Here is a 72,089-nt window from a genome sequence, read left to right as displayed (position 1 = left end):
CTGTAGTTCCGAAAGTCTTGAAAAAAGTAATCGATGGGGCGAAACAATGTATTAAACCAGGATTTTAATCAAGCCTGTCTGTGACTCCATAATAGAATAAAACGTTCATGATCGGGAAGATGGAGGCGCGTGCTTCTTCTTCTTCTTCTTTGGTGTTTTATGGTGTTTGGCATCCATCCAAACATTTTTTGCATTACCGCCACCTACATTACGTATTTCTGCTGGGTTTCAGCTTCTCAGTGCAATTATATACGGTGCCCAGCCAAAATATCCTTTTCACAACAGTGTCCATTTCATGACTCCGGCATTAATGTCTGAGTCGGTGCAAATTCCTCTCTTAATTAACATGTCATCCAGATCTTCTCCACTTATCTCAGCAATGTCTAGGAACCGCCTAGCTGCATCCAGCACCATCTTTATTCTCCCCAACCTTCCCTTCCAGACTCTTCACAGCTTCCACATAGTCATGTTCTTTTCCTTCCTTTATTCTTTTCGGATCCTGCATAATGGTTTCCATTACAGTTGGTACATTCGGCTGGTACTTGATCATCTTCACACTCCATGTTGCAATCTATCTATCCACGCCTCCCACACTCTCTGTCTCCCCTGCACAATGCAGCCACATATTCCTGGCAGCAGAAACACCTCAGTGGTGCTGCCTCGAACGGCCTAAATCTATAGCACATATAATCAATGTATAATCTGTCTGGCATCGACTCGCTTAGTTCCTTCTGTCCTTCTCTGTATCATGACATCCTGCTGGCCTCATACACACCGTCACCATCAACAATCGCTTCCATGTCAACTGCCAGTGGCACGCCACTAATTAATCCCTTCTTCCTTGGCCATTCTTTCACTCGGAAACAAGTTACCTCGGTCCCGTTGTACCTCCTAATCGTCAACACTTCCTTCATCTGCTGTTTGGTCCTGCACTCTATTATCACCATTTCTTTTTTGTGATATCCTCTCTTATCCTTCTCACGTTGTACTTTGCGGTCTGAATCATTTGAATGTGACACCCAGGCATGCAAAGGTATTCTGAAAGATTGGTGAATGGGAAATGGGGGGAATTAAATGGACCGATCATCAAACCCTGCTTGACTTTTTTGTCAAGCAGGGTGGTGACAATTTCGGGTTCTGCTAATGCAGACAGGAGGTTATACATGAGTGGGATTGATCGGGAAGTGTAATAAGACCGGGTGAAATACCATTGATTGATTGATGTACTTTATTTAGTAAGACATGAGAACAACAGTACATGGAAGTACAAATTCACAATACAAGGTCTACTAAACTGGAAGACTCATAAAAGCACTGAGCTTGTTTCAAATGAGTTCCCCATGCACACAAATCATGATGACATATAAGAGACAGACAGATATACACAACTACTATAGAATGTCATACAATCAGTTTACAGGTTACTGGTATGAAGAGTGAGAAATATGTACAAAAGGAGAAGGAGAGAGGGGGGGGGGGGGTAGGGGGGTCGGTTAGGTTAGGACTTAGACAGGGGCTATTTTCCAATTGCAGCCTCCTGAAGGTGTATCTTTAGGGCTGTTTTGAAAGAGAGTAGGGTTTTACACTCCTTTACTCCTTTTGGTAGGGCGTTCCACATTTTTGATGAATAGCATGAGAACGAGTTACTTCCCTTTGTTGAGCCAAAAAAGGGTTGGACAAGGTTTGTGGAGCTGCCTCTGGTATTGTGATCATGGACATCATTAACATTTTGGAAGTATTTTGACAAATACAGGGGGATCCCAATGTTGTGATATATCTTGAAGACCAGGCCCATAGCAAGTTGCTGTACTCTGTCCGCAACCCTAAGCCATCCAATCCTATCAAAATGATCAGGGGTTAGATGGGTTTTGTAGTTGAGGCCAAGAAGTAGCCTTACAAGTTTGTTTTGGGATGTTTGGAGCCTTGTTTTTAAGGCCTTGGAGGTGTTGTGATACCATGAAGTACATGCATAATCGTAGTGACCTTGTATGAGGGCCACTGCAAGAGTCTTCAGAGTCTTCTTACTGACTTTACGATCAATACTCCGCAAATAGCGTGTTTTTTTGTGGACTGTTTTGATCGTTTTTTCAGCATTTTTGTCACCAGAGAGGTCAGCCTCCAAGATAGAGCCCAGGTAGGTAATTTCGTTTTTTCTTTTGATGATATCATCACCCGCTTTGATCGTGAAGCTCTCTGCCTTTCTGAGGTTAGGAGTGGACCCAAAGAGGATGCATTCCGTTTTGCCCAGGTGTAATGAGAGCTTGTTGTCGGAGAGCCAGATGCAGATCTTGTTGAGTTCAGAGCTGAGAGTTTTCTCAACCTGCAGCCTGTCCCTGTCCGAGACTAGCAGGGCCGAGCCATAGTTGAGCCCCTAAGAAAAAACGGACGAATGTGGGATCTGGTTGGAAAGAAAGCTTCTTGGCTAACTACTGCTAACTTACTGCAAACTTACTGCAAACAAATTGCCGTAAGTATAAGTATATTTAATTTTAAAAAAGAAAGACAAATTCATTAAAACTGGAGAGCAGCTCTATTTATTTTCTCTTTTAATTCCCTAAATTGTCAGATTGTGCTGGAACTCTTCTTCTATACCCAAACTTGACGTTTGCAGGGGGCCACCGCATTGCATCGCATTGATGTTGATTGGCCAGATCAACATCAATGCTTTTTGGTCAGCTTTTTGATGGTTTGGTTGGATTGTGGGGGCATGTGGTACGGGCATGGGGTCCGCTGTAGTACGTGCAGACATGCAGGAGCATGATGTTGTGGGTGTGGATTCATCTAAAAAGGGGTTTGACTTAATAATAATTTTCCACTGCCCAGCTGGCTCTGTGACGTTTAAGAACAGTAAAATGAGGGGCTGTCATCTGCTGAAGTGCAATGTACATTTGGTTGAAATTGTTGCATATCATTCGGGATTCGAGAACCAACAAACATGACCTTCCTGCCGCGCTTGTCCACATTCTTGTCGTTTGTGGGGGAATTGTGAAAAAATTACGTTTCTGAAAATGGAAAAAGCTAGAGTGCTAAGAGTGAATTTGGTAGGAGTGAGGGTGTTGTGGGGTGAGGTAGTGCATGAGAGATTGCGGAGGGTAATTGAGATGCCTCCGCAATCTACTGTCCGGTTGGAAGGTGTGAGTGGATGGTTTTAGGATTGATGCTATTTCTATGTGGCTGGGCGGTGGCCGGAGAATCGCAGGGTCTACCTGGAGAACGCCCCCTGACGGGACCGTGTAGAAGGAGAAGGGGAATCGACCTGGCGTTGGGAGGTGGGATGCCGGCGTTGGTGAGGAGGAGGACGAGGAGTTGGAGGAGGAGCAGGGAGAGCACGGCCCGATCCATGCTGGCCGACCGGGTTCCGCTCCCCCGGGCGATGGGGAGGTGGAATTGGAGGGAGCTGTGAAGCGCGGCCCGACCGGGACCGCTGGCTGTTCCGGGACCGCTGGCTGCTCCGGGACCTCCGGCTGTGGGCCGGAGAGGCAGAACAAAAACACCACTTTGCCTTATTCTATGTCTTAAGGTAGCAGCAAATATTGCTACTGCTCTGCCAGATATGAGCTCAGCATAAATGATTTCTGAACCATTGAAGTTAATAGCTATATACGTATACTTTTTATACATAAGGAAAAGTAATATATAAACCGTGTATGTATGTATGTATGTGTGTGTGTGGGTGTGGGTCTCGGACCGTGGTGGAATTCCACCGGTGTTCGGTAGACATTTGTTGACCGAGGCTTCTCACCTATAATTCGCTCAATTTTCCCGGTGGCATTTGGTTCATTTTACCCCACAGCTACCATTATAAACAAAATTGTCTAGAATAATACTGCAGACAATGTCTTTGCTATATTATTCACATGGTTCCATCCATTGGCAAATCACCAACATGTATGATATACATTTTTAGACCTGGGTAAATTTGCTTTGATATACAGTAACAGTCATTCTACGTGTAGAAATCGTACTTCGACCGGCAAAAAATAATGTGTAAAAGAATGTTTTCTACTTTCCCCATGTGCTTCGCAATTTCACAGTCAGGTGTAAATGATGGATGTTTACTAGATTTAAGGTCACATGACCGACAACAGTGTTTTTTAAATTTATTTAGATACAGTAAAAGGTGGTTCAACTTACCCGCTGGCTCATCTTACCCCGTTCTCCCCTACAAGTATTTTCAGCAGTGGGATCATTATTTTTTTGCTGAATGGTAGATAATGTTGAGTTGGTCATTTTAAAAGTAACATTTTGGGTCCGACACTGATCCTACAGTAGATCAGCAACTAATACAATGTTTGCCTAACCCTAAAGTTTATTCTAATGGATTCTTAATAATGACATGGCAGGGGAGAACAGGGTAAGATCACTTTTTACATTTGAAATGACTATGTCCAGAAAAAAGAACATTCTATAATAAAGTGTTAATTTGTCTGGTCTATTATTTGCTATTGTCCTTATAAAAATATGCCAGCATTGGATGTCAGGCTTTATAGTGACAATGATTAACATACATACTGTATATTCACATTGAAGACAGTACTGGGAAATAACATTTTGTATACATATTAATGAGTCAATGCGCTAATATCTGAAGAATACTGGGCATCTGTATACTATAACTTATATTCAGCTATTGTCATCTAGTTCCATGATGGAACCAAATGGACCCTTACAGTCAGTGGTGGAAAAAAGTACTCAAATGTTTTACTTAAGTAAAAGTATCAATACTGAAATATAGAAGTACTCTGTTACAAGTAAAAGACTCAAGATTGACTTGAGTAAAAGTACAAAAGTATTGGTATCACAAAGGTAGTGTGGGAACCCAGGTGAATGGTGCACCCACTGCACCTGACTTAGTCACATGACCAGGAAGTATAAAGCCTAGCTCCTCCCAGTAGAGAGCCATTTGTCTAACAGTAAACCCGAACCAAACCCGCACCCTAACCCTAACCGCACGCGGATGCCATATAGTCGGAGAAAAGGTCTGTCGGATTAACGCATGCCTCCCAGGAGAACACATGGTAGGCCAAAAACTGAACCTTGTAGATCTGCTACTTTGTGCGACCCTTTTTGTTTGTTGCAGCTAATGCTAATGTTAGCTTATTGTTTGAGCACATGTTACTGCTGGCTTTTGTTTGTTTGGTTGCCTATTTTCTGTTGAGCACATGGAGGCTTCCCATGCTCTTTCGCACTTTAATTTAGCCAACATCATTGTGTTTTATTATCTTATTTTAATGCATTTATTTATTTCAGTTTTACAAATGAAGTGACCTCCTGTGGTGTCTGTTCTGTCTGCCCTACCTGGAGACACGGGTAAAGCAGTATACATTTTATGCATTGCCTCTTTGTGGATTTTAATGTATTTTAGTTTGTAACATCACTTCTTTTATACAGCAGCTCTGGTGTTGAGGTTGCCCCCCTCGCCTTGGCCTTGCATTGTGTGCACAGTTACTGCAACACAAAGTAGGTTTTAAGCTGTTTGTTCTTTTAATGATTTGAATATAGTGTTTTATTTAGTGTGATAATAGGGCTGGCAACTAATGCGTTTTGTTTGTTTCCCTAAAGGGACCACACCGGCCACTGTTTTCCACTGTTTATTTGAGCCATCTAGCCAAGGTACACTGTAGGCGGTTACATGTCGCCTTTCCGACATGTCGTCTTTCTGACGTTAACTAACCCTATACCTAACCCTATCCTAACCGCACGCGGGAGCCACTAGTCGGAGTAGTGAGATGTCGGAATGCAGACATTACCCCACTGTAGGCATAGGTTTTAACATTTATCCATATTGGCATATTTTAACTGTTTCTCTCCTGTTATGTTACAGTTTAATTTGTGTAACCCTGTTCAAGGCCGGGTCCGCCTTGCTGCACACGGCTTTCCTCTCAGCTTGGTACTGCACTGGGGACCCCTTTGGTTTTATTGGTCTGTATTGATATAACCTGGCACTGCATGTTTTGTATTTGAATTGTGTATTTATATTGCATGATTTCTTTAAGGCCAGGCCTGTCCCCTTTTCTTTTCCCCTAGTTATTTTGGTATTCACTGTGTGCACGGGCCGACCCGCCCTTCCTTAGACTGCAAGAGGTAACTGTTAGATTGCCATTTTAATACTTAATACCTTGCCTTAAGGACCTTAATTGTCGTGCTAGTTTGTAATAGACAACAGTGATGTGTTTTGTAATTTCATGGTAATAAAGTTGTTATATTTTTCCACAAACTGCCTCTAGTAAAGTAATTGTTCCTGTTTAAGGGAAGTTGAACAGTGTAAGGTTTAGGGGTTCCTCCTGCCCCCTCCACAAGCGCGACACTGCGCGAGGTGGCGTAGTCAGGCATATTACAGTATTACTACTCACTACAAAAGTAAAAGTACTACAATGTTTGAAAATAGCAGATCTACAAGCTCACAACGCGACGCATTGTGAGCTTGTAGATCTGCTATTTTTAAACAGTCTAGGTATAAAATGGGTAATAGTTTTATAATGTAATCATTTATATCTGCAAAGTAACTAGTAACTAAAGTTTTCAAATAAGTGTAGTGGTGTAAAAGTATAATATTTGCCTCTGAGATATAGTGGAGTAGAAGTAAAATATAGACAATTGGCAAGTACAAATACCTCAACATTTTTCTTAAGTACAGTACTTGATTAAATGTACTTAGTTACTTTACACCACTGGAAATGAGTAAATGACCAAAGCTGCCTACTGATGATGTCACTGATAGGCAGCTTTCTGAACTGTCCACAGCCCTCCTCTGAGACACAGAGTGAGTAGAAGAACACAAATAGTTTCATCTTATAATGGTTACATTAGATAGACAAGCCCAACACAGAGTGAGTAGAAGAACACAATTTCATCTTATAATGGTTACATTAGATAGACAAGCCCAACCAGAGACATTTTTAATTCAAAGTTAAAAAACATATTTATTTAAAATGGCTTCCTCTACCCATTGATGGCTAAGAACAGCTAGGTCTTACCTGCGCTTTAAATGAGCTGTGATGTCACTTTGTATTATTTCTTGTATCAAAGGAGTATTTTTGTTATAATTTATACGCTCCTTTATTGTAGCTGTCCCAGAGATGGGTTGAATTTTGTGATATATATATATATATATATTTATTTATTTTTAAACTTTTTTTGTGAGTGTATTCTTTTTTTTTTGTGACACATTGTATTTGTATGGTGTATGCATGGTGCTATAGTGCCATCTACTGTTCTGTGCATTGTGGTCTGTTGAAGGGGCAGACTTCATGTGACTCTAATCACTGTAAAATTGAAATCAACTGTTGGCTTTGCCTTTGAGCATGTCACAACAAACAGAGGTACAGAGGTGAAAGGAACTGTATCAATGGAAAAAGAGTCTCTATGAAACAAGATAAATACAGATAAAAAGATTTTAAAAGTACAGTAACAACTCCTGAATATTCTGCACTACTCCACTACATCTCAGAGGAAAATATTGTACTTTTACTCCACTACAATATTTGACAGCTTTAGTTATTAGTTACTTTGTAGATATAAATTATTACATTATAAAACATACATTAACCACTTTAACCTTATTTTATACCTATTTGAAAATAGTCAAAATCAAATCTACAAGCTCATAACGTGTTGCATTGCGTCGCGTTTTGAGCTTGTAGATCTGCTATTTTCAAACATTTTAGTACTTTTACTTACAAGTACATGTTGATACCAATACTTTTGTACTTTTACTTTTTTAATTCCGGACTTTTACTTGTAACAGAGTACTTCTACTTTGCATGATGCATGATACTTTTACTTAAGTAAAACATTTGAGTACTTTTTCCACCACTGATAGGAAGGGGATCCGGAAAAAAAACGTCAGCTGTCCCGACAACGGGCCAAACAAAGGTTCTTTTTTTTAAATACTTTTTTATTGGAATTTTTAGTAGTATGATAAACACATCAGAGTATAAACAACTATAAAATATAAAACCAGAAAAGACAATGACAAATAATCTGGTATGAATTCAAAAATAAAATATACAACATAAAAACAACAACAAACAGTTATACAGACACAAACAAAAAAACAGCACAACACACTCTTGCTCTCATACTCTCCCTGCACAGATCTTTTGTAAAAAATCATAAGAAAAATAAAAACATTCCAGTTCGTTCTCTCTCTTTTTTTCCCTTTAAAAAAAAAAAGTTAACCATTATGTAGGAGGGGTCAGCGTTCACTTATTGAAGTGGTCGATGAAGGGTTGCCAGGTCTTGTAAAATTTGTCTTAACAAAGGTGCTTTTTGATCAAAAACCCGGATGTGGGTCTCAAAGAATATGAGTGTAAATCGTAACTTGAAAATGGACATTTTATTGATGTGGACGATTCATGGGCATTAAAAAAGATGACAGCAAATGGCTGACAACAAGGACATTTGTAATTCATTGTGGTTAACAAAATATTCTGTTTTTTTGCAGTTATTCACGGTGTCTTACATTGGGCAAATAAAAAGCAGTGTTATAGCGCTACCTTTAGAAGTGGGGGAGTGCCCCCTATAACACATGATAGATTGATAGATAGATAGATGGATAGATACTATAGCTAGATAGACAGTGTTGTAGTGCTACTTTTAGAAGTGGGGGAGCGCCCCCTATAACACATGATAGATAGATAGATAGATATCTCTTTTTAAAGTGCACTGTTGCACTCTGAATGAATCCGTTTTTATTCTGTACAGCACTTTGAGTTGCCTTGGTGTATGAAAGGTGCTGCGTGAATAAATATGTAGGACGGACAGACAGGAAACACATTGAAGTAACTTCAGTTACAATGAACCACAAGGCAGATGACGTGTGTGTGTGTGTGTGTGTTTGTGTGTGTGAGAGATGTGGTTGTCGTCAGACAGAAACCTCATGGCTGTTCATTGTGAGCTTGTAGATTGGCTATTTTCACCAATTTTGCGCAATGTGTGTCATTATGTGACATTAATTTATGGAGGAGGAAACAACATACAATGATGGAATATGAAGACACAAGGTTTCTGCCCGACAACGACAATAATATGTAACTTCTGCTTTGTGGTTATTACCCCCCCCCCTCACTTCCTTCCTCCCTCTCTCTCTCTCTCTCTCTCTCTCTCTCTCTCTCTCTCCATCTTGACGGAACAGAAAAGGAGTGAGACGACACAGATACATCCTTCTAGTGTGGCGTGATAAATGTAGAGTAAGTGTCTTTATATATATTATGTTCTATAGACACAGATATAATACATCCTTCTAGTGTGGTGTGCTAAATGTAGAGTAAGTATCTTTATATTATGTTCTATAGACACCGATATAATACATTCTTCTAGTGTGGTGTGATAAATGTAGAGTAAGTATCTTTATTTATATATATATATTATGCAGTGGTGTAAAGTACATTTACTGTACTGTACTTGAGTACAATTTTGAGGCATTTGTACTTTACTTGAGTATTTCCAATTTCCAATACTTTTACTTCTACTCCACAACATCTCGGATCCAAATATTGTACTTTTACTTATCTACAATTATTTTAAAACTTTAGTTACTAGTTACTTTGTAGATTTTGATTATTATTACAAAACATACATTAACCACTTCAGCCTTACTTAAACTTTGACTATTTGAAAATAGCAGATCTATAAGCTCACAATGTGTCGCGTCGCGATACATTGTGTCATCTAACTCTGATGACCCCTAGGGGTCCCTGACCCGCTGTAGTAATTCTGATGACCCCTAGGGGTCCCTGACCCGCTGTAGTAACTTTGATGACCCCTAGGGGTCCCTGACCCCCTGTAGTAACTCTGAGGACCCCTAGGGGTCCCTGACCCCCTGTAGTAACTCAGGACCCAGGGGTCCCCGACCCCCATGTAGTAGCTCTGAGGACTCCCTAGGGGTACCGGACCCCCTGTTGTAACTCAGGACCCCTAGGGGTCCCCGATCCCCCTGTAGTGACTCTAAGGACCTCCTAGGGGTCCTGGGCCCCCTGTAGTAACTCTGAGGACCCTCTAGGGGTATTGACCCCCGTAGTAACTCTGATGGCCCCTAGGGGTCCCTGACCCCCTGTAGTAACTCTGATGACCCCTAGGGGTCCCTGACCCCCTGTAGTAACTCTGAGGACCCCCTAGAAGTCCCTGACCCCCTATAGTAGCTCTGAGGACTCCTAGGGGTTCTAGCCCCCCTGTAGTAACTCTGAGGACCCCCTAGGGGTCCCTGACTCCCTGTAGTAACTCTGAGGACTCCTAGGGGTTCTGGCCCCCCTGTAGTAACTCTGTGGACTCCCTAGGGGTCCTGGACCCCCTGTAGTAACTCTCTCTTAAAGAGATATTCTATTCTATTATGTAACCAAACACATTCATTGCATAAATGACTGTCTCTCTCTCTCTCTCTCTGTGCTCAATAATCTCATGAATTGTCTTTTCATTTTTTCCTTCTCTCTCTCTCTCAATTCACATGCACTTAAATATTCTATTCTCAGTTAAAAACTTCAGTTAAAAACTGACCTAAGTTTCTTGGACCGCTCTTTTCTGTCAACATTAATCTCTTTGGCAAATATAGTCGATCTACAAGCTCACAACGATGCGCTGTGAGCTTGTAGATCGGCTATTTTTGGCGAATGTTCCCCCCAGAATAGACATACTGGGTTTGATTTATTTGATTTGCACAACAGTTACTTAAACATAGGCATACATAATAGCTCTTTCCATGGGAAAGTTTACAGTATTAGTTGTTGTGCCGGTGAGGTAAGAAACCCTGGGGGGCTTATGCGAGTACCTCACCGTTTACATTATATATATTGATTTATTTATTATTAAAAACAAAAACAAAAAATTAAAATAATGAACAGAGAAAAAAACAAGACAGAAAAATAAAACATCTGTGAACTAAACATAAGATAAAGGAAAAATAAATTACAGACTGGGCAGAAGAGACAAATGGAAATAAAATGATTGGGACAAGGCAAAAACATGATACTACAGTATAGCCATGTGAAAATAGTAAAGATAAGATATTTCAAAGGTCCATACTTGACAACAATTATGGTTGTCTACCATCTAGTGTATTCAATTTACGTAACAGGCTTCTCTTGTAGGTAGGAAGGGAGGATGTGGTTGCCACTAGGTGGAAGTGGGCATTCCATAGCACCTCTATATTTTCTGGCGAACTGCCCCCTGTTGGTGGTACTTAGTGGGGCATGTAATTGATTTGCAGGTCTGGTTGGGTAGGAATGAATGCTAGAATTTGGCTGGAAGTACTGTTTGAAATGATATGGGAGGTGGTTATACTGGTATTTTGTTTTGTAGGTGAATATACATGTTTGGAGTATATTTATATTAAAAAATAGTTAGTAAATTGAGTGAAGAAAAAAGAGGTGAAGACGGATCCCGGGGACTAGAATTTGTAGCTATCCTGACAAACTTTTTTTGTAGCATATAGTTTATGGAGAGAAGTTGGGTAGGTGCCCATACAATGTTACAGTAGGTTAGGTAGGGATATACTAGGCTGTAGTATAGGGTTATTAAACAGGCTCTACTTAGAAATTGAAAATATTTCGCATCCACCACTTTTCCTAGGAAAGGGGTGGAGGCTACTCTGCTTATTTCAACACCTTCAATATTGAGTTTCGCTTCCTCAGGGTTGTATTTTTTCTTTCCAGAGAATATTATAATTTTTTTTTTAAATATATTTAGTGAGAGCTTATTTAGTTGGAACCATCTAGAGAGGATAAGTAGACATTGGTTTGCTTCCCTGATGAGGGTATCGAAATGTTTGTGGGTATGGATGACGCTTGTGTCGTCGGCGAACAAGATGGAAAACATGTTTTTTGATGCTGCAGGAAGATCATTTATATACAGTAGATAAGGAATAACAGGGGGCCAAGAATTGAGCCTTGTGCCACTCCACAGGATAATGTTGCCCTAGAGGATTCTGCATTTTTGACAGCAACATATTGTTGTCTATCAGTTATATAATTTTCTAGCCAGTTGTACACTGTACCTCTAAACCCATATTTGGACAACTTTATTAGCACTATATTATAATTGACAGTATCAAACGCCTTGGAGAGATCCAGGAAGAGTCCCAGTGCATATTCCTTATTGTCTAGTGCAGAGGAGATTTTCTCAGTGATGTCTAGTAAAGCCATGTAAGCTGAATGTTTTTTTACGTAAACCATATTGATGGTTGGATAGTATATTGTTTGAGTTAATGTGCTGAAGCATTCTTTTGTAGACAAGTTTTTCTATGATCTTTGAAAATGAAGGTAATATTGAGATAGGGCGTTAGTTAGTAAAGTAGTTTTGGTCGTCAGATTTGAAAATAGGAATAACTTTTGCTATCTTGAGGTCACTTGGTACCTCTCCAGTTGACATTGAGAGTGTACATATAAAGGTTAGTGGTTTAATGATAGTTGTTTTTACCTCTTTTATGAGTGTAGATCTGATTTTGTCGTGGCCTGCTGCTGTTGGTTTCAGTTTATCTATAATGTCCTGTGGGTCAGGGCAGTCAAAATTATTATATACAGGGAAACAACCATCAATATAGTCCAGGGGACTTCCCTCTCTACTTACGATCTTTTTACTGAGAGAGGCACCAACGTTTATTTCATCAGGATCAGTGATGGTTTTCCCTCCATCATAGAACTGATGTGGGAACTTGGATATTGCTTTCCTTCGGTGGAGTAACCGGTTTATTATGGTCCAAGTTTCTTTGATGTTACCGGCGGATGCCTTGAATCTATCACTGAAGTGCTTTTTTTTTTTACCACTCGGAGGAGATGATTAAATTTATTTCTGTACAGTTTATATCTAGTGTGGTTCTCTGGGGTTGGTTTTGTTATGTATATCTTATAGAGTCTGTTTTTCTTTCTTGAGGACTTATGCAGTCTGGTGTAAACCAGGGCTTGCATGGCTCCTGCTTTTTTGCATTTTTTAAAGTAGTTAGGGGAAAACATCTTTAAGTAGACTTTTAAATGTTGATACATTTTTTTCATTATATTTCCGGTAAGTAAATTTGTCATAACACTGATTCCTTACTTTGTCAAGGAGGGTAAATTGAAAAATAGGGAAATGATCCGAGATGTCTGCGCACACAATACCTGCCTGGAGCACTTTATTCACTTCATTTGTTATGATGTTATCTATTAATGTAGCAGACCTGTCAGTCACTCTGGTTGGTTTATGGATTACTGGATAAAAGTAGCTTGAATATAATGTGTTCAGTAAATTCTGGGTAGGAGAATGAACTTCATTTTTAAAGAGGTTTATATTATAGTCGCCAAGGATATAGCACATTTTGCCTTATTTATTTATTTGATCTAATACGGTTACCAAGCTGTCATTGAAGTTATCAATGTCTGTGTCTGGTGATCTGTAAACACAGCCAACTATAATTCTCCTGCCGCCATTTGGCAATATTATTTCCAGGAAGAGTAATTCTACACCTTCAGAGTTTAATGACAGGTCTGCTCTGTTTATATAATCATAGTCCATTCGGATATACACCACTAACCCACCACCAGTTCTCACATCTCTAGTCACATGTACAGAGTTATAATGGGGGAGCTCGTACACACCTTTTGTGTCTTCAGTAGCCCATGTTTCAGTTAGTGCTATAACAGAGAAATTGAGCTTCAGAGATGATAAAAACAGTGAGAGGGGCCCATAATTCGTGTTTAGACTGCGTATATTGAGGTGGAAAGTGGTAAACAGTAGATTTTCGGCTGGCAATAGGCTAGCAAGTTCCTCAAGTTGTTTCTCTGTGTAATATCTACAGGGCTCCTTCATTTGTGAGTTACAGTATACATCAGGATCTACACTGTGTAGTCCTGTGTTGCCAACCTCATCCAGTTCAAAGGGGTTAAAAATCATATTTTCAAAATTAGTACCGCAATTCCCATCAAACAGAAAAACAGGATCATCATCTTCAACATTGTTAAATGGAAAGAGAGTTACACATGTATGGCAGGTCCAAGAATCCCATAACCTTGACTTTACCTTTGAGGCTAGTGTGTCTAGTTTAAGGTGATACTTATTTTTACATATACTGTACCACAGATAATAATTTGTGATTTCACAAGTTTTAAGCATTTTGGACAGGTGTTAGTTTCCTTCATTAGTATATTTTTTTGCTATATGGGGAAATAATAATAATTCATTAAAATAATAAAAAAAATGTAGGTGGTCTCACCACCTAAATAGTGGTCATGAGAGTTACTTTGGTTTCATGTGGTTAATGCTATTCATAATGATGTAATGATGTTTTCATCTCTCTGTCTCTCACTCTCACTCTCACTCTCAGTACTCAGGTGTGTTTGTGTGGGAGGAGGGGAGTGGCTTAATAATTACATCATGCAAGTGTGTGTGTGTGTGTGTGTGTGTGTGTGTGTGTGTGTCAGGGAGTGGTGTATGAAATAACTACATTTCACAACAACAGCAGCGAATAGTGGCTCCGTTATGAGACAACATATGTGCGGTAAGTTTTGATACTTTGATTAGTTTTAATATGTTTAATAATTACATAATGATCCTCAGAGCTCTATAGCTCTATAGGGAATACAATAAAATCCTAAAGGGGGCGGCAACATGTGTCACTTGGTAGCAACGGTCGTTGTTGGGGTCGGAGGATACATACAACAACAGCTTGGAAAGAGTGACTTTCTCCTGCGAAATTAGCCGATCTACAGGCAGTGCGCTTGTAGATCAGCTATTTTCGGAGAACAGATTTAATGTGCAGATTACCAATCTCTCTCTTTTTTTAAAACCTATCTGTATCTAACTATATAAATGCCGACCAACTTCCGCACCCTCGGTGTCCACACCCCACAGCTCTGTTATCGACTAAACAACGCACCGCCAGACCACATGTCGGCAACTGACTCGCCACGGCGGCCGCGCTGAATTTACGCCTCGCGTAGGGGACATCTCACTGCTCACTACAGCTTTTCCACCGCGCAACATAATTAATTCTACTCACCAAATGTCGGACAAAACGGAAGGGGAGCCAGCTTCGTACCGTTTACCGTGCGCACGACCTCATCACCACAACAGCACGCAGCCGCTGCGGGGGTTTTTTCCTTTTTTTCCAAACTTTTTTTTTGGTCACCATTTTCTCCAGGCACCATTTCTGGTGTAACGTCGGGTGTTTCTTTTCACCAGCCAATCACCTTTCACGTTGCCACGTCCGTTGCCACGTCGCGCTGACGTACGCTAAACAAGCGCTGCCGTGCGCACAATGCAAACGAGCCCAAAGGCGCGCAAAAATAAGCCGCCCATTGCTTACACACAAAGTCAGACCTGGCAACGCAGCCTAGGCCAATCATGTGTGAGAGATCTACAAGCTATGGGGCAGAGACGCCACCGTATCTTAGCAACAACTACAGCGCTCACTCTCATTGGTCCTGTCACGCTAACAGCAGTCTCCAGACAATGGCATCGCAGACAGCTTGCTGTTACTGCTGTAGCCATCACAGGCAGTTGCAGCACGACGGACAGGGCGCTGTGATAGCTGCCATGTCGCTAACGCTAACCTGGTTGTCATGCCTGCAGCGGCTGTGCAATCACTTTGTCAACAATGCACGTTCGTGTGGTGAATGTCTATATTGCTGCTCAGTTCGTCCATTGTAGATGGTGTATGTTTGTGTGTGTCTTCTGGAGAACTATGTAGCTCCACAGCAACTACAGTAACTAACGTAATGGCAGGACCGCCCCGTGCAACGCATGTTAGGCTGCATTATGGTCATGTAGTAATTTCAGATAATTTCGCTCCGATTACAGCAGTGTTTATCAACCCTTTCACGCCGCCCCCCCCCCCCCCCCCCCCCAAATACACGTACTTGATCTGGGACCCCCCCATTCTGTTTGACTCCGTTCCACAAGTAAATATTGTGAAAATAGCCGATCTACAAGCTCGAAACGCCTCACGTTGAGAGGCTTTGTAAGCTTGGAGATCGGCTATTTTCTACATGATTGCCTCTTTCTTACATTCTTTGCCAATGTGGCCCATGTTTTCATAGCATAGTTTATTGCCTACTTCTGTTGCAGAAATGGCCATTTCCTTTACTTTCGGTTTTTTATTGTCTCCGCCAGGCCGAAAGGCATGGCGCAACACTATGTTTCACCCCCTGTCCGTCCGTCTGTGATAGCTAATCTCTCACATCGTTGACTTGATCGCAGCAAAATAACAGCCCGATGTGGAGACTCAGTGAGAGCTGGATAAACGACGTAAAATGTGTCAAAAGGAGTCTGTACGGCTGTCGATAAATGAACACATGACGTCGGTGGGAGAGGAGATATTGTGTCTTTTGGACAAACAGCAGCGTGGTAGGTGCCATGTCATTGTTCCGACGGCTCATTGTTCCGACGTATACTAACCCTATACCTAACCCTAAACCTAACCTTAACCGCACGCGGAAGCCACGTAGTCGGAGTAATGGAATGTCGGACTTATGGGCAGTCCCCAGCGTGGTGCTGATGTTTGTTGTGTGAAGCAGCTTAATGTCAGAGTGTTTGTGTTGGAGCGCCTCAGTGCGGCTGCAGAGTTCATGTGCAACCTCTTCCACAGAGACACAGAGACACTAGAAACTCTGCTGGGGAAAAAAAAAACTGCTGGGCATTGACTTTCCTATGGACATTGATCTACACACTGCAGGTATATCTGCTACACACACAACATCAAACTACACACTGCAGCTATGATGCAGCGTTTGCATTACAGCCAGCATGCCAGCGTAGTTCCCATATGGTTTCAAGGTGGGCTAAACCATATGGACCCCATGTCAGCAATGTCAGCGGCATCCACTTCAGTCCCAACTGCGATGCCCATGCAGGCTATAAGTAGCTTCTACCTGGCCCTTAGGTGGGCCCCAACTAGCCATGTTTATGTGGGACCAAGGCGGGTCCTAACTGGGTTTGCCCATGCAGGCTTTAACTGGGTTCTACCTGGGCCCTAGGTGTACCCTAACCAACCACAGTGCAGTGCCCATCGCTCCAATTGTTGTGATGTCAGGGCTCTCAATACTGCACATTGGTGGAGGAGGAGGGGCCGCAGGGCGACCGCACACATCGCTGAACCAATGGTAGCCCACGGATGTTTCCTCTGTGGATTTACAATCTGCCCCTCTATGCCACATATCATCCGCACTACAGGGTCTTCACTGACCGAGCCACGGCCCCACTGACCCTCATGACGCTACGCAGCATGCGCTAGGTTGCCAGGTTTGCACAGCCTGCGCCAGAAACAAGCAACCACCTTCATGAAAAAAAAAAAAAAACCGAAATGGTCCGCAATGTTCCAGGGGTGTCCCCGCGCGTCCCAACACTCCACAGGGGGTCAGTGGACCATCAGGGGGTCCGCGGACCCCCTGTGGACCCCCTGAAACATAACAAATATTATTTCTTCAAATTTTTTCCTTTTTCAAAAAAAAATTTCCACAGTTTCACTCCGGCGATTTGGGTCCCCCAATATACACACGGCCACGCTGGGCCCCGTGCGCGGCTGGGGTTGAGGGGGGCGTAGCCCCCCGAAACTCTAGTTGTTAATAAGTGTTCTTGAATCTTGAAACAGTGTAAATTATAAGCAATTGGCAAGCCAAAAATGACTCCTTCAGAGTGAACCAGGCCAGGTTCAACAGGTTTTCGGGCAACGACTACAGCATACAGATGCAAAACAGCTTCTCTAGAAACAACACTTTACAAGTGAAATATAATTTACAAATTAAACACAATTCACACGTGAAGCCAGTCAAGGTAACGATGCCACGTTTTCAGTCATTGTCTCCGCCAGGCCGAAAGGCATGGCGAGAGAGTATGTTTTGCCCCCTGGCATGGCGAGAGAGTATGTTTTGCCCCCTGTCTGTCCGTCCGTCCTTCTGTCTGCGAGCAGCTAATCTGCACCACCGTTGGCCCAGTCGCTGTGAAACTGCACACACACACTCCCTGGATGCCACAGCAGAAGCTCTGCCCCACATTTTTCAGATCAACCTGTCATAGCGCCACCATGAGGCCGACTTTTGCAAAACACATTTTTGGATATTACCATAGGCGGCGGGTGAGTCCGACATTTGGGAAGGCTAGTACGGGACACATGCACGCGCCCCCCCGCGCGCGCGCGATTTTTTTCGGGTTTCCCGTGGATAAAGTTACTTTTTTGGTTACTTTATTAAGTTTATTTCGGTTATAGGGTGACAAGCAGTGCTGCGCAGCCTGCGCTGATGTGAACGCAGTAATGCACGTTATTTTCTGCTGAAGGGAGGGGGTGGAGAGGGTGCTCCTTTGATCGGCGGGTAGGCGTGATCGTCACCAGGGGGCTGCAGCGACAGCACACACAATATATAATGCTGCGCACATTTATTATATATAATTTGCTCAATTTCAAAAATTTTCCAGGATAACATTTGGGAAGGCTTAGCCTACCCTACCCTAGCCTTCATTACCCGCCGCCTATGGATATTACTCCTACAGATTTTGTCCAAACAACACACAAATCGGTACACACAGTATCTCTATAGTCATGTGATCAACATGGATCTGTCCGATTTTCCATATTCTATCCTGATTGGCTAAGATTGGCTTCCAAAGTTTGCAGGATTGGTTTGTTTCGAACAAAATGCCTCAAGTCATGAACGCAGCATGCGATTTCCGTGAAATTTTGTACGCACATTCCCACTAGGCCGAGGATGAAATGCCCCCCTTTTCACATTGGCCTGTTATAGACCATATTCACACGGCGGCCATGTTTCTATTAAGTCAATGAAGTGCCACCCCGTTGCCACAGCAACGGGGTGGCACTTTCAATGTTAAATTCCAAAATGGCCGCCGTATGAATATGGTCTATAGCGCCACCAGGAGGCCATAATAACCTACCTGACCTGGCGGAGACTTGTGCTCTGAGGAGCACTTTTTTGTTATTTTTTATTTTTATATTAAAACACAGTGAGTCAGGTAGGCAGGCTGTTTGTAAATGTTGAGCAGCCAACAGCCTGAGCTACTATGTTTGATTGATTGATATATTAGCCAACTTTATTTAGAAGTTTGTGGAAAAAAAGCACATGCAAGTACAGTTTAAATACACGGTCTACTAAATAGGATTAAAAAGCCCATGAAAGCCTAATGCATGGATTAAAGTTCTCCGTTGTGGCGACGGATTTCCGGTGTGAATGACATGACCGAAGTCGTCAAAACGCAGCATATACTTGCTAGTCAAAATTATCTCCAAAATACAAAGCATGAAAGCGTCCATCCCCAGCCAAATAATGTAGGCCTACATCGATCTTTCATAAAGATCAGCTGCTTAGAGTGCTGGCTGGCTGCTGCTGTGCTGCCAAGACCCACTGAATGTAAGTTGTAACCCGATACCGATGTGTTAGCCTCAGCTATACTGCTATACGACGGTGTTGTGCGCAATAAATAGCAGATCTACAAGCACACAACGCGTCACGAATCTTACGCGTTGTGTGCTTGTATATCTGCAATTTACGGCATGCAACACCAGTCAGTGACAGTGTGCAATTAGATTAGCCTAGCCTATGTTGTGCTCTGTTCCCCCTGTCGTTAATTTATGACTTAAAGTAGCACGGATTTACCAGTGTGAAGTTATGGAAGGTGATCTGTGTTTTTTTTTGGTTTTTTTTGGCTTTGGGGGGGTCATACAGCTTTAATTTATTGAATTTTGTATTTGATTTTTTCTTTTCTTTTTCATACGTGTTATACTATAATATTTCAACCAACACAAACGGATGCTACTGCAAGTAGGCTACCAAGACTTTCTTTACAGACTGTCTTGTGTCTAGACAGAGCAAAGAAGTCACACAAGTTTCCTCATCAAATGTAAATATGAGAGCTGCTCACGGACACATCCTACCACTGAAAGAGCGACAACTCATGCCTTTTCCAATGTTGACATTTCTTTCAGAATGTATCTCTTCCCTGTATCAGTAGTGGGGAAAGATCATTTTGCAAACTGGAAATGATCATAAATAGACTGGGGAGTGCATCGATTCATGACAACAGACTGAACCATCTAACTTGTCCATTGAATCACCCGTTGCATCAATTGGATTGTGCCGACCTTAAAAGGACTTTGCCTTAAAAGAAAGCACTAATCATTTTGGTAATCAAATATACAACGTGCAGCACTTAGCGTTCATTTATATATGCCCTGCATTTTGTGTTTGGCCTTCATGTAATGTATGGTTGGACATTGGGCAGCGCTGACTGTAGTTGTTTCTGAGAGAATCTGACAGCTGATGTGTGGTGCAGAGGGCTTGCAATGATGATTAGCACTTTTCCCGTGACGACCGGCTCTAATGATAATAATAGGCTAATAATGTCTAATAAACAATGTTGTTGTCTATCAATGCATGTGCGCATTACGCACATTAAGCATGCCGTCTGCTGGTGTTTGAGACACACACGCACAGTCACACTTTCCTTGTGTTCCTCCACTTGGAGGTGGAGTGGAGGAAAGTTTGGGGGGCTCGGGATTTTGGGCCCTTGATAGTGAGCTTCAGTGAGCTTGTATATCAAATGGCTATTCGGTGCCCAACACCAGCGTGCAATGAAGTATAAATCATGCAGCAGTTTTTACAACAGACAGTTGAATCATGTGACACAGAGTAAGTGGATTTAAACGCAGGGTTGCATTGCTCATGGGACAGCCTTGCACGCCTTGCAGGAACCTATTTGACTAGGAGCACGCGCAGGCACACGCATAGATTTAAAACAACTTTAAATTCACACCTCAACAAAGTTTACAAAGGCTCCCGACTCACACCAGGTGGATTAACATAGGAATGAGCCTAGATGCATATCATCATATTAGTATCATCACTTTGGTTCTCTTAATACATTATACTATCTATAAACACCATTGACACTAGTTTAGTATCATCACTTTGGTTCTCTTAATACATTATACTATCTATAAACACCATTTACACTAGTTTAGTATCATCACTATGGTTATCTTAATACATTATACTATCTATAAATGTTATTAACACCAGTTTAGTATCATCACTTTGGTTCCCTTAATACATTATACTATCTATAAACGGCATTTACACTAGTTTAGTATCATCACTTTGGTTCTCTCTCACTCTGTCTTTGTCTCTGTGTGAAGGAGGCCTTAGGGTTGGGAACACTACACGTGTGTGTGTGTGTGTGTGTGTGTGTGTGTGTGTGTGTGTGTGTGTGTGTGTGTGTGTGTGTGTGTGTGTGTGTGTGTGTGCGCGTGCGCGCACGTGGTGTTGTGCGTGTGCGTGCGCGCACGCGGTGTTGTGCGTTGTAGAGAACTCGTAGAACTTGTTCGGCTGAAACCAGAGTGGAAAACAAACTCTCTCTCTCTCTCTCAGCTTTCATGAAACCGATTCATGGCTTATCCAAGATAAATTCATTCAGGATAGCTGATAAATCCCGGCTTAATTACCAATCTAGGTTTTGTGAAACAGGTGGTCTATGAAAAACAAGCCCCCAAAAAAGCGACCAGGCTTAGTGGTCGTTTATTAGTAGTTTAAATAACTAACTTTAGATCAGCTATTTGAAAATAGCAGATCTACAAGTTCACAATGAGTCATCTTGACACATTGTGAGCTTGTAGATCTGCAGTTTAAACAAATATTTTGGGGGGAAAAGTGAAATATTTGTGACGCAAGCCCAAATAAACTTACCTTTAACTCAGTTTTCATGATCACACTGTCACTATGAATTGAGTATAAAGGGACCCCAATTGAAACAAGCCATAGGCTTTTTGGGGTTTTAATCCTATTTAGCTGACCTCGTATTTGGACTGTACTTTTGTGCTTTTTTTCTGCAAACTTCTAAATGAAGTATTCAATCAATTCAATCAATCAAGCAATCACCTTTCTCTCCTCTCTCTCTCTCTTTTACAGGTTTTCTGGTTTGAGGAGATCTTTGCTGTCCATTGATGTGGAGTTTACACACTTTTTGACTTTGTGAGTTCTGAATATTTTATTTTATACAAGATACTCAGATCATCTGAATATGTCATTTTAACTCTCTCTCCGCTCTCCTATTTCCTCTCTCTCTCTCTCTCTCTCTCTCTCTCTCTCTCTCTCTCTCTCTCTCTCTCTCTCTCTCTCTCTCTCTCTCTCTCGTATGTTATTATGCATCCTTAAAACAACATGACACCAAATAATGTGATCATACAGCATAGACTCAACAAACTCCTTCATTGAAGCATATAACCCACACAAAGTAAACAACATTCCATCATAATAAAATACAATAAAGTACAGGATTTATTTCCATTGGGTCTTCGCACAAGCATGTTTGTGCCAGCGCATTTCTGGTGAACCCCTAACCCTAAAATGTAACAATTTAACAATAATTCTCTGCCTCACTAATATGTATGAATTTATGAGAAGTGCAGAGTGTTCGTTGGTGCCCACTGTTCTCACCAAGTTCTCACCAAGCGGGCCCAGTGTTCTGTGTCACTGGGTCCAGTGTTCTGCCTCACGCGCAGAATAAATATATATAAAGCAGGAAGAACATGAGTGTGCTCAGTCTGCAGTGAGCACACAATAAAGTACTCACATGACATTATCCCATTTTGGGCGGGAACCCCTATTTGTAACTATACCTTTCAGGGTGGGAACTCCTTTTGGGGTTCCTGTTGCTATGTACAGTATATAGCAACATAAATGTGTTGGATTTTTTGAATATATATTTGAAGTTTTTCAGAAAACTTATGTCAGGATTTAGAAGGCGTTTTTAGAATCGGCCTCAGGTAAATAGGATGATGTAAATGTCATGTTGACAAACATGTCAAACGAGAGTGAATGCCAACATAACAATATTGCAGGGTATTTTGGCAAATGTTTTGGGGGCACTACCCACACATGTTGCTTTATTGCTCATTCCACGAATACCCGATCCTTACAAGCTGTACCTCGTTGTAAAGGTGACTAATCAACGATAAAAATGATATAAAACACAATACCAATTGGCATTATTAAAGGGGACAAATAATCGACCAAAGTTAACTTTCCGAACTTTTTGTGGGCGTTTTTTATGTTGAGTGTTTTATTAGAACATGAAGAAGTGATTGTTCTAACACACAACAATCAGTTCTGTCTCACAGTAGTTGGCTGTGTGAAAGAACAACAGCGTTCTTTCACACAGCCAACTTCAACCACAATCAATGTTTCAACTGTAGCCTACTGAAAAATAAGTGTCTGTGTTTGTAGGCTGTCTACCCTCCTTAATGTGGCCGATGTGCACCCTCTATTGGACAAACTGTAAAACTACACCACTTGATTTTTGATTTCTCTGCTGCAGAGTTTAAAAGTGATTGTCTCAGAAGTAGACCGACCATTTGGTTAGGTTTGATACCATTACATGTCTATTCACTATTATTAATACAGACTGGATGTAAAATAAACCACTACCTTATGTTCCCAGTATAGAATTACAATCCAATTGACATTTTTATACAATAAGGTACAATGTTTATAATCATCTGCCCTTCATGACAGCAGTTGATGTACATAATAAGTTGAATTAATAAGATATGAATCATCTTCTCTTAATGACAGCAGTGGATGTAAGTAATAAGTTGAATTAATAAGGTGATCTATATTCACCATACTGTACAGTCAGTGTGTATGTGACATGGATCCACAACAATGTCATGAATATTGTCCTATAGTAACCTCTTCATGTAATGAATGTGTCCAACTGTGTGTGTGTGTGTGTGTGTGTGTGTGTGTGTGTGTGTGTGTGTGTGCGTGTGCGTGTGCGTGCGTGCGTGCGTGTAGGTCTCTGCTCTACTATGAGTGAATCTGTGGAGAGAGAGGAGTTGGATTCTGCCTCTAAGCCCATCCTGTGTGGAGAACATGAGAGAACCAGAGCAGAGAGGTCAGATCAACTGTTATGAGACCATGTACATTAGAGCTGTCTGTCTGTCATGCATACATCTATGAGACCATTTCTATAGAAATACTTGAGCTGTCTGTCTGTCTGTCTGTCTATCTGTCTGTCTGTCTGCATGCATATGTTACACGCCCCAGGGGTGTGGCTTAGTAAACAGATTATATTTTTAAAACTGATCTGCAGGTTTACCTGAACAAACAGGGAAAATCGTCAGTTTTGGTGTTGTTCAATCTCTCTTCCTTGTGTATCTCAATTTATTAACAATTATGCAGGTTATGTTCACAAAATATCAATACACCCATCTTTTCTTCTTTCTTACACTTTTTCATCAAAAATCACAATACACATCTTTCTATATTCACATTCCCATGTGTTTACTTTTCACAGCATTAATAAACTGGAATATTGTCTTTGGCTTTCACCAATCATATAGTGCCTACTGCTAAGAATTAATTATTTTTAAATGTCATATCAACATGAACTTATTTATGCATACACATGAAATCAATCAAAAATCACTTGCTTCTGAATTTGACCAAAAAGGTCCATACTGCATTGGGGGTGCAGTACGTTAGTCCGACAGCGCAGCGCTCCGACGTTTCCAATACTAAACCCGAACCAAACCCGCACCCTAACCCTAACCGCACACGGATGCCACATAGTCGGAGAAAAGGTCTGTCGGATTAACGCATGCCTCCCCTGCATTGGTACATCACAATGGACAGACTACAAAGACACATTGCAAGGCATTACTGGAGAGCAATAACTAACTAAATCAAAACGAAAATAAACATTTATCAATGCAAAAAGTGCAATCACAAATTAAACACTACAACAGGAGCTTTTAACACTAAAGGGAGCAGCAAAAATACTGTTAGTGAAACACACTACAGGACATGTTTTTGAGAAGCAGTAATGGCTGCCATGAATCTGACTGCTTAGACCTAGATTCAACTACACTCAACAAACTAATACAAAATCACAACATTTCTGGCATAAAACCAAGACAAGCTTTGTTTTATATTACAAAGTGCTAATATTGAACATGTTTTATGTTCTAATACTTCATTTACCTGAACAAACAGGGAAAAACGTCAGTTTTGGTGTTGTTCAATCTCTCTTCCTTGTGCATCTGAAGAAAGACGTCACCTGACCAGCTAAAGCTACCTGTCTCAGACGATTTTGCCACCTTGTGGCGAAAAGTGGAATAGGTCTGTTCCTAAAATATAAGTTCCCTGCTCATTCCATTACACAATAAGGCTCTTAAAAATACAAAGACACCATGTGTGTTTTGTTGAAGTGTGATGTAGCCACTGACAGGTCCTGGCAGATGCTGATATGTAGCTTTAGTTGGCCAGAATTAACTGTTATTAGCTTGTCTAGGAACCGATAAACAGAATGACATCCTATTATTTTATGGGAACCCGCTACTTGACATTTTGGATTAGGTTCCTACTTGAAACTGAATGTTGTTACCAACAATACAAATAATAGATACTGTGCAGTGGAAAACAAACTGTGTCGGAAACACCGCCTGGTGGAGGTTTGCGCTCTGTGGAGTGTCCCTTTCTAGATGTTTTTCTTGTTGCAGCAATGTCGAGGAACCAGAACTCAATAATATTACTCATATTTATTACATATTTATCATGGGAAATAACAATAAATCATGTTGAACAAACTAACCTAAGATAATTATAGAATCATTTTTATGATTTACCACAGACCAGAGTCTCCAACAACCAGCTGTGTGTCTATGAAGAGTGACACGTCTAAAGATAGAGCTCCTGACTTCAGTAATGAACCTGGACCTCCACACACACTGTATGTGCATATTCCTATACAATATACACACTATAACACTATACAATATACATAACACTATACCATATACACACCATAACACTATAATATACACAACACTATAACATGTCAAAGTGATCTCACACAAATGACTAAAAACAAGATATACACTGCAAAGTCTTGAGTGTTAACTTAACTCTCTGAGAATCTTGAAAAAAATAAAAGCATAATGTTTTACATGCATAGAGTTTCAATTGAGGTCTTCATGAGTTGAACTTTGAATTCAGCAGCATTTCAACCTATCAGGTGGTTCTGTTTCATGACATCATGCACATAGCAACATGACAAACCCTGTTCTAGATGACTTGACCTTCAGCCACACTGCACATTACTAGGAATATCTATGCAACAAACTGAACTTTTCATTCATATGATAATAGTAGGTATATTTTTATGATTCCAGAAGTGTTCACCACAGACCAGAGTCTCCAATACCCAGCTGTGTGTCTTTGAAGAGTGACCGGTCTAAAGAAAACGCTCCTGACTTCAGTAATGAACCTGGACCTCCACACACAAAGTAAGATCACTGACCTCTGTGAACTTCAACTATCTGGTCACAGATGTAGACAGCAGTAGAGTATCTCACTGTCAGCTGTAGTGATCTTTGATTCACTGATTCTTAGTTTGTCTTGGACATGCACCGGGGTTCCTCAGGGCTCTCTACTTGGTCCGAAAATAGCCAATCTACAAGCTCACAACGTGTCATGTCGTGAGCTTTTAGATCTGCTATTTTGGCTGAATGTTCACCCAGATGTGGTTATAATCAGATCTCACCCCCAGTCACATTTATTATGTACATAAAAAGATGGGTGGGGGCAGGGAGCAGAGGCCACTCCCACAGGGCTCTTTCCGTGGAGCTCGCTGAAGGAGTGAGTTGTTTGACTCTCTGGGGGCAAGATGGTAGAGCAGTGGTATTCAACCCTTTTCATATTAAAGTACATTATTTATTATAGGCTCACGTAGACAGACTATATCACTGCGTGGATATGAGTCTGGTGCTTCTATGAGGAAGTTTTTTTTCCAAGGGGGCGGGATCAAAAGAATGGCTCTGGACGCAATTGGTTATACCTACAACCAACTACCAATTACAGTCTCCCATATTTGAATACTGGGCCCTGATTGGTCACCCCAGACTTCGGGAGCAGGAAATGGATTCACAACGGAGCAGTGCCAGACCCAAATAGCCGAGGGCAAATTTTTTTTGCACTGGCAGATTCGTCTGGTCCCAGGCTACATTTATTTGGCATTTGAGCCACGGACCATTTGATGAGATTTATACTCTCAGAGCCAACACTTATATATTTTGTTATCGTTGGATACAATTTTGTCCACAATTCCATGCTGTGTTGATGTTTGGTACCATAGGAAGGATAACCGGCAAACGTTGATCAAAATAACAATTCTTTAAAGGATCTACAACATGCATTTAAAAAAAATATTTGATATTTAATATCATATTGTTTATGTCCCTCAAAAGTTTTTCAAAAGGTTTGAGCCTAAATCAAGCCTCAGATATACTCATTCCAACTAACTTCTCTCTGGCTTATAAAGCACTTTCACCTGCAGTACAACATTGTCCTTGAGAACAAAGGGATTCTACCGTTGCACCTCAGCCTTAAACGGCCAGTCCGGTGCGTCACAAGTGTAGGTATAATGATAGCAGAAGAGAGAACGCTGGAGCAACACGGACAGTTTAGGCCTTTTATTTAATTCGGTACAGGTAACAAGTAGACTGACGTTTCGGTCTTACGACCTTCCTCAGAGTCATAGGAGCCTCTGAGGAAGGTCGTAAGACCGAAACGTCAGTCTACTTGTTTAGCTGTTAAACGGTGTCAAGATACTAATAAATACTAAACAGTGGAGTTAAAGTTATGCAATCGTGGTTCAAAATTGCAACTAAGTGTCGATCAAGAGGAGAATATTTTGACCAGCAGCAAGTAGAAACTGAAGTGGTGGATGTCTTGGGTCACAGAACAGCACTTGCTCTTACTCACTTACATATTTCTTAATAATGAGACAAACTGAATCAGGCTAAGTCCGCGATTAACCTTACAGCTGTGACCAAGCAAAGCCATCGACATTCCTCGCGTTGAGTCGCGCATTGTACGTTTAAAAAGTTAAACTTCTTGCCTCGGCACACAGTGTGTGTGTGTGTGTGTGTGTGTGTGTGTGTGTGTGTGTGTGTGTGTGCACACATATGTCTCTGTCTGTCTGTCTCTATCTTTAACTCTGCCTGTCTCTCTGTCTGTCTCTCTGTGTCTCTGTCTGTCTCTCTGTTTGTCATGTGAGAACATATGCCAGTTTTATTGTTACCATTTTGTACAGCATGACTTTAGCTGACAACTGTGAACAATGTATATTCTTATATATTTTTTATGTTATTATATTATTAGGAATTAATTTGCGTCCTGTGTGAACAGTGCATAGTATTCCTAGTCAGTCATAATGGTGGTACTTGGAAAGACAAATATTTTCTGAGGTAAGGTACGGTTGAGAACGACTGATCTAGAGTCACATAAGTCTATTATATATTCATAATAAAGTGTCTTCATCTCCACAGAGAGAGGAAGAGGAGTGGTTGTGTTGTGACAGAGCAGGTGTCCAGGTGTTCAGTGTGTGAGGAGGTTCTGACAGATCCAGTCTCTACCAGCTGTGGACACTGTTTCTGCAGACAGTGCATCACCTCATACTGGGACCAGTCTGCTCCAACAGGACACTATGGCTGTCCCCAGTGTGGAAAGAGATCCAGACCCACACCTGGACTGAGGACACCTAGTGGACAGAGTAAGACTGGACACAGTAGAAAACATAGTCAGACTAAATGTCCACATTGTTTTATAAGTTTTCATGTTCAAATATTGATGCTAAACATCTATCAACTAAAACAAAACATGAGCCAATGTTATTTATTTCACCTGTTTTTCTCGATAAATTGTAGATTTAAGGGAGTTTAAGTAATAATGTGCATATACATATACATATCTATAAGGATGTAAAGTTATAAATTAAGATGTAAAATGTATTAATTCTCTTCTCATAGCAGATGTCAGTCTGCAGGAGGATTTAACAGATTATAAAATCAGTTTGAACAGTCTTGATCGTGTGACATACGTCACTGAAGTGCCCTCCCTCAGCAGCATCTACACAGAGCTCTACATCACAGTGGGAGAGAGTGAAGGGGTTAATAGCCAACATGAGGTCTGGCAGCTTGAGACAGCTTCCAAGATGAAGACCCTCCATGACAAACCAATCAACTGCTGTGACATCTTTAAGCCCCTCCTCCTTGGCAGAGAGACATCCAACAGAACAGTTCTGACCAAGGGCATCGCTGGCATTGGAAAAACATTCGCTGTGCGCAAGTTCACTCTGGACTGGGCAAAGGGTTTGGAAAATCAAGATGTCATTCTCCTGGTTCCATTTTCATTCCGGGAGCTGAACTTGGTCAGTGATGAGCAGCACAGTCTTCTCACACTGATCCATGTTTTCCACCCAACATTAAAGAACGTCACAGCAGAGCAGCTTGCTGTCTGGAAAGTTGGCTTCATCTTTGATGGTCTGGATGAAAGCAGGTTTTCACTGCACTTCCACAACAATGACATTGTTTCTGATGTCACAGTGACCTCATCAGTGGACGTGCTGTTGACAAACCTCATCAAGGGGAATCTGCTCCCCTCAGCTCTACTCTGGATAACTACCAGACCTGCAGCATCCAATCAGATCCCTCCTGCATGTGTTGACATGGTGACAGAAGTACGAGGGTTCACAGACCCGCAGAAGGAGGAGTTCTTCAGGAAGAGATTCAGTGATGAGAAGCTGGCCAGCACAATCATCTTACACATGAAGACATCAAGGAGCATCCACATCATGTGTCACATCCCAGTCTTCTGTTGGATCACTGCTACCGTTCTGGAGGACATGTTGAAGACAGACGAGACAGGACAGCTGCCCAAGACCCTGACTGCGATGTACAGCCACTTCCTGTTGGTCCAGACAATGAGGAAGGAGCTGAAGTATGATGAGACAGATGAGGTGGATCAACAGCATTTAAGCTCAGTAAAGGGTGATGGTGACAGGAGGACGAGTACGAGAGCAATGAGTCAAAAACCAACAGCAAAATCTATGAAGGCAAAGATGATGAAAATGTCCAACACTGACAGGGAAGTTCTTCTGAAGCTGGGCAGGCTGGCGTTTGAACATCTGGCGAAAGGTAACATCATGTTTTACCAAGAAGACCTGGAAGAGTGTGGTCTTGATGTGAAAGACGCCTCGCTGTACTCAGGAGTGTGCACAGAGATCTTCAAAGAAGAGACAGGTCTCTTCAGGTCTCAGAGAAAGGTCTACAGCTTTGTTCATCTGAGCATCCAGGAGTTTCTGGCTGCAGTTTACCTATTCCACTGTTACACACAGAGGAACACGAAGAGGAACAGGAAGGTACTGAAGAGATTCCTGGGAGTTGATGTCAGTTCTTTGGATGACTTCCTGCAGAGAGCCATTGAAAAAGCCCTGAAGAGTAAGAATGGCCACCTGGACCTCTTTGTCCGCTTCCTTCATGGTCTCTCAATGGAGTCCAACCAAAGTCTGTTAAGAGGCCTGCTGGGTCAGACAGAGAACAGTCCAGAGAGCATCCAGAGAGCCATCGACAACCTGAAGAAGATGAATGATCGAAGGTTCCCTCCTGACAGATGTATCAACATCTTCCACTGTTTGATGGAGATGAATGACCACTCACTGCATCAGGAGATCCAACAGTACCTGGAGACAGGGGACAGATCAAAGACAAGACTGTCTGAGAGCCAGTGTTCAGCTCTGGCCTTCATGCTGCTGATGTCAGAGGAGGTTCTGGATGAGTTGGACCTGGATAAATACAACGCATCAACATGGGGGAAATCCAGACTGATCCCAGCTGTGAGGAACAGCAGAAAGGCTCGGTAATAGAAAACATATTAGAAGAGTCATCTACCATCACACCTAACACTATAAGTAGAAATGTAACGAAAGTTTTCCAATAATAATCAGGTCTCAAATAGTGACTGGTGGTATTGTGTGTATGTGCAAATAAAGGCTAGTCCTATAGAGCATCGCAGTTGCGCAGAATCCGGGTGCCGGAAGTAAATACTCAATGCATTTTTCCCATTGACTTTTCCAAAAATATTTATATCAATGAATTTAAGCCTAGGATCAAGCCATCCAGGATTCTGGTGAATCATGACCATAAAACCTTTTTTTCTGTGATTTTTTTAATTTTATATTTAATGATATGATATACTATGTTTAATAAATACCCTTTGTTTTGCCGTTTTCAAAAACGTTTTTTCACAGAATCAAACGTTTTATGGTCATGATTCACCAGAATCCTGGATGGCTTGATTCTAGGCTTAAATTAATTTATATAAATATTTTCGGAAAAGTCAATGGGAAAAATGCATTGAGTATTTACTTCCGGCAACTGGAAGTGGGCGGGAACTGCGACGCTCTATTAAAAGGATCCCTGGCTAATAAGCCATTCATACATTATAATTGCCCTTTATGACAAAAATTAAAAACACCTTAAATATTTTTATTATTTTCGAAATACTCAAAATACCCATCACAAGTTGATGATGTAATTTGTCCATGTGTGGTCCAGCCCTATGGAATGTATGGAATTAATGTGATAACTAAAAAACGAAATAATACTTCCAAGGGTTAATATGAGCATGAAAACAACATTTTAAATATGTTTTTATTAGCACATGGATCCCATTTTTGTCACGGATGTGCTCGAAAAGTTGTATGGCAATCGAGATGTCACTTCTACAAGTGACCTAATGGCATGGTACTAGAGGACATTTTATTCGCGGGGGAACATGGAGTTGCATTGCCAGTATTTTTCAGTATATGTTGTTGGACAGACAGACTGACCAACATTATCATGATTCTTAAATCCCATTCCTATCATGGATACAAATATTGAATTGGCCATAAAGGCTGTGGCAGACAAAACACCATAATTAACATTTCCATAGCAGTAATTATTAATTTACAACCGCATTACACATTTTATTACAGGGTTTGAAACAAGGCCAAACACAGAACAAAAGAGTACTTAACATGACTATGAATGTTGTTGTACATTAGTAATTACTGCTATGAAACTTAAGGTGAAATGAAAAATACAGGCAATGCAACTCATAATACTTCAGGTTAATGCTGCAAAAAACTATGGGATTATGCTTGTAATTATAAGTAGACCTAACATACTGTAATAAACCTTGTCTCAGGTATGAGAAATGTAAAGAGCCCGTCCACAGAATATTTCTACTGTAAACATTAATAACGGAGGCAGAACTTCCAATGTCACATTAACAGGATACTGCAATATATCCAGAATATACCCAGAACCCCCATGATTACCTGCAACGGCCACAGTTGTCTTTATGGGTTATTGTCTGCCTCCGACATTCTAAGGGCTAACTTTACCAAGAGTTACATTTTGGGAGATACAAGATTCCACCGCTGCCACCAGTGTAATAAACCTCGTCTCAGGTATGAGAAATGTAAAGAGCCCATCCCCAGAATATTTCTACTGTAAACATTAATAACGGAGGCATAACTTCCAATGTCACATTAACAGGATACTTTATTTATTTAACTAATCTAAATCAGAGAGCAGTGATTGATCAGCGCTCCGTCTGTCAGTCACAATCGGAGTGAGTGCCATCAGCCTGTGATGGACACATGTCATTGTCAACGTCACCTAAGTGCAGGTTCACTACAATACGTTAGGGTTTGTACATGTACATATGATGGTAACCAGCATCATATAGACAAATATTTAGCCTCCTAAAACCAAGTATATCACACATTAGACTGTACCTGTATATTATGATGTCATTAGAGTGACATTATGTTTGTATATCCACAGTCCAGTTGGACAAAAAAAAGAAAAACACTTCAAATTACTAAATGAATGCATAGATGCAAGTTACACACTGTAGTATAAAGATTATCTGTCTTTCTCTTATTATGTTTTCTAGTTCCCTGTTCTTATATGACATGTTAATATCTGGCTACCTAATATAGACATTATCTTAGTTAATGTCCTTGAACATGAATTTAATCTAATATATTTTGATAATCACTGATTTTACATGATCTACATTTACAGACTTGTTGGCTGTGACCTCAAAAAGCCAGACTTTGAAATTGTGGCCTCAGCTCTCAGCTCTAATCCTTCACATCTGAGAGAATTGGACCTCAGCTATAATGACCTGGAGGATTCATTCATGGAGCTCATCTCCGCTGGATTGAAGAGTCCACATTGTAGACTGGAGATACTAAGGTCAGATTAATTAATCAGCATTATTTCAATTAGTTTTATATTTTATTGTTTGATTCTAATAAAAAGAGTGTGAATAAAGTTGACATCAAGGTATCCCACACCGACTGTAGTCCGCACTCTTACGGTACAGTAACTACAATATGTAATCCATCATGGCTGCTTGGGAATTATCAGGTTCAGTTACACAATCATTGACTGTCAAACTTGTGTAAACACCAGTGTTGGTTAACGTGCGCTAGTAACGTAACGCTGTTACGTAATATATTACCGAATTGCGGTAACGGGTAATATAACGCATTACTACAAGGAGAAGCTGTAATATATTGTTAAAATGACACTACGTTACTACGTTACTTTGTGCGTTACCCACCAAAGTGTTTTTTTATCCACCCACAAAGCCGCAGCGTCTAGCCTAGTAAAGGTATTAAATTGATTGTCAGTGGCTGGCAGCGCAGTGTGCACACCTAATCGCAAAAACCTGACGCTTATTTTGTCTTGATCAACAGCAATACATTTGACAAAATACAGTGAAATCCCCAAATTCTTAATATCCAGTACAGTAAGCAATAGAAATTAACTGCAAACAAATTCAAAGTTATATGCTATCAATATCCCACAAACGTAGAGAGAAGCTGTGATCTCATGCACCTCACAAACAAATGGACAAGAAATAATCCTTTTGCATACAACATCCATGTTCTGTTTGTTTGTCAACAATGATCTAAATGGAAAGTTTATTTCAGCAGCTAGAATGTGACAGTTTGACATAGTTTGAGCCGTTTTTGCTGCTCAGGCCAGTCCTCATTTAAGTTCATGCTTTCACCTTGCTGTTCTGCTGTGCAGAACAGGGCATATCTCCGCCAGGCCAGGTTTACCTACCCAGGCCATGAAATTCATAGGCAGTCATATTAGCCAATTAGAATGAAATTTGCTAAAACCTCATATACTGATACAGAACCATATATATATATATATATATATATATTGTCGCTGTCGGATGGAAACCTTGTATGATCTTTTTTTTTAATTATTTTAAAACAATTTAAAATTGTGAAAATAGCCAATCTGCAAGCTATAATTATTAATAATTAAGAAATATTATATTTTAAATAGTGAAAAATCAACTAAAGTCATTATTAGTGCAAGTTCAATCACATTTCATTTGAATGAAAATAACTTGTGGGGAAAATACATAAAATCTCTAATCTGTGAATCTAATGTGATTCATGTGACCCCTACTTCAGTCAGTGAAGACCAGGGCTGAAAGTGACATATATTGAGACCAGTATAACTTTGTACAAATATTTGTAATTATTTTGTGAAATAAATGGGTTATATTTCACAGATAGTTATTCTTGTACTATATTAAAATAAAATCATCCTTAACCTTTAAGTTCAATTCTTTCCGTGGACTTTTAATTTTTTTTTATGGCCTTCCTGCCCTGGCATTTGGCCTTCGTGCCCTAAAAAAATTGCAACACCAAAGGCCAAGTGGCCTTGCCCCTAAAATGACGAAATTCCAGGCCTGGTTACAAGTTAGTTTGTAGATTTGGATTATTATTACAGAACATACATTAACCACTTCAGCCCTACATTTCAGCCATATTATGATTTAAATGTTTGCCCATCTCTGTGTCCCAAAAATAATTTGTGGGCTAATAATAATAATACAAAATCTAGATTATGTAATTGTTCAATTTTAGCTTTTTTTTTTTAAAGTAACATGTAATATTAATATATTACTGTTGCTCAGACAGTAATATGTAACAAAATGTATTACTTTAAAAGGAAGGTAGTAATATGTTACTAAAATAAAGTAACTTGCCCAACACTGGTAAACAAAGACTGGAAGGTTTGCTGGTTCCCCAGCCCACCAGCACCAGCAGGCTCTTCTGTCTGTTTCATTTTGTCAATAAGGTTGATATCATGGTAACCCACACTGACTAGACAAATAATAAGGTACAGTGATTACAGTATGTAGAGCCATGCTGAGATTTTAAACTGGAATACTTGTGATTACACTATGAGTGGTTGGATGTTTTAGATCATCCCCTGGTTTTTAATATTATTTGTAACTATTTTATTTATGCCAGCTATTAATAAGAAAATACTATCAAATACTAATTAAGAAAATACTATCAACTCAAACAACAAGAACCTCTTAAAATATGTTGAGCATCCATTACCCCAAGAAACTTTGCTCACCCTCACTTCTTGCCCGGGAGAACTTTACGCCATTTCATGTCTAGAAACAGAGAACAAAATTACTTAAGTTGTTACGTTGCACACACACACACACACACACACACACACACACACACACACACACACACACACACACACACACACACACACACACACACATTATCCTTATCTAGTTGCCTATTATTACTATCTTGTAGCTTTCATTGCACTTTCCAAGAAGTGATTAAGATGATTTACTTCACATTATTCATGCCTGCCTGATCTCTTGGGTCCCTACTCCAAAACTCTGATAGTTAATCCAGATATTGAATATGTAATTACAGACTTGCTGACTGTAACATCACACAGACAGGATTTGACGTTCTGGTCTCAGCTCTCAGCTCTAATCTTTCCCATTTGAGAGAATTGGACCTCAGTTTCAACTGCCTTCAGGAATCACAGCTGGTCCAGCTCTCTACTGCGCTGAAGAGTCTACATTGTAGACTGCAGATCCTGAGGTAAATAATGTGTTTTCGCTCTGTGTGGATCTCTACTTGAACATCAATAGCAGTTTGTTAAATATGTATTTATCTGCAGCTTGTCAGGCTGTGGGGTCACAGAGGAAGGCTGTTCTTCTCTGGCTTCAGCTCTGACCTTCAAACCCTCCCATCTGAAACAGCTGGACTTGAACTTCAGCCACATAGGACACGTCGGTCTGAAGAAGCTCTCTGCTGCACTGGAGACTCTCAAGTGAGTAGACTTGGACTGTGGTCATGTTGGTTAGTACAGTGTTTCCCTTAGAATGTTTAACTGGCTTGTCAGGCGGGCCAATGTGCCCCCTCAGGATTATACAAGTTAAGTAGTAATAATAATGTTAAGTAGTGGAGATGTTGTGTTAGACATTGATTCAATCAATCAAGCTTTATTTATATAGCACAGTTCAGACAACAAGTGCAGTTCAATGTGCTTCACAGGACCAAAACAAAGTTAAAGACTTAAAAAAGGCAAAAAAAAGCAGAGATGCATACAAATACATAGAAATGCATTAAAAATAATAATAATAATAATAATTAAAACAAACAAGTAAAACAGGAAAAGCAATGCAGCAATCTAAGTAAAAGCAATGCTAAAAATATGTGTTTTAGCTCTTGCTCATTTGATTTTGCTATTTTGTCTCATCTGTTTAAAGACAGGATACAGTGATTTTCAGTGATTTCCCCCCCCCCCCTAAAACATAATCATCAGGTATTATGGTTATACTAGGAGGAAGATTTTTTTTCAAAAAAGTGTACAGAAATTGTTAAAATTATGTTTTTATGTGGACACCCCGTCAGTTCATTAAGTATACCTGGTTCTCACCTTAGCACCTCCTCCACCACCTTAGCACCACCCACCTGTCCTAGTCCCTCCTCCTCCTCATGCCCACACCTGTTGTGTTATGATAATGAGGGGGAATGTATATTTTTTTTATTGTCACTAAAGGACTGTTTTTCTATTGGCACGTTTGACCCTCAAGGTTTCAGCCTCCAGGTAGAAACTCAAAATAGTCAGAGAAGACATAAAACACCATAAAAACATCACCAGGGGGCTTAATGAAGTTCTATCAACCTCATAGACACATGAAAAACAGAAAAAGTGAAAAACCATGGCACCACCTCTTTATGAAAGTAGGTATAGCTGATATATTGCACTTTTACCTTAGCGCTAGGTATACTCTTGGTTGCTTGTTTTTGCAGGAAATGCACTTAAGACTTCTGGTGATTAGTGGTTTTGTTCCCTACCTATGTTGAATGCACTTATTGTAAGTCGCTTTGGATAAAAGCGTCTGCTAAATGACTGTAATGTAATGTAATGTTTTAAGATTTCTTTTAAAATTGTCCTGCAGATCTCCCGGCAGGCTGTTCCAAAGTGTAGCTAAAAGCTGCTCCTCCATACTTTTTAGTTTTAGTCTCTAGTCTCGCTAGAGGATCTAAGGGCCCTGCCGGGCACGTACTTAGGAAGCATTGCTGACAAGTAGGCAGGTGCATCCCATTAAATGACTTATAAACCAGTAAAAGGATCTTAAAATCTATTCTAAAACCGACAGGCAACCAATGCAGGGACTTTATAATAGGCGTAATGCGTGCTCTCTTTGGCAACACACGTGCTGCTGCATTCTGGACAAGTAACAAGTGCATTCTAACCAACCTATAGTTTTTTTTTTGGAAGACCAGACAGGAGAACATACATTGCAGTAATCAAGCCTGCTAGTGATACAACAGTATTCATTGTTGTTCTGCTTCCTACAGTGTGAATCATGGAGGAGAACACTGGATTAAACCTCAACTCTGTGAGTATCTGTCTGTCTGTCTGTCTGTCTGTCACATTGACATGTTATACACTGTTTTATACTCTGTTGGCAAATGTGGTTGTACTCCCCTAGAAGAACCTGTAGTAAGTTCAACTCTAGGGGAACCTGTAGTAAGTTCAACTCCCCTAGAGGATCCTGTAGTAAGTTCAACTCCGGACTCCCATAGGGAAACCTGTGACAGCTGCTGAAAGTTGGGGGGGTACCAGAATCCATATGTTTCATTCTCCCTTAAAGGAGAATTACGCCCGATGGTATTCTTACCATCGAGCCCAACGAAGAAGCCCAACAAACCCACGGTGAGGCCTTTAGGAGGGCCATTCCAGCTAACCGCAAGTGGAGCTAATACCATTAGACGGCCCAATCTAGTGGTATCGACCCAAGGAACCATCACGATCTGGCGCAGCGCTCAGGTCCTGGACCTGGTGAGACGAAGGAGGAGCCCGGCCAGGAGACAACCCACAGAGCCCAGTCCCTCCACGTGCCAGAGCCTCCCCGAGTCCCGGCAGAGTACTTCCGGAGAAGCGGACTGCCCTGTCTTGACCTATAGGACTGACCGTGGGTAGCTACTGGGACGTAAGTCGGGGCTTGATTAACCCTGGCTGGGTCATCTGGGCGAGGGTGTATGTTGTATGTTGCGAGACCCGAAACACCCGATGACCCCAGGCTACAACCCTGATGATACGTCCCAGTTGCATCCTTGTGATGTTTTTCTTTATTAGTTATTCTATTTATAGTGGCTCATAGGAATAGACTATGTGACAACCAGGAATAGTTTGGTGACCACAGGAGAGACTGGTGACAGCCAGAATGTAGACGGCTCCCGGGAGCAGTATGGGTTAGCGCCCCAGGCTGTGTCTTCCGTGTGTTCCTAATGTTTCCTCTTACATTTCTTCCTAAGTGAATTCCTAAGAGAAGTTGAGTCAGATTCATGAAACGTTCTTAAAAGGCAGAATTGTAACTATGTTCTTGATGATGATGAATCCCAATCCTCGTAACTTGAAGGGGTGTGCCAGTTCATCCTAATTACCATAGGGAGCCGCCCCACCAATCCCCATATAAGGCATGACTGCATGGCTCTGCCTGCAGTCACACCTGTGTGTGATTGCTGCACACAGAAATCACAGGAAATCACACACAGAAATAAAATTGAGAGAATGAAGTAAAGAATACCTAAACTATAAGAATACCTAAACTATGACCGTGTCACCGTTGCAAACATTGCAACAGTGACACGGTCCTGCAGGTTCCTCCTCTACAACATCAGGAGGATTCGCCCCTTCCTCACGGAGAAGGCAGCCCAGGTGCTCATCCAGGCTCTCGTCATCTCCCGCCTGGACTACTGCAACTCCCTCCTTGCTGGTGCTCCCGCATCTGCCATCAGACCTCTGGAGCTTGTTCAGAATGCTGCGGCTCGTCTGGTGTTCAACCGCCCCAAGTTCTCCCACACAACTATCCTTCTCCGTTCTCTACACTGGCTCCCCGTAGCGGCTCGCATTCAGTTTAAAACCCTGGTGCTACCCTATAGGGCAGTGAAAGGAACAGCGCCTTCTTACCTCCGGGCTATGGTCGATGCTTACACCCCTGCCCGATCACTTCGGTCTGCCACCTCGGGGCGACTGATTGCCTCGTCACTCAAGGGTCCTTCTGGTCGATCGACACGGTCACAACTTTTTTCTGTTCTGGCCCCACAGTGGTGGAATGAACTTCCCACTGATGTCAGTCACTGCCCATCTTTCGCCGCAGGCTGAAAACCCACCTCTTCAGGAAACACTACCCTTCCTCTTTGCCTGCTACTTGTTGTTAACTAGTTGTACGAACTCTTGTTTTATTGTTGTATTGTTTTATTGGATCTTGTTTAGTCGATACACTTATTTGTTTTAGCTCGTGCTCATTTGATTTTGCTATTTTGTCTCATCTGTTTAAGAAAGTAGGTAGCTGATATATTGCACTTTTACCTTAGCGCTAGGTATACTCTTGGTTGCTTGTTTTTGCAGGAAATGCACTTAAGACTTCTGGTGATTAGAAGTTTTTTCCCTACCAATGTTGAAAGTCGCTTTGGATAAAAGCGTCTGCTAAATGACTGTAATGTAATGTCCATGGCGAGGCGGGAGAACGGCGTGCTGATGATGGGCAGCGGCACCAGTGGGTTGTGGAAGGTCGGCCGTGGGGCGGTTTTCTGACATTCAGGGCAACCCTTGCAAAAGTCTTCTACGGCACGTTTGACACCGGGCCAGTAGAAGCGGGCCAGAATGCGCTCATATGTCTTTTGCATGCCCAGGTGGGCCCCCAACTGGTGCGTGTGGCCTAAGTACAATACTCGTGACACGTACGTTTTAGGCACTAGTAATTGTTCAATCATATCCCCCCCTTGTCTAACACCCCTCTATACAACAGTCCATTTTTTACAAGAAAGAACGGGGGGTTTAGTGCACTCACCCCTTCACACTTCTTGCCGTTGATGGCGGCGACATTCTGGCGTGCCATGTCCAGATTTGGGTCGGTTCACTGCGCCGTGGTGAACTCGCCCGCCCTTGGCCCCCCAAGGGGGGGGCCGTCGTAGGCCGGGGTCCCAATAGCGGGCGAAGAGGACATAGTCGGCGCCAATCAGGAGTGGCACTCGCAGCCAGGTTCGGTACGACATCGGCCGGTACCACGGCGTCTCCCCTCGGCGTCTGTATGCGGAGCTGCGTCACTGGGTAGTGGCGCACGTCGCCGTGCACGCAGGTCACCGGGACGGTGGTGGCGCTGAGCTTCCCCGCCAGGTCGGCGCGCACGAGCGTCACTACGCTGCCTGAGTCGAGCAGGGCATGGGTGTCGGTGCGCACGATCTTCACCGGCAGGCGGGTCTGGCGTCGGTGGCCGGTACCAGTGTGTAGGCAGGGGCGGGCGGCGTCCATGCGGTCCCCATGGAGACGTCGCGGTCTTGCTCTGGGCAGGACCAGGAGATGTGGTCGCCTGGCCACAGACGTAGCAGCGCCGCTGCTGTGGCCCCCGAGTGGGCCCTTCAGCGACGGCGGCAGACGGGTTCGCTGGGGTGGACCTCCTCCGGTCACGGCTGGGCTTCTCCTCGCCGAGGGCCTTGGCTGCGTCGGCGCGGGTGGTCCTCATCATGTCCACGCTTACTTGGTGGTTCTCTAACAGTGCGACCAGCGCCTCCAGTGAGTTTGGGCTCACTTGTGAGGCGTATCTTCGGGCGTCAGGCGGAAAGGAGCGGATACATCGGTCAATCACTAGTCGTCGATCACGGGGGGCTCTCCTCCGGTCGTCAGCCAGCTGTGCGTTGCGCGTAATAGTTCCGCCACCTGGGGCCGAGGCGGCTGGGCCGCGTTGTAGGCCCAGCTGTGGTAGCGCTGTGCTTGGGCCGGGAGGCTGTAGCCCTGGCTGGCCAAGATGGCTTCCTTCAGTTTTCGATAGTCTCTGGCGTCGGCGAGGGACAGGTCGCGGCAGACGCGCTGGACCTTGCCGATGAGAAAGGGAGCCAAGAACGAGGCCCAGTCAGGCACTGGCCACCTCTCTCGAGCAGCGGTGCGCTAAAACACCTCCAGGTATCTTCTGGTGACAATTTAGTGAGCACCTCCCGTGGTGCACGAGTGCTGGCTACATCTCTGGCGATTCTGTCTATTAATCTTTGTACCGCTGTCTGCAAGTCAGTTTGGCTTTTCAGTAGTGCCGTTAAGGCGGAGGCGTGCTCCACCTTGTGGGTTTTGGCGAGGATCAGTATTACCCGTATTCTCCACCATATGTGGGATACTGATCAAGGCCAAGACACAGAAGGCAGGGTACAAACCCAATGAAGGGCTCTTTTAGCCATGTCAATTGCTTGTTGAACCTCCTCCCTACTTACAGTGGGTGACCATTGACTTTGTCGCTTTTCATAAGAGTATCACTTCACTCATTTGCCTCACCCGCTTTGCAGTAAATTTAAGTTCCAAATACTACCACAAGGTGCCGCTTTGGAGTCACTTTTTTTGTGACAGACAGACAGACAGACAGACAGCCAGACAGCCAGACAGACAGACAGACAGACAGACAGACAGATAGATGTCTTATATTATTATTAATAATAATAATAATAACTAGCAATAATTACGTGTGCTTAGAGCGTTTAAATTGGGTTTTCTGTTCAGCGTCGGGCAGTCAGGAACGCATCTCTGTCATTTTAGAAATGTTCAGACACACATTGGTTTCTGTCTGTCTGTCTGTCTGTCTGTCTGTCTGTCTGTCTGTCTGTCTGTCTGTCTCAAAAGTCCGTGGAGAGACAGACAGACAGACAGACGTCTTATATGTTGTTTTTTTCTCGCATCAATTTCTGTATAGTAGGATTCTACCTCTTTCCTCTATAAATGAAAAAGTCCAGTTAGTGTAGCGGTTAGAACTGATGTCCGGCGATTTTACGACCCGGGTTCGAATCTCACGCTATAAGCATGCTGATCTGCTATTTTTACTTTTACTTCTACTCCACTACATCTCAGAGGAAAATATTGTACTTTTACTCCACTACCATTATTTGAACGCTTTAGTTACTAGTTACTTTGCAGATATAAATCATGACATTATAAAACATACATTATTTGCCCTATTTCATATAGTCTATTTGAAAATGGCCGATCTACAAGCTCACAATGCATTGCGACGCATTGTGAGCTTGTAGATCAGCTATTATCAAACATTTATTTGCCAATACTTTTGCACTTTTACTTTGATTGAACTCAAGTAACATTTTGAGTTCATCCATGACCGTAACAGACGACCGTCATGTGATCCATGGCCAACAGCGAGGCGTTTGTTTTCATTCTTATAAGACCGCGTGGCTCATTTATATGCACGTGAAAGTAACTAAGTACATTTACTCCATGTCCACTTGTTGCTGACGGTGGTAGTGTAGGAGCAGCGCTGTAAAAGCCACAAGCGTCATCGGTGCAGGAAAGATGCGTATTTGGTTGTACACACGGAGACGCAAGGGTGGCGTTTTCAGTCGGAATTCAAATCATGATGCAACACTTTGTGAGCTTGTAGATCGGCTATTTTCGCTACTTTTATGGGACACTGTTGTACAACAAAGTAGAATTAATTTGTGAAGAAAGAAAAACCCATTAACAGTTGAAAATAGCCTACACCAGAGGTTTTCAACCAGTGGTCCGGGGACCACCAGTGGTCCTTGAGGGGGTTCCAGGGGGTCCCCAGCCAAATTAATAGTTAGCAACCAAATTGACCCTTATGTGTCTGTAACTCTTAATGTACAAATGGAACCAAATGGACCTGTCAGGGTCCATTTGGTTCCATTTGTACACTCTCAGAGTTAAATGAACACTGATGATGATGATGATACAGTGTAGATTGGGACGCCCAAGAAATCTAAATGGTTGAGTCCCTGGCATATCTTTTCAAATGGGGGTCCCTGGGCTAATATGTGTCAATTTGGGGGTCCTTGATGGGAATAAGGTTGAAAACCACTGGCCTACACCATTTCTGCCCATCCCTCTAACTTCATGTAGGCGCATTAAAAATATCAAAATTGGCCGCTCTGAATTTGTATCTGAACAAATACTTTGATAGAAGAGATAGGCCTACAGAGGTACTGTAGGGGGGAGGGGGAACCTGATAGCAGAGTTCCTCACTTGGCTTATTTGGAATAATCATTAACATAACCGGTTTGGCAAGAGACTGGGCCAGTGTTGTAGGCTAGTGCTAATTTTGGAAGTGGGGGAGCAAGGTTCTTGAGCGGATTGGAGTTTTTTTTTTGTTACTTTATTTCGGTTTTAGGGTTAAGCTCTGATCCACCCGTCCCCCCCTCCCACGAAAGCCCCCCGACCCCCCGCACGCAACCACTCCGCCGCGCTGCGCCAGGCCGCGCTGCGCTAAAACGCACTGTCTGTGCCTGTGGTGGCCTACTGAAAGCTAATAACATAGTAGTATGACAAGGGTGCAATTATATTCAATGATATTCAATTGTTTTGTGGAAAACACATGGCTCATCATGCTTAATTAAAGAGAGACTCACTTGCCTTTTCTTAGTGCTTTTCATTGTTTGGACAGAAGAAATTGTAAACATTTAGCCAATATTCGATCATCATTAAATAACAGACAGTGAACTGGTAAACTGGTGACAGCATGTCATGGATAGCACATTAATTCTTAAACAATATTGAGGAGGAAATAAGTATAAACGAGGAAATAAAATAAAACAAACCAAAAAGACGCCAATAACCCCTGTCTTATAAAAACTGCCAAAGTGGGTCGGGGTTATCTGACATGACAGGCTGTGCCACTTTGGTTTTTGTGCTTTCTGCCGTGCGATGTGCTCGCAGCCAAGTCTTGACATAAGGCCCTTATGTCATAAGGCTCTGGATTCCAGGACCTGAGCGGAGGTCCATATCTAACTATATAAATGCCGACCAACTTCCGCACCCTCGGTGTCCACACCCCACAGCTCTGTTATCGACTAAACAACGCACCGCCAGACCACATGTCGGCAACTGACTCGCCACGGCGGCCGCGCTGAATTTACGCCTCGCGTAGGGGACATCTCACTGCTCACTACAGCTTTTCCACCGCGCAACATAATTAATTCTACTCACCAAATGTCGGACAAAACGGAAGGGGAGCCAGCTTCGTACCGTTTACCGTGCGCACGACCTCATCACCACAACAGCACGCAGCCGCTGCGGGGGTTTTTTCCTTTTTTTCCAAACTTTTTTTTTGGTCACCATTTTCTCCAGGCACCATTTCTGGTGTAACGTCGGGTGTTTCTTTTCACCAGCCAATCACCTTTCACGTTGCCACGTCCGTTGCCACGTCGCGCTGACGTACGCTAAACAAGCGCTGCCGTGCGCACAATGCAAACGAGCCCAAAGGCGCGCAAAAATAAGCCGCCCATTGCTTACACACAAAGTCAGACCTGGCAACGCAGCCTAGGCCAATCATGTGTGAGAGATCTACAAGCTATGGGGCAGAGACGCCACCGTATCTTAGCAACAACTACAGCGCTCACTCTCATTGGTCCTGTCACGCTAACAGCAGTCTCCAGACAATGGCATCGCAGACAGCTTGCTGTTACTGCTGTAGCCATCACAGGCAGTTGCAGCACGACGGACAGGGCGCTGTGATAGCTGCCATGTCGCTAACGCTAACCTGGTTGTCATGCCTGCAGCGGCTGTGCAATCACTTTGTCAACAATGCACGTTCGTGTGGTGAATGTCTATATTGCTGCTCAGTTCGTCCATTGTAGATGGTGTATGTTTGTGTGTGTCTTCTGGAGAACTATGTAGCTCCACAGCAACTACAGTAACTAACGTAATGGCAGGACCGCCCCGTGCAACGCATGTTAGGCTGCATTATGGTCATGTAGTAATTTCAGATAATTTCGCTCCGATTACAGCAGTGTTTATCAACCCTTTCACGCCGCCCCCCCCCCCCCCCCCCCCAAATACACGTACTTGATCTGGGACCCCCCCATTCTGTTTGACTCCGTTCCACAAGTAAATATTGTGAAAATAGCCGATCTACAAGCTCGAAACGCCTCACGTTGAGAGGCTTTGTAAGCTTGGAGATCGGCTATTTTCTACATGATTGCCTCTTTCTTACATTCTTTGCCAATGTGGCCCATGTTTTCATAGCATAGTTTATTGCCTACTTCTGTTGCAGAAATGGCCATTTCCTTTACTTTCGGTTTTTTATTGTCTCCGCCAGGCCGAAAGGCATGGCGCAACACTATGTTTCACCCCCTGTCCGTCCGTCTGTGATAGCTAATCTCTCACATCGTTGACTTGATCGCAGCAAAATAACAGCCCGATGTGGAGACTCAGTGAGAGCTGGATAAACGACGTAAAATTTGTCAAAAGGAGTCTGTACGGCTGTCGATAAATGAACACATGACGTCGGTGGGAGAGGAGATATTGTGTCTTTTGGACAAACAGCAGCGTGGTAGGTGCCATGTCATTGTTCCGACGGCTCATTGTTCCGACGTATACTAACCCTATACCTAACCCTAAACCTAACCTTAACCGCACGCGGAAGCCACGTAGTCGGAGTAATGGAATGTCGGACTTATGGGCAGTCCCCAGCGTGGTGCTGATGTTTGTTGTGTGAAGCAGCTTAATGTCAGAGTGTTTGTGTTGGAGCGCCTCAGTGCGGCTGCAGAGTTCATGTGCAACCTCTTCCACAGAGACACAGAGACACTAGAAACTCTGCTGGGGAAAAAAAAAACTGCTGGGCATTGACTTTCCTATGGACATTGATCTACACACTGCAGGTATATCTGCTACACACACAACATCAAACTACACACTGCAGCTATGATGCAGCGTTTGCATTACAGCCAGCATGCCAGCGTAGTTCCCATATGGTTTCAAGGTGGGCTAAACCATATGGACCCCATGTCAGCAATGTCAGCGGCATCCACTTCAGTCCCAACTGCGATGCCCATGCAGGCTATAAGTAGCTTCTACCTGGCCCTTAGGTGGGCCCCAACTAGCCATGTTTATGTGGGACCAAGGCGGGTCCTAACTGGGTTTGCCCATGCAGGCTTTAACTGGGTTCTACCTGGGCCCTAGGTGTACCCTAACCAACCACAGTGCAGTGCCCATCGCTCCAATTGTTGTGATGTCAGGGCTCTCAATACTGCACATTGGTGGAGGAGGAGGGGCCGCAGGGCGACCGCACACATCGCTGAACCAATGGTAGCCCACGGATGTTTCCTCTGTGGATTTACAATCTGCCCCTCTATGCCACATATCATCCGCACTACAGGGTCTTCACTGACCGAGCCACGGCCCCACTGACCCTCATGACGCTACGCAGCATGCGCTAGGTTGCCAGGTTTGCACAGCCTGCGCCAGAAACAAGCAACCACCTTCATGAAAAAAAAAAAAAAACCGAAATGGTCCGCAATGTTCCAGGGGTGTCCCCGCGCGTCCCAACACTCCACAGGGGGTCAGTGGACCATCAGGGGGTCCGCGGACCCCCTGTGGACCCCCTGAAACATAACAAATATTATTTCTTCAAATTTTTTCCTTTTTCAAAAAAAAATTTCCACAGTTTCACTCCGGCGATTTGGGTCCCCCAATATACACACGGCCACGCTGGGCCCCGTGCGCGGCTGGGGTTGAGGGGGGCGTAGCCCCCCGAAACTCTAGTGTCTAATAAACATCAGAGCCGACACACGTTCTGTATGTAGTCGCGAACGGAGTGATGTTATTATGAGGTTCAATGTTCATCAAACTAAAGCCGCACACGCATTCTGCCGAGCTGCATGGAATGAGCATATTACAGTTAATAAGGGGTACAAGTGCAGCTGGTACCCTTCTCCCTCCACATTCTATGTAGGCCTAGGCATAGTCCCTAAAAGCATTCACTGAAGATTTTTCGAAATCTCACCTGCACAACCCAATATTATGCTGTTGTTACAAATGTAATGCAGTAAACATGAACGTAGCGTTAACCGTGGTGATGTGTTGGATAATATTCCCCCGCAGCTGGTTTTAACGAGACAGCAGCGTATATGAAAATGCTTCACAGATGATCCGATCATCTTTATTTTTAAATTGATGATGAAAGCCGCACACGCAAAATGGGGGTCCCCAATATGGTTATTTTGGGGGGTCATGGCCTGAAAAAGATTGAGAACCCCTACTTTGATGCATCTCTCTCTCTCTCTCTCTCTCTCTCTCTCTCTCTCTCTCTCTCTCTCTCTCTCTCTCTCTCTCAGAGAGAGACCTTGTCTTTGTACAGAGAGACAGAGAGAGAGAGCGCATCTGGATAAAAGAGACTTTGTCTTTGTATAGAGAGAGAGAGATAATTAACATAACCGGTTTAGCGATGAATAGACTGGACAAGGAGCACATGTCGTTGAAGAGTTTTTTGGTTTGCAGTTTACTTAAGTAAAAATATCAATACTGCAATGTAGAAGTAGCCTACTCTGTTACGAGTAAAGTATATATAGTAGGCCTATATTATATTAATTTCTCTCTCTCTCTCTCTCTGTGTGTCTCTCTCTGTGTGTCTCTCTCTCTCTCTCTCTCTCTCTCTCTCTCTCTCTCTCTCTCTCTCTGCCAAAAATAGACTAAAATGTTAGAAAATAGAGTTGCATCGCGACTCTTTGTGGGCTTGTAGATCAGATGTTTTTGCCTAATAGCCACGCTGAAATTGCATCTGAACAAATAGCCTGCCTTGATAGACCCCCCCCCCCGCTCAAAGAAAGAGACACACGGCATAAGTGCACACACAGAAAGCACAGAACGTATGACCCCAGTATATATTAAATATATATATATATATATAGTGCCACTGAACCACCACCACAGAAATACAATTTGTCAATTCAAATGAGCTATTGGCAAGAGAAAAAATACGTTTATTTTCCCGTCTCGTTTTATCAATTAAGACGTTAAAATTAAACTAATGTTAAGCTCAGCATCATGCTATCTAACTTTATTTGCTTAATATTTTGCTTAATATAAATGTCACATCTTGTACTGTAAGCAACAGACAGGATCTTTCTCTGTCTTTCTAGGAAAAACAGTGCCTAAAAACCCCAAAACAAACAATTTTGCTATTCAAATGAGCTATTGGCATGATAAAACATACGTTTACATTTTCCAAAGCAAGTGTCAAAACATAATACAAAAGTGTAAAGTAATGTATGTACAGTTTGGAGAGGATATACAGTATACTAGTAACAAATATATTCTTGCTGTCTGCTGTGGGCTGTAGGCAGCTGTAGGCAGTAGACCACTGCTGCCCCTAGTGGCACAGAGTGGAAATCATACATGCCCTGCATGAAACGCATGAGAAGAATGAAAAAAAACGACAAAGTCAATGGTCACCCACTGTAGCTCTCTGTTCAAATCATTGTCACTGTGTTGTTCCTCTAAGTTTCTCTTCTGTGAACATATCTCAGCATAAAAGCTCTCATCAAAGCCTATTTCATTTTTTGAAAAAAGACCAGAGAATGCCTTCTCCCATTCCCCAAGCACAGTCTCTCTGTCTGAGGATAATTCTTGGCTTGCCAAACTTCCATAGGAATCTTCCTATGACGTTTGGGGCCCAATTTGTTAATCTCACTCCAGAAACACTGAGGGTTATTAGATTGAGTGTGTTCTAAATTGTTTGATAGGCCTCTCTGGTACCTCCTTTTGTATAGTCTAAGCTTCTTGTCAAACAAATTGTTTACTTTTAAATGCACTTCTGCATTGGATTCTTTGGTCTTTGCCAGAACGTAAATATATTTTTTCTGCCTTACGCATCTCAGACCATAAGGTCCCTAATTCTTGGTTCCAATATGGCTTATGTGATTTATATGGATTATAAGGTCCCTTCCTTTTGCCTATATCATCGAGACTGCGTGCGTTGTCCGAAGCTTAGTAGGGGAAATGACGTTCTCCTCTGCATGTAGACAGATTCATATCTTGCTAAAGTATATATATATGTGTATATATATATAAGCTCTATCTCTGGTTTATTGCGGTAGGATGAGGGATTTTGCGGGGGCCCCAGGTTTTATTTTGACTGCCCGTTCCCGACTGCAGGTATTTAAATACCGCCGCGCCTGAAATATTTGGGCAGGGTTCTTGTGTGTGTGTGTGTGTGTGTCACTCAGTGAATGATGTTTTTGTTTACTGTGTTGTTTTCTCATCAGATTTCCATCGTCTCACACTGGACACAAACACAGCATACAGAAAACTTGCTCTGTCTGAGAACAACATGAAGGTGACATGGATGGAAGAGGATCAGGATCTTCCTGATCATCCTGACAGGTTTGATAGAAGGGGCAATGTTCTGTGTTCAGAGGGTCTGACTGGACGCTGTTACTGGGAGGTAGAGTGGAGTGGAGTGGTTGAGATAGCAGTGACTTACAGAGGTATCAACAGGAAAGGAAAGGGTAGGGACTGTAAGCTTGGATGGAATGATAAGTCCTGGAGTATGGGCTGTAGTGATGGTTACAATGGTAACATGTACTCTTTCATGCACAATCTTAAGCCCACTTTCCTCCCTGTCCGTGCCTCTGACTCCAACAGAGTAGCAGTGTATCTAGACTGGTCTGCTGGGACTCTTTCTTTCTACAGAGTGTTAGAGGACACTCTGACACACATGTACACCTTACATAACAAATTCACTGAACCTCTCTATGCTGGGTTTGTTATATCTGACTCCTCCTCTGTGTCTCTGTGTGAGGACAGACAGGGTGTGAGGACAGACAGGGTGTGAAGACAGAGAGGGTGTGAGGACAGATATGGTGTTGTATCATAATGTAATAATCAGGAAGGGGGGGGGTTACATAATCAATATGGTTTGGTTTCCATAGCGATGGGGTGGGGGGGGGGGGGGGGGGGGGCTCTGTGTGTCTAACACATTTAAACATGAATATTGTATAGATGTACAGATCATGAATGCAGTGGTTCTCAAACTGGGGTAAATTTAAGGTATTTTAAGACTTTTTTAATACCTAAAAAGAAAATAAAGAAAAAGAAAATAGACCATATAAACTGGTCAAACATTGGCCAAATAATATAAGAAAGAGGCAACTATTATGAAAACAGCTATTTTCACAATATGTATCTGTGGAACCGAGTCAAACTAAATGTATTGCCTCAACTCCTACTCCTTACAAGTGCTTGTCAGGGTGGGGGGTCCCCAGTTCAAATGATTATTTTGGGGGTCCCCAGTTCAAATATGATTATTTAGGGGGGTCCCCAGTTCAAATATGATTATTTAGGGGGGATCCCAAGTTCAAGTATGATTATTTTGGGGGGCCCCAGTTAAAATATGATGTGAGAACCTCTGGTCTAGAACATTTAAACATGAATATTGTAAAGTTGTATTAGTAATGGAAAAATTACATTTACGCCAATGAAGGGTTTTGAAAATCATTGTATTTTACCTATAACATGAAATTATAACATGCAATGTTACATGTTGAACTTTATATATGCATATATTTACTCATATCTTCAATAAAATGAAACCAATGCTATTGTATTTACATTGTGCTGATGTTACATTAATTAATACAATTGTGTTAAAGACTTTAGTTACTTTGTAGATTATTACAAAGTATACATAGCGCTATCCTTTAGCTACTTGAAAATAGCAGATCTACATGCACTTTTTTATTCATTTCATTTTAACACCTACAACAGGACAGGTCACACAATGGACAATTGATATGCATCTAGGCTCATTCCTATGTTAATTTATAGGTTGAGCTGGGGGGATATGAAAGTCTGTGAAAACGTAGCTGTTCAACTTCTGCATGACGCAACCCTCCGCTGTAGCTCGCCTCGGAGAAGCGCTGACTCGCTGAGACTACCAGTCTCGATGTTATGGAGAAAATAAGCATAATATAGCATCGGACACGGTTCGGGTCTAAAGATCCGGCCGGATCGGCTCCATTTCCCCCGGGTCCATTTAGGATCGGGTCCAATTTTAATCGGCTCCGTTTTGGACTGGGTCTAATTTTAATCGGCTCCGTTTCGGACCGGGTCTAATTTTAATCGGCTCCGTTTCGGGTAGGGTCCAGTAAATTTGATTTCTTTCTAGGGTCCGTTAGGTTCGGTTCAAATATCCTCGGATCCGTTTCGGTTCGGGTCAAATTTTTTGGACCCATGCTACCCTCTAGTGGCACTGCCCGCCCCTCCCGGTTCTCTAAATTTTTATTTTTAAATAGGCTCTGTCATGATTAATTGACCACATGTATGAAGTTAAACAACTAAATTCTATCCAAACGATATCTTAAAAGTAAATTCTGCGCCTCAAAAAATAAGTTTGAGAGCGTTTTAAAACCGAAAGTAAAAAGTGTAACTGGCCACAGAAACAATGGCGGATCGTTCCATTTTTGTCGGCTGCACTCGGTCCCATTCGGGCTCACTCGTACTCACCACCTGATTGGCCAACTGTCGCTGGCACAGAACGATGAGCGACGACGCTGATAGGCTCGGTTAGTGGGTAATTCCACTAGAAACCCCCACAATGGGCGATCATGCCAGACTCACTCCTGGAATCAAATGGAAATGAGATTTCCGGAGGGAGGGTTTACCAGGCTATGGAACTAGTGCATTGGGAACTAGGACCAGGGGGATGTCAATTTGTGTCGGAAAGGTCAGAGGTGGTCAGTGCAGTGTGGTGACGAACACCACGGGCTAGGTTAGCCCCTAGCATTTTGCTTCCTAGTCTGTTTGGGTGGAGTCCGTCGTGGCTATAAAAGGAGGAGCGGTCCCAAAACAGGTTAAAATTGTCTATGAAATTGAGGTTGTGGGCCCGACAGAGCCGTAAGAGCCAGGTATTCAGGCTGGCGATACGGCTGAAACGCTCATCACCGCGAGCGAGAGTTGGGATAGGACCGGAGATGAAAAATGTCATTCCACTACTGGCTAAAAGATCGATGAGGTGCAAAAAAATGTTTTTTGACACCTCGGAGGTATCTGTATCGTTAGTCCCAATGTGAAGCAGGACCCTTGTGATCGACGTTGGGAGCAAATTGAGGACACCTGGGAGTTTATCTGAGAGGATCGGGACAGTCGCTCCGGGGAAACAGCGCGTTATAGCATTAGGAAAGTGGATGTGTTTGACTATAGAGTCGCCGACGATCAGTAATGGGGGGGGTATAAGTGGGCGGATGGTGGCTGGAGTCTTTGGGGTGGTTTGGGGACAGTGGATACCAGGAGAGACAGGCGGCTGGGGCTGCTGTGACGAGGAAGACAGCTGTGGAGTAGTACACCCTATGGAGGCACCCATCCGTGACTGGGTTTGAGTCGGAATGGGACTCAAACCCAGTCAATCGGAGCAGTGTGTTTGCATGTGTTTGGATTCAGTCTCTTTTAATGTTAAGGGACATGAATGGAAACTGCATGTTCACCTCACATCATGTTGTAGTTTTAAGTTTATAAGATACAGGTAATGTTGTTTACAGTGCCTACAGTGAAGCCTGCGACAACGGGAATGAAAACATTTGGCAGAAGGTTTGGTAAGAGGAGGACGGATGGAGGTAGGAGGGATTAAAGGGAGGGGATTGCATGGGGGTTGTAAATACAGGCCTGGTCTGCAATGACATTTTTCAATTTCCACTGTTTGAAAACCAAAAAATAAAACAACCATACGTACAAACAGAAAAACAAACTTTAACATACACAGTAAGGGGAGGCATGCGTTCAGCCGTCAATCGGAGCATTGTGTTTGCATGTGTTTGGATTCAGTCTCTTTTAATGTTAAGGGAATGAATGGAAACTGCATGTTCACCTCACATCATGTTGTAGTTTTAAGTTTATAAGATGCAGGTAATGTTGTTTACAGTGCCCATCGTCTCCGTGTATTGTGGACAGTCATTGTCATGGCCGCACTTCTGATGTTGTGGCTGCTGCGTGAAGGACCATGTGCCGGCTGCGTGACGTCGGAGTAGCGCGACATGGACGGACCTGCGGGTGATGAGGAAACCCTCGCTGCTGCGGTGTAAAAGTTTGTAGAGTTGGCCTTTGTTAGTTGTTGCGAACGCAGCGGAAGGAGGCGCGCCGAAGGCCTCCGCAAGTGGAGCTTACTATGAAACCGTGCTCGGGTTGTGTGTCTGTGTGCACTGCCTGTGTGCAGCCGCGCCCCCATGTGACTCACGCTCTCATTGGCTGCTGATCTCAGAGTGCACTAGCTGAAATTCGCCTGCCCCTGGGTGACTAATTACACTCCTCTGAGAGAAATATAGCAGCTACAGTCAAAAATAACACATCTAAAAGCATCTACACAAGTTCATCTATTGGGATATCTAAGAATTCCATGTCATTTGTGCATATTTCAGGCCGGATGGCAAGTTCAAAACGCCTTAGTTTGGCTTCTCTACAATTGCTCATTCCTTTCTATTCTTCTTATTGTTATTTTCAAGCTGCGTTCGCTTCCCGCGTTTGCGCGTCTTACTTGTACTGGAAAAAGGAACGCTCTTCTTTCTCAGCACTCTCTTCAGTCCGGCAACTGTCCATTCCTAAGGAGGCGGGATGATCGTCGTGGACAGGGCCGTGGGGGCAGACGTTCTCAGCGAAGCCAGCCGTGGAGGACTGGGGGGAGGGCGATGGGGGGAGGGGGAGAGCTGAGTGGTGGCTGGAGAAGCGCGGGGTCTCCCTGGAGAACGCCCCCGACATATGTTGTACCAACTCCATATAATTCAGGCATTATGGAAGGACAAGGATTTCTTAGGTATTTGGGGGGCCCAAAACATTTTGGGGGCCTAAAACATTTTGGGGGGTGGGAAAACCACAGTGTTAGGATGTCAGGGCTCTCTGCAGGCCAGTCAATTTCTTCCTTAAACAATTTATGTATGGGAAGCTTCTCCGCCAAACAACTTTTATTGGCGTTGTGTCGCTCCCCATCTGAAAAGCCATGTGAGCCATTTCCTGCTGTGTTGTTCCCCTGGCATCTTTGCGCTTCTTTGCCAGTTTCCGTTTGTATGATTGTCTCATCACTTTCCTTCTGTCCCTGTGGATTGGTCAGTATCATCTTCAGATTGACATTGGTGTATAGGGAATCCAGAAGAGTCTCATCAGATCGAATCTGGTGTAGCCAGGACACACTCAACGTTAGGTCGGACACCTCCTGGGACAGCCGAAGACATCCATCGCACGTAGGTGTGGGTGGAGTTGGGGGTGCTTCAGTATGACTTCAGGTTAGCTCAAACTGTTTGGTGTATTTTCACGCTCTCGCACTGGGTCATCACTGCCATGGAGGTCTGCTGCATCGGTCCAGTTGTATGTGTTAGTGTGCGGTTAATGATTTCCCCAGGCCTCCAGTGTCCTGGCGTCCGCCCGGTCCCCGCCCTTTGTGGTCTGTTGTCCGCAGCCTCAATAACACCTATATCACATTTGTGTTGTCAGCTTACATCCAAACATAGGTTCCTGCAGCGGCCGTGGTGTTGCTCCACACGGGCTGGAGGACGCGACAATAAGCGGGTGGGATTTCAAGAAGGAAAACAGTGAGAAAAGTGAGCCGGGCTGCTGCGCCCCCCTTCTTGCTTCCCAGCACAAGTGTCTGGTGGTACACATACACACACGCACACGCATACACATGCACACCCACACACTAACAGCCAACAAGCTATTCCTCCCTCCGCAATAAGGCGACTTCTCCTTCTCTTTGTCCGTTTTTAGGATGTGTTCTCTTCTCTCCTGGTGTTTTTCTGCACACACAAAAAAACAAAAACAAAATGCTGTTCCAGTTACGCCTTTTTTTCTTCTTTTTTGCGTGTGTGTGCAGTGGGCTGCAAGCAGCCCACGCTTATGTACAGTAAGTAAGTGAGGAGAGTTAGCTCTCTGACTGTCTGTCTGTCGCCCCACATATACTACAGCTATCTATTTAAACTATCTACCGCTCTCTACAGGACCGACATTATAGAGCACGAGCAGCACCACCACGTCTGAAGGTGGGAAGGTCCCTAACATGGTCTTAGGGCAAGTAGAACATGATCTTTACCTGCCAAATGGGCAAATGATTTTAAGAAGCTTTTCCCGGTCCAGGTCCCGTTCTTTGATCTGTTTTGCCTTATTACATTACATTACGGTCATTTAGCAGACGCTTTTATCCAAAGCGCCTTTATCCTTATGTTCCTCAGCAATGTCAGAAAGTACAGCACGGCTGTTGCTGATCCATTTATTGAATCCATCCTGATGCAGGTCTAAGGCCTCGAAAAATGTTCTGCCTCCCATTGACTGACTGGGAACTGGGCCTGAAACATCCTCATCAGTTTGTATGATTGTCTCGTCACTTTCCTTCTGTCCCTGTGGATTGGTCAGTATCATCTTTAAAAAAATACGACCTCCTTTACGAACTTTATTTACACCATATTTACGACCCTCTTTATGAATCGGGGCCATCGTTCCAGTCGATAGTCGGGATCGTCGACCATCGCGCACGCACCCTTTGTTAACATCCGCGTCCTCGCCGTGGCTCTAAACAGATCAGCGTAGGCTACACGGTAAGAAGCGCTGGCACTAGATGTACCCTGTTTTAAAAAACCTCTGGCATTAAATGTGTTAATAACGATTGTTTGAAGGGGTAGTCTTCCTCCTGAACTTATGTTGTACCAACTCCTTTTAAATAAAGTTTGTTATTCAGAACCTTTTAATATTTGCAATTGTTAATACAATATTGCAAACTAAATGAGATATTCATCATAATTTGAGTGGCAAAGAAAATAAGAAATAATTGAATAGTGATTAACATTAGGATAATTCTCTCAATTTCCCCGGGGGCATCTGATTCATTTTACCCCACAGCTACCATTATAAACACAATTGTCTAGAATAATACTGCAGACAATTTCTTTGCTATATTATTCACATGCTTTCATCCATTGGTAAATTTGCTTCGATATACAGTAACAGTCATTCTACCTGACGTGTAGAAATCGTACTTTGACCGGCAAAAAATAATGTGTAAAAGAATGTTTTCTACTTTCCCCATGTGCTTCCCAATTTCACAGTCAGGTGTAAATTATGGATGTTTACTAGATGTAAGGTCACATGACCGATAACAGTGTTTTCTATTTATCTAGATAAAGGGTGTAGCTGCCATCATGATTAAAGTTCATATTATTATAAATAAGTGAATAAGTTAAGAATTCATAATGTTTTTGTTTGGTCAATTCATGTGTGGATTGTTCTCTTCGCTTGTGCTGTGTACTTGAGTTCCTTTGATGTCTAGGGTCACAGTGACCTGGCAGCTGAGTCGGATCAGTCAATCAAGCAATCAGCAAGGGTGGTTTAGATTTTGGTTAATCACCAGAGCAGGGGCAGAGTCAGTCATTCTGCTCTGAGCACTAGAGCTGGTAACATGCAACAAACAGAGGATAATGAGTGTGATGCTGTTTAAAGAGAGAAAAGAGAGTATAAGTTAAAGAGTTTAAAGAAGACATTTATGTTAAAGAAGAGCTGTTTAAGTTAAGATAAAAGAAGAAGACCTCAAGATTGTTTTCCCCATATAATTTGATGCGACCAATGAGGTAATCATTGTTGCCAGAGTATTTGTTTGTATGGTTTTGTATGTTTGAGAAAATGTGATACCAATTTAATGTATTCTGTATTTATGTTTATTTATTCAGTTCTCACGGCATTTAGCAATAAATGTCTGTAAAAGAAAAGAAACCTTGTGATCGTATCTGTCAACCGGAGGGAAGCTACAAAGGGTGGTTCAACTTACCCGCTGGCTCATCTTACCCCGTACCAAAGTATTTTCAGCAGTGGGATCCTTATTTTTTTTGCTGAATGGTAGATAATGTTGAGTTGATCATTTTAAAAGTTACATTTTGGGTCCGACACTGATCCCAGATCAGCATTAATACAACGTTTGCCTAACCCTAAAGTTTATTCTAATGCATTCTTACAGGGTAACAGGGTAACTTTTTACAGTCCAGAAAAAAGAACATTCTATAATAAAGTGTTAATTTATCTGGTCTATTATTTGCTATTGTCCTTATAAAAATATGCCAGCATGGATGTCAGGCTTTATAGTGACAATGATTAACATACATACTGTATATTCAAAGTGAAGACAGTACTGGGAAATAACATTTTGTGTTCATATTTATCAATACGCAATACGAGTCAATGCGCTAATATCTGAAGAATACTGGGCAACTGTATACTATAGCTTATATTCAGCTATTGTCATCTAGTTCCATACCCATTTGAAAGTTATGGCAAAACACGCATTTAGTTCAAGCTTCACACCGGCCACATTCTCTCCACTTCTTCCAGCACAATGTATGGGGCACACAATTGGCAGGTGAGTTGTGGTTGGAGCGGTCCAGGATATTAATGACTAGCAACATGTCATCCGGGTAGGGAACGAGACTGCCCCAGGTGAAGGATTTTAAGTATCTTGGGGTCTAACCCTAACCCTGAGGGGAGGACATAGCAGGAGAACAGCCAGAGAATCGGAGCAGCAGGAGTGATATTGCAGTCGCTGTACCGCACTGTTGTGAAGAAAAGAGAGCTGAGCCAGAAGGCAAAGCTCTCGATATACCGAGCAATGTTAGTTCCTACTCTCACCAATGGTCATCAAGTGTGGGTCATGACCGAAAGAATAAGATTGTGGTTACAAGCGGACAAAATGAGTGTTCTCAGATGGGTGGCTGGCCTCTCCATTAAGGTTAGGGTGAGAAGTTCAGTCATCCGTGAGAGACTGAGTAGAACCGCTGCTCCTTGACTTGGAAAGGAGCCAGCTTAGGTGGTTCGGGCATCTAGTACGGATGCCCCCCGAGCGGCTCCCTAGGGAGGTCCTCTCTGCACGTCCCACTGGGACTCAGACCATTCTTTTTTTTATATATCTTATGTGCATATTTTGCAAACTTGTGTCCCACAGAATGTCAATATTATGTGGCTATAAGTGACAATTTGTATTCAGGACAAGGATGTGATGTTATTTGCGTCATATATCATATTCTTGTATTTTGTGTGTCACAATGACATAATCTGTTAACAAATTACAGGCTGCAAAGTGTCATCGTGAATCATGTCCAATCTCTTGCAATGAATCTCTCGCATACAGTGTACAACTTTGTAGCTACTGTTGAAATTGATGTCATACAGAAAATCAAATCAGTTTTGCTGTCAATGTAAAAGAAAATGCTGGACACACATACAGTATGAGGGTGGATACATGTTATGTATGTTTTTCATCTATCGTATATGGTTGAATTGTTTTTCTCTTCACACATTGGACAAGAACAGAGGCAAATGTATTTTATTCAAGAGGTTAAATGTTGATACCTGCTCACAGCGGGCATTTTCCTCTCTATCCCATGGTTCTAAAAACTATATATTTCAAGGACCCCCATAACTCCATAAATGCACAGATGTAACCAAACTTGGTTATATAATATGTATTCTCAGGTTTAGGAGATGCAAGGATCCATTTGGACCCCCCTCAAAGAACCCTAAGGGTCCCTGAACCCCACTTTAAGGACCACTGATCTATCTCTACATTTATAGTTAATATACTGGAAAACTGGCAGAAAAAGACTCACTCACTGCATAAAAATTAAGTAAAACTCCTTAGACAGAGAAAATATACTTTCTTTATTTTATATAATGCTCATAGTGTGCTCGGTGCTCATAGTGATTTAAAAAAGCAAACGTTTCAGTCCTAGGACCTTCGTCAGTGCTATAATGCTCATAGTGCTTTTTTAAATCACTATGAGCACCAAGCACACTATGAGCATTATATAAAATAAAGAAAGTATATCTTAAGTCTGTCTAAGGAGTTTTCCTTCATTTTTATGCAGTGAGCAAGTCTTTTTCTGCCAGTTTTCCTTTATGTTTTTGAGACCAACCCTAACCAAAGGACAAAGAAGGGCGCAACAGTTTCCCCTGTTCTGTAGTTAAAGGTAGGGTAAGTCATATTTTTTGGTTAAAACAAAAAGTATTTTATTAAAAGGTTAAAGCACTATATTCTGATCGTATTCTGATATTCTAATCATTGCTATAGATTGTTTGTTCAGTAACAGGGGTCTCCCCGTCTCTCCAGCATCAGGAGAAAGTACCCATTTTTAAGCTTCATTTTTATAGTGTTCCAGTTCCAATTTTGCCTGCTCATTTCTTAGTATCATCACTTCCAATTGCACTTGTTTAATCTATATCCTGATTGAGTTCTCTATCCTTATTGGATAAAATTGGAAATGAAACAAACTGAAACAAAAATGCATTTTCTGTTTTATAAAGAGCTGGTGAGACAAGGAGACTCCTTTTACTGAACAAACACACTATAGCAATGAGTACTATCAGAATATAGAGCTATTTAACACTTATTTTAACCAAAGAAAATCACTTACCCTACCTTTAATATACTGTACATGTTCCTGGAAATTGATAATGTATTTGATGTGCATGCCCCCTTTGAAGCACTATTAGCACTACTTATAAGCACTAATTATTATTTTAAGACAGTCCACATGGGATTTATTCTTCTACACAATGATTACAGTCCGTTTAATCCTCAAACAAATGACATGAACACAATGTTCATTGTATGGCTTATTGGTTCTCCTCATTCAGAAGAAGCAGAACTTTAATATTTGACAGTTTTACAGGTGCACATTGGTCCATACATTTAAAGTTAGTTGTGATAGAGGGATATACGTATGTATAGCCTTCAGTCTGACTGGATGTCGTGTCTAATGTATTGTGTACTGTGTGAATGAGGAAACCTTCATTGAGGTCTATTCAGTTCCCGATGGATGCATGTTGTGTCTAATGTATAGAATACTGCCTGTCAAGTGCCTGAATGGATGTCATGTCTAATGTACAGTCTCCTCTTGCACTCTACTACTTGTGCATTGAGTGTCCTTATTTTGTTTGACATTTTCTGAATATTTCATTATGTATCACTTCAATAAAAAAAAAGACTAAACTGAGTTAATTGCTGAAATTAGACATAAAATATGTTGTGTAATAACAAGCTGAAAGTATCTCAGGTGATCTATACCTCACACCTGAGAACAATAGCCAGATAGCCACACATTAATTCACACATTCAATGGACACTAATTAGCCAACAGAAACTGCAAATGTAAGCTTTGACAAGGGTAATGTGTGTAAATGGGGCTACTTAAAATATCCATTGTTTGCGTTTAAAGTCCATATTAAAGTAGCTATACACACACGCACACACAAAAATAACAGGGATCATTTTCAGCATCGCTATGTTGCCAAATTGACTGTTCGCTTGGCATGGCCGTTTCCCATGTCAATGCAAAATTGACTGTCCTTTTCCATTGTAACAAATGTAAACTTGGCATAGACCTTTCCCATGTCTATTCCAAATTAACTTTCCTTTTCAATGTACCATATGTCAACTTGGCATAGACCTTTCTCATGTGTACAATGACATTGGATTGCATATAGTGATGCAAGTCTGTCAGTGTTTGATAAAAGGGACACCAGGTTAAGCCAATGCACTTTTTTAAAGCAGTGTTATTGTGGTTTCAGAAAACGCCTAAAAAAAAGAAGACAGCTCCAGCCCTCTGCCCCTTCCCCGGTTGCGGATGTGTCAGAAGTGACATGAAGATGCATTTCAATAGAACCCACCATCTTCGCAACGCAGAGGAGATCGTTATTTTCCTGAAGTTGGCCAGGGGGAGGATTAAAATTAACTTTGTTCCTTGCCCCACCTGCGAAAAACGAACCGCAAAACTGGAAAGGCACCTCGAAATGCATGTAAAGGGGGAGGACCCTGCAGAGCGGCCCCGCACTCGAAAGCTCCTCTTGCACCTCGCCACCTGGCATGAGGTCAAGAGGCTGCTTGGAGAGCTGCGGGCCTCTGCCCCAGCGGTTGAACTGGTCTCCACCTTCTATTTAGAAGAAGGAACCCCGGCGGTGGCCCCAGAAGCCCTGGTTCCTGGTTCCTCTGGGGGACCTCCCATTTCCCCAAAGGGAACTAACCCCTCCCCTAATGCTCCCTGCCATCCAGGGAGGTCCGCCAAGAACTGGAGGACGATTTAGACTTAGGCTACTGGAGGCAAAAGATAGGTGGAAGGCCAAATATTTTGCCATGTGGCGTTCTCTAGAGGTCTGTATTCATCTGTGTGTGCGCGTGCGTGTGTCCATCTGATTGTCTGGTTGTCTGACTGCCTTTGTTTAATCTCGCCAGGCGGAGTGTGGGATGGAGAGCCGTGATGGTAGGAAGAAGGCCGTAAAGCAGCCTGTTAATGAGGTGGTATGTGTGTGCCCGTGGTGGCTGCCCACCTCAAGCCACCGTTGGACCAATGTGGCCCTCAACCCAAAATGGGCCTGACACCCCTGGTCTACTGTATGATGTGTTCCGGTTTGTCATTCTTACAATGTTTCAAAATAGAGGTGAATCATCAATCTGACAGTCTCCTACAAATTAAAATACAAGTAATGTATACTTAACTTCTAACATAAAGCATAAATGTTAATTCAGTCAATCTTTGCATTAAGAGCATAAATTAAAATGACACTTGTTGTGGGTGCAATATAAGAGAATTAAAACAAAGAAAGGCACACTCAAAGGACAGAGGTAGGCCAAAATGAATATAAAATCCAAGAAAACAGGGCTCAGTATTGACTTCACATACTGTACATTTCCACTGTGTATGGTGGCAAAAATATTCAAGTCATTCCCATTATTGTGTAAAACAATACTACAGTAATAAGCTGAGGGTAGAACAGAATGGATGATGTGTCTAATGCAGTGGTTCTCAAACTTTTTCAAGGACCCCCAAATTGACACTTATTAGCCCGCGGACACCCATTTGAAAAGATATGCCAGCTACGGACCCCCATAAGAGAAGATTGTTACGGCTCTAGCAGTGATTCTCAACCATTTTAATTTCAAGGACCCCCTTGAAATTAAGGCTACACATGCATTAGGCTACGTACCCCCCATTTAATGGCATTTCTATGTGTACAAATGGACCCTAATGGGTTCATTTGGTTCCATTTGTACACTCCGAGTTACAGACCCATAAGGGTCCATTTGGTTCCTAACTATCCATCATTTAGCTGGGGACCCCCTGGAACTCCCTCAAGGACCCCTGGGGGTTCCCGGACCCCACTTTGAGAACCAATGGTCTAATGTACAGTGTACTGTCTGAATGGATCATGTATAATGTATAATCTACTGTTAGAATGGATGCCACGTCTAATGTATAGTATATTAGTCTACTGTCTGAATGGATGCTGTGTTCGTTCATAGATTAATCATGTTAACCAGTAATGTGATAGAAAAATAATTTCTGCTATTAAACTAGGATAAGGTACATAAAAGGCAGATAGGTGAATATAAGCACTAGGTTTGTCAATCAGGGAAATTAGTGAGTTCATCTTTGCCAATGTTCCCTCCGCTGAGGATGCACACTACATTCTTGTTCTCCATGTTGGGTATCTTGTTGTTCACGATGGCAGCGAACGCAGCAGAACCCGAGGGTTCTACCACTAGACCTGACTTGTAGAGTGTGGACACCGCCGTCTTGAGCTCTTCGTCGCTCACCAGAACGATGGCCTCCACGAAGCGTTTACACAGCTCATAGGGGAGGGCGCCTGGATAAAACACACAAGCTATGAATGAAGTGAAGCAATGGCGACAAAATAGCTGCAAATAATGACGTCACTGAAAATGTGCCCGTTTCTCAATACCAATCTCTCCAATACCACGGTGACCTTCTGAGCATTTCACAGTGAAATGCTTGACGAACAGGTCGAAACGTGTCCGTCATTAATTGCTGCTGCGGCTTATTAAAGACTTTTAAACGTTGTTCATGAGTGCGGATGGTGTGATATCAGTCATCTATGACAACATAGATGTCAAATTTGGGCAAGGTTTCAGTGCGATCACAGGCCCATTGACTTCCATCATAAAGTGAAAAGTGTGAAAAACAAAATGGTAGGTACTTCTGTGGCCCTACTGCCATTGTGCACAAGATATTTGGCACTGATCGGTCCAGCGGTTTACGAGATTAACACCGACAGATACACAGACCGACCCTCTTAAAGATGGCTGGACTCCTGTACATTACATTACATTACAGTCATTTAGCAGACGTTTTTATTCAAAGCGACTTACAATAAGTGCATTCAACATAGGTAGGGAACGAAAATACTAATCACCAGAGGTCTTAAGTGCATTTCCTGCAAAAACAAGCAACCAAGAGTATACCTAGCGCTAAGGTAAAAGTGCTATATATCAGCTACCTACTTTCTTAAACAGATGAGACAAAATAGCTAAATCAAATGAGCACGAGCTAATACAAAAAGTGTATCGACTGAACAAGATCCAATAAAACAATACAACAATAAAACAAGAGTTCGTACAACTAGTTAACAAGTAAGCCAGGCAAAGAGGAAGGGTAGTGTAGAACCACACCATAAAAAGTCATAGCCCTGTGATATCACAGGTGTGTTTTTTTTATTGTTTCTGAAAGAGACAGAGACATAAGTATTTCACCAATCACTTCCACTGCAGACAGAGGTAATACGGGTACCTGCAAAAGGTGGTGCTAGTCCTGAGGCGATGCTTTTGGTGTCCATACCCACTGGCTGATTCTCAATGAAGCTTCTGTACATGGTGCACGCTGTATCAAAATAGAACATTTTGACACATTAAATCATCCGAATCCCTCACAACACCTTTATCAACAAATGCATAATAATTCTAAATATACTGAGTGAGCGTAGTATTATGTATGGTAATTGTACCTCCTTCTGGTTCTACTCCATAGATCCTGGTCTGATGACAGCCTGACAGTTTGATAGCTGCAGCAACGCCAGCCAGCAGGCCTCCACCTCCACAACACACCACGACTACGTCAGGTTCACCCATCTTCTCCAGAACCTCAAAACCTAGACTGGACACACACATTTATCACCACACACCACCACTACATCAGGCTCACACATCTTCTCCAAGGCTGGGGATTGCCTACAACCTCACGATACGATACATATCGACACAGAGTTTTATTTTCACATAATTTTAATACTTTTCTAAATCTAAGCTTTACAAGAGTTACGTTCAAATTAAGTCATTTGACTGAACAAGAGGCATTTCAGGAGTGCTGATCTACAGTATAACACAGGAACAATTTACTGTAACATATCACTGTTGGGTTTTCCTTTAATTTGTCATCCGCCTGTATAATTTACATACAGTATATGTTGTATATCAGCACTGCCATGATTATCTTCTATGACGGAATCACAGCTGTGCTGATACTGTATACCAGGGGATGAGGGTTTAAATGGTTAAATGTCTGAAATAAACAAAAAAACGTTCATTTAACTCAACACTGATGATAGTACTGTCAAACAAGTCTATGAAGCTATCTACGTAATCTATGAATAAGTTCAATCTGCAATATAATTTCATACAGTATATAGTGGGGGTCCCTGGTTCATCTCTCTCTCAGCTAAGGGGTCCTTGGCCTGAAAAAAGTTGAAGACCCCTGCTGTATACAGTATAACAGTATGACATCAAGCGGAGCAGGTGGAAATGCTGCTCGGCGCTCCAGGGGGCAGGTTTCACGCTCGCTATTCGCTCATGTTGAGCTTTAACACACAACAGTTTTAAGAAACAAACATGTAGGGTAGCAGTGGCCTAAAAAGGTTAGCGTAGCCAAAAGGTTCCCAATTCAATCCTCCGGACCAGCAGGAACAATCTGTGTGAGGTAGCGAATGACTGACACTGTCTCCCTTCCCTCTCAACACTGTTGACCTGCCCTTGAGCAAGGCACTGAACCCCAAACTGCTCCAGTGGAGCTGCTCAGAGGCCAACAGTATGAGATTGTGGTTGTAGTGACCCTACCTGGCATGACCTGCTATCAGATCTAGGTCATCGTAGGAGTGGAGGAAGGTCATGTTGTTCTCCTGAACGCAGCGGTTCACCGTATCCATCAGACACGACGTGGGCACTCTCTCCACCTCCACCCCGAAACTCTGAGGAGTTTCACACAAACAAAATCTCATAAAAAATGTACTTTAAGTTAATTGCCATTAACCGCCAAGCACAAATTCATTCAACCTTTAATTAAAATTCTCGGAGAGATCATTGAGGGAGACCCTCATTTACAATGATGCCGAGATTACACACACATTTATATATATAACATAAGAACAACAAATAAATACAAGCACAGGAAAATGTATTGGTGTAATTGGTGCCAATATATAATTTGTCAATGTACTGAGTTTCACAGTACAGTGGTGCATATAAAGAACAGTGAACAATGCATACACTATTACTGTTTAATCTTTGACAGGACAGTTTGAAAACTGAATACAATGGGAAACTCACAGAGGCTACATATTGTATTTATATATTATGGGTGTCACAATTATCCAAATAAATGTTTTTATTTTCATTTAAAAAAATATAAGTCACACTGTGAAAATAAATAATAGGATACAATTAAAATTCTGGTGGCTTTTGAAGGTGAGGGAACTCAAGCTGTTGCTGTTAAGTACCCTTCTGCCATCTAGTGGCGCTTCTTTTAACTGCAGTGTGCACTCTTTGATTTTAAGGTCATGGTATGATTTGGTTTTGTCCTGTTTTGACCGATCAATAATTAAGATTTATATTGATCTTCATTACACCCCTATTTATACATGCCAGGTTTGAGGTCTACTTACTTACTTTGTAGCACACGCTTGTTTTCTTAGCACTCTAGTAGGTACCCTGTTGTTGGTTGACTAGGGTCCATGTCTGTGAGCATCTGATAAATGACTAAATTGTCATGGACATTTTAATAGTTGACGTGTAAACGTGACAGTAAATAGGTCGCAGAGGCTTATTGTAGGTACCAGGCTACCAGCCAAGGACACGGGAGGTAGATTGCTGAGGTGGAGCACAACAAAGGCGTGCTACTCATACGCTGAGTTGGCGGTGCCCGGGGTCGTACCCTGAACCTAGTGATCCAAAGGCTAGTGCTCTACCGACTGACCTACCGGACAAAACATAAGCATATCTGTACCTCACTAGCTTTATAAAACTTGTACCACACTACAGTATTTTATAATATTAGTAGATATGACCTACAGTAGGTTTGTCACAGTTTACATTTTACCAGTAGATCAAGTCTATCCCCTGACCTGTATGAGAGTGGATCTGGATGTTGGAGCTGTTTCTGGCATCACCACTTTGCCTTTGGACCCGTAGTGCTTTGAGGCGTACGCAAAAGACTTCCCATAGTTCCCTGCAGACATGGTGACAAAGTGGCCGCCTTTCTCTCTCCTGGCAAACTGATTGGCCACTCCCCGGATCTTAAACGAGCCTGTCAAATATAGAAAATAAAGAGATACACACTGCAGTCATTGGATCATTAAACTAATGAACACAATACATATACAGTATGTTGACTGATAGATGAGTCTACACTACTACGGAGCTAAGAATTGATTCATGTTTCAAGACTTCATTGCTATAACATCAAGTGCATTAACTTTGGATTGGCGTGCATGAACTAACCCAAGTACTAACCCAAGTTCACATAACATAGAAACTAAATGTATTAGCAGGCAAGCAGCAATAGTTTCCATATTCTAGAATGTGCTGGAACGCAATGCAGTTGTCAAAAATAGGTGGCGCACAGCAGCATACAATTATATTCTTGCAAAAGAATGTCACTTCCTAAAGGTTACAGACAATACACAAATAATAAATACATAATAACAACACTTCACAATACAAAGCTTTAAACCAGAGTTACCCTTGGCTCACCCTAGGCCGCCTCCTTAGTTTTGTTCCATTACATCAAATCTCTTAGCCAAAAATAGTAGATCTACAAGCTCGCAACGTATTTGTGAGTTTGTAGATCTGCTATTTTTGCCACATGTTCGCCCCCAGAATAGTGATGACTAGGATTCATCATGGGGTTCATAATGTTGACATGATTGGTTTGTAGTTGTACCAGTTCTCTGCAGGTTCTCCAGCTTGATGTGGATGTTGCAGGGGACGCAGGGAGGCAGGGTGGTCTGGCTCCATGGGATCATGGGGGTCTCGATGACCCCCAGGGGACTGGCCCTCACCGTGGCCCTGGCTGCTTTCAACAGCTCCAGAGTAACGCTTTCCGCAGACACTGGGGCCCCCATCTGGGAAGAGCACATCACATTCTCAGTGTTTTTTCTTATTTCAAGGACCCCCAATTTGATAATGCATTAGGCTGTGTGGCCCCCATTTAATGAGTAAAGGTATCTCTGGGACCCCAAACTAAGAATGTTTTTTATAGTTAAACATGATTTGGTGCGATACGCTCTGTCATTTGGTCCAGAAATCCTTTACTTGTGTATGTACTGGAAATAGCCGATCTACAAGCTCACAACGGCTTGTAGATCGGCTATTTTCACAATTTTTACCTCTCTCTTATATTATTTGACAATTTGGCTAATGTTTGACCAGTTTTTATAGTTTGTTGATTTCTTCTGATGCAGTAAATGTCTTTCTGTCACTTCACTGTCATCTGTGGTCCCAACCCACAGGTTGAGAACCACTGCCGTATAGAAATGCCAGTGAAACTGTGAAATGTTCTCGAGTTGCATTTACTAGCACGTTATAGTGGGGAAGATTAACAATCAGTCATTTAGCTTGAGATCCCCTCAAACCCCTTCAAGGACCCTGGACCCCCAGCCTGGGTCCCCATCATTGAGAACCACTGACAATATAGTTTATGGTTGATAAGAACAACTTTTTACATATACTCAGAAAATGCTGATGATTGACAGACTTCATCATCTTGCTCATAGGCTACTTGTCACAACAGAGTTGTTATGAAACTTAACATAAATGACCAGACTTGTGGACAGCTGCCTACACTGGGACCATTCACTTTTCAGTTTGCACATCCGGTCTAGAGGGGAAACGGAAACGGTCTGTAAGCATTTAATGCAAATTACCGGACACAGAAGGCGGGCTCTAGACCGGATCTGAGCACTAGACAGTAAATGGAAACCAGGCTTTGCAAAGGTTACGTGAGGCTAGTGGGACCACCGTCCGCTACACATAATGTGTAACTTTATTATTCACATTTATAGACAATTTAAATGAAACACTACGTAAATCAGTAAAACGGGATTTAGGTGTGTTTTGGTTTCAAATGGATTTGCAACCTCACATACCTTATTTTTTGCGTATGACTGACAGCTGCGTGATGTTTACTGAAGTGCTGCGATTTGTCAACACTGTCAAGTCAGCACTTAAATTAACAGGACTTCCGGTCGTGGACTTCATAATAAAACCTATATGTATACTGCTTCCGTCAATGGAATTCTAAATAAAAGGCAAAATGTCGACTAAAAGGTTTTTAGATAATATAATATTATTCTGTCAAATAAGACCAGTGTAAAGTAACTAAGTAGGCCTACATGTACTCAAGTACCTGTGTTCGCGTTTCTAGTCCCCTGAGCTCAACAACCATGTCATACTGTCATTTAATTTGAATAAAGTCGATCAAAAAAAAAAAAAAATCCACCAACTTACCACCGCACAGTTTGTCTCACTTCCACTGGAATGTTTCGCTGTTCCATTCACCTGTGTTGTCTCTGGAAGTCCTGCAGGGACAACAAAGGTAAACGGAACAGCGAAAGATTTCAGAAGTTTAGATTTCTGCTGTCCTCTGGTCGGGGTGCGGTAGTCTTCGGGAGAGAAGTGTTCTCCACACACACGGACATCTCGTGAGAGTAACGTTGTTCTGGGTGATTCCGCATCGTTCATGGACATAGCGGTCAGCCACAGCCTCAGGAGTTCGGGGTCTCGAGGCAGCGAGTGAAATATGAAATTTGAACTGGTCTTCTGCTGGTTGAAGCACCTCGGGTATGAACATACTTTGGGCATACTTCCCACCGTATACACGTAAATTATTATCTTAGAATTATATTATTTTTTAAAAATGGTCTCTAGTGGTTCCACGCAGAGATGAGAGAGAGAGAGACCCTGCTTTTGTCTCCACTGTTTGTTTGTTTACACTGTGCGCGCCACCAGCCTACTACCGGGTAGGGTTTGAGTGACAGCAAAACTCCTGGCCAATGAACGAGCTGGGAGGCGGGACATAAATTCGACGAACGAGCCCAGCTGAAACCCACACAAGCCAGGTAATTTTCTGTTTTTTTTAATGGACGGATTTCTTTTACATCGTTTTTCTGTCATTACTTTCTGTCTCGTTTTGATTCCATTCATGTTTGTTTTCGATTCTGGATGGAATGTTTTACAAACAAATTCTCCCTGCGTCAAAAACATCAAAGGGTAGGTAAACGATACACTTTTACTTCTATCCCTCACCTCAGAGGCAAATATTGTACTTTTACTCCACTACAATTATTTTTAACTTAGTTACTAGTTACTTTGTATATTCTGATTATTACACCAGACAGGCAGCGCAACATCCACATTTCACCGCAACATCCGGAACGTTGTAACCACTGTCACTTGTTTCTGGTCGGACTCAGAGAGCCATGGCTCTGGTCGGACCTAATTCTAAAGCGGAACGGACTACAAACATGGCAGCCTCCATGGCAGCCTCCACGAATGTTACTCAATGTTTCATGACTATTAGTGTTTGTTGCTAGTTAAAATATAGACATTTGTACGATATTCATTTCCGAAAACATGGGTATCATTAGACACGTGGTGTGTGCGATGTCTGGAGGCGTTGACAGCTCTGTGGCCGCTCTGTTATTAAAACGAAGAGGTAAGAAACTACAAGAACAGTCTGTACCAATGAAATTAATGACCTAACCAATGAGCCAATCTCTCTGTCTTATGGTCAGGCAGGCTGTTTATATATGTGACTGCATGACTGTATAACTGTCTGTGGCAAATTAGATAAGGTTACAGAATAAAACGTATATCTGTTAATATGTTGATATATATATGTGACTGCATGACTGTCTAACTGTCTGTGGCAAATTAAATAAGGTTACAGAATAAAACATAAGTCTGCACATACTGTGTGCTACTACACCCATACAACACTGATTTAGATCACTGCTTCTCAAACTTTTTCATGCCAGGGACCCCCAAATTGATATATATTTGGCCGCGGACCCCCGTCTGAAAATATGTTGTGCCAGGGACCCCCAGGAGCGAACATTTGCGTTAAAATGTTCGCTTTAAAATAAATATATTCAAAGATTTGCACAAATCTTCAAGATTTTTCAAAAATAGCAGATCTACAAGCTCATAGCGCGGCACTCGGTGCCGCGCTATGAGCTTGTAGATCTGCTATTTTTGAATAGACAAAGCATAAAAGGTTAGAATTATTGTGATGCTATATTAACACATTTTGCTGGGGAACCCCTGGGGGTCCCCGGACCCCTCTTTGAGAACCAAGGAGTTAGATGACAGGAATTTATAAATGGTAGACTTCACTATACAATAAGTCCTCATTATTTAAATAGGGATGTTGAAATGACAAATTATTAAAACAAAATATATTCACACAATTGTCCTGCATCGAGCTTTAGTAGCTTAGAGACACAGACATGTCATACACATATAGTATATAGAGTCAATATATTAAATCAATAAACTAAACTTCATTCATGTATTTGTATTAATAGTTACTGATAACTAGAAAAAGTGCTCCTCGGAGCACAGGTCTCCGACTCCGCCAGGTCAGGTTGGTTATTGTGGGCCAGCAATGTTCGGAATTTGCCAATCAGGATGGAATATGAAAAATCGGACGGATCCGTCTTGATCACTCGACTATAGAGATAATGTGTACCGAATTGGGTGATGTTTGGACAACATTTGTGGGAGTAATATAAAAAAATGTTTTTGCAAGAATTGGCCTCCTGGTGGCGCTTTAATAGGGCAATTTTAAAAGGGTGGCATGTGTTCCTCAACGTAGTGTGAATGTGTGTGCAAAGTTTCACCGCAATCGGACGCTGCGTTCATGATTTGCGTAATTTTGTTCAAAGCGGGCCACTCCTGCAAACTTTAGATGTCAATCTTAGCCAATCAGGATGGAATGACTATGACTATAGAGATGCTCTGGCATCCACGGAGTGTGTGTGTCTGCCTTCAAGCCAACGGTGCCAGAGATTAGCTGTTTACAGACAGAATGGCGAATGGACAGGGTGTAAAACGTAGTCTTCGCCATGCTTGTCGGCCTGGCGGAGACAACAAAGGCTGTTGGAGATGTTTGGGGCACTCTTGTAATTCTGCAACATCGACAACCTTAATGAATCAGAATTTAGAACACAAGATCAGACACATAGGCTGGTGAAATAAGCGGGAGATTAGAACATTAAAAAGAATGACAAATCATTGTAGTCGTTCTGTACATGTAATATTGTATTGAGCTTACACAGCCCACCCACAGTGCATACAAGTAGGATGCAGAATCAATGTAAAATAATATTAGTATAGATTGTATTTTATTAGAGAAACTGGCACGATATTTCGTTTTTTCTCTGACATACATTATATGTTGGTCTGTCCAATGCAGTAAGTAAAACATCTTTCTGTGTTTTTTCTTCCACATGTAGGTTATAATGTAACTGGAGTTTTTATGAAGAATTGGGACTCCCTGGATGAGAAGGGGGTTTGTACATCAGATAAGGACTGTGAAGATGCCTACAGAGTGTGTGAATCTCTGGACATCCCCTTCCACCAAGTGTCTTACATCAAAGAATACTGGAATGAAGTGTTTAGGTAGACACTCACATCTTTCTGTTCAACATGCCTTTATAATAATAATAATAATGTATAATGTACAAAGAAACTCAAATAATGTTTTGAATTAAGACCTTTAAATTAAGTAGTATATTAAACTTCAATATATGAAAAGTACATTCAACTTAAATTATACAATGATCAAGCCAACAATGAAATATAAAATACACGCATAAACTAAACTAGCCCTTTTCAAATATGTTTTAAAACGACCGAGCAACAAGCTCACAGTGCGTCCCAATGCAACGTGTTGTGAGCTTGTAGGTCGGCTATTTAAAAAACATATTTAAAGGTTAAAGAAATTGTCAGCATAATCGCTGATGATGATCGGTCGGTTGGGCTCTAACG

The 72,089-nt window shown here is 42.3% G+C and overlaps 3 protein-coding genes across 6 annotated transcripts in view; 2 read left to right on the top strand and 1 right to left on the bottom strand.

The window, feature by feature from the left end:
- Positions 1 to 14,379: 14,379 nt before the first annotated feature.
- On the top strand, positions 14,380 to 49,827 carry LOC311040195 (protein NLRC3-like). Of its 3 annotated transcripts, none has more exons than XM_084050311.1 (12): positions 14,380 to 14,464; positions 21,879 to 21,941; positions 23,766 to 23,865; positions 25,603 to 25,701; positions 26,147 to 26,257; positions 28,301 to 28,524; positions 28,781 to 30,668; positions 32,888 to 33,061; positions 35,590 to 35,763; positions 35,843 to 35,995; positions 37,534 to 37,574; positions 49,231 to 49,827. In XM_084050311.1, the coding sequence occupies exons 3-12, from the start codon at positions 23,780 to 23,782 to the stop codon at positions 49,797 to 49,799; spliced, it is 3,519 nt and encodes a 1,172-aa protein (XP_083906437.1). In that variant the 5' UTR covers positions 14,380 to 14,464; positions 21,879 to 21,941; positions 23,766 to 23,779; the 3' UTR covers positions 49,800 to 49,827. The 3 variants fall into 3 exon arrangements, with proteins under 3 accessions (XP_083906437.1, XP_083906436.1, XP_083906435.1); XM_084050310.1 differs by having other exon boundaries at positions 14,381 to 14,464; positions 26,144 to 26,257; positions 28,784 to 30,668; XM_084050309.1 differs by having other exon boundaries at positions 14,381 to 14,464; positions 26,144 to 26,257.
- An 11,772-nt stretch (positions 49,828 to 61,599) lies between these two features.
- Positions 61,600 to 68,975, bottom strand: LOC311039683 (phenylserine dehydratase-like). Its single transcript, XM_084049634.1, has 7 exons — positions 68,547 to 68,975; positions 66,982 to 67,162; positions 66,164 to 66,345; positions 64,881 to 65,011; positions 63,776 to 63,924; positions 63,562 to 63,651; positions 61,600 to 62,620 (listed from the first exon to the last, which is right to left on the bottom strand). Exons 1-7 carry the CDS (start codon positions 68,898 to 68,900, stop codon positions 62,379 to 62,381), a joined length of 1,329 nt encoding a protein of 442 aa, XP_083905760.1. The 5' UTR covers positions 68,901 to 68,975; the 3' UTR covers positions 61,600 to 62,378.
- Positions 68,976 to 69,049: 74 nt separating this feature from the next.
- The window catches only part of trmu (tRNA 5-methylaminomethyl-2-thiouridylate methyltransferase), an 11,222-nt gene continuing 8,182 nt past the window's right edge, over positions 69,050 to 72,089 (top strand). Inside the window, exons 1-2 of one of the 2 annotated variants that reach the window (XM_084049638.1) lie at positions 69,050 to 69,157; positions 71,555 to 71,720. In XM_084049638.1, coding sequence (XP_083905764.1) covers positions 71,578 to 71,720 — 143 coding nt within the window. In that variant the 5' untranslated portion in view covers positions 69,050 to 69,157; positions 71,555 to 71,577. Of the gene's footprint in view, positions 69,158 to 69,582; positions 69,754 to 71,554; positions 71,721 to 72,089 lie in introns of those variants that run through there. The other variant, XM_084049637.1, reaches the window with a different exon arrangement.

This window comes from Gymnoscopelus microlampas, assembly GCF_963454915.1.
Source record: "Gymnoscopelus microlampas genome assembly, chromosome: 23".
In the NCBI taxonomy this organism is placed as follows: Eukaryota; Metazoa; Chordata; class Actinopteri; order Myctophiformes; family Myctophidae; genus Gymnoscopelus; species Gymnoscopelus microlampas.
This window is presented reverse-complemented; position numbering and strand designations above follow the sequence as displayed.

Excerpts from the sequence above, each read along its gene's own strand:
- LOC311040195 (XM_084050309.1), top strand. The coding sequence starts at position 23,780 with ATGAGTGAATCTGTGGAGAGAGAGGAGTTGGATTCTGCCTCTAAGCCC. Across the intron at positions 23,866-25,602 it reads GAGAGAACCAGAGCAGAGAG|ACCAGAGTCTCCAACAACCA; the intron begins GTCAGATCAACT and ends GATTTACCACAG. Across the intron at positions 26,258-28,300 it reads CCTGGACCTCCACACACAAA|AGAGAGGAAGAGGAGTGGTT; the intron begins GTAAGATCACTG and ends TCATCTCCACAG.
- LOC311039683 (XM_084049634.1), bottom strand. The coding sequence starts at position 68,900 with ATGCCCAAAGTATGTTCATACCCGAGGTGCTTCAACCAGCAGAAGACC. Across the intron at positions 65,012-66,163 it reads CCAGATCCACTCTCATACAG|AGTTTCGGGGTGGAGGTGGA; the intron begins GTCAGGGGATAG and ends GAAACTCCTCAG. Across the intron at positions 62,621-63,561 it reads ACTAGCACCACCTTTTGCAG|GCGCCCTCCCCTATGAGCTG; the intron begins GTACCCGTATTA and ends TGTTTTATCCAG.